We start from the raw sequence: 72,089 nt of genomic DNA, 5'->3' as shown, positions 1-72,089 counted from the left end.
ATTTCAAAGGTTAAAAATGCTTTTCATAATTAAAAAGGACCAAAGTTGCAAAAATTTTCCAATTTGGGCCAAAAATGTAAAAACTACGAAAAAGGGAGGTTACAGCCGAGAAAACTGCATTTTGAGGGACTAAAACTGTTTTCAAATAAAAATGTGCTGAAAAATATCATTTACAACAAGTTTTGATATTAAAATGCCAAGACAAATGGTTTATGTACTAAATCAGAAATTAAATTGTTCAAAGGGTTGAAACGGTAAATTTACAAAAGAAAGGGGCTGTAAACAGAAAAATTTCAATGTTTAAATCAGTACATCCGTCATGATAAAATACTGACACTGCGACTACCGATAAATCACAACACACAACAACACCAAAAATCGTTATCAAACGAATTGATTCGGTCTCGAATCAATAATAAATCCGAAATTACTAACACGACGAAACTTCAATACACACGCGGGAAAATTTGGGAAGTCAATACACACGTGAGAATACACCAGAAGTCGATACACCGTCCTTGGTCCCAAAAGTTTCAAATCATGCTTGTTGGGCCTAGCTAGCCCAATGACATGATCTTTAGGCCCGAAGGAAACCTGCTTACATGTAGTTGGGTCTAATACGACTTAATTCCGTGTAAAAGGACTTTCAATGGCATTTGTGTTGCTGGTCCCCAAGGGTCCTTCGGTACTGCTAGCGAGGTCGAGAATTCACCAATGCGAGTCGGGCTAAGGGCCCTTCGCATTCACGATAGCCTTGAATGACGTAGAGAAATACCTGGGCTTCGCACCCTCTTTTTTTTTCTCCTCGGTTGTGGGGCTACATGAGTCCGGGTGGTTGGGTTAAGTGAATAGTGCGAGCGACGCCTAAGGGATCGTTTGTATGGTTGTCGACTAGTCATTTTCATTAATGGAGGTTTACAACAATTCACAATCCACAATTAATCCAACGACTCCGGAGCTCAATGAATACACCTGTCGTAACGAAATAACAAGATATAAATTTTGATGCAAAGTATTAGGAAAACATCGGGTTTTCCTAGGGTTTTCCATTAATACACCGATGAGTTACATACCGGATTTTACAAATTGTTCTATACATTTATAGAAAACAAACAAGCATACTTACGGATCTTCACACTTTTTATACTAAGTTCTTTTCAGAAAATATCGGATTTTTTGGTGATTTTCAAAACAATCCAAACAACTATATTTCAAACATTACTTATGAGCTCACCAACATTTCATATGTTGACGTTTTTCAAAATACTTGTATTCTCAGGTAACAGGTAAACTGAAGGAAAAATGTACTCAGTGATGTCTTATTGTTTGTTTAACTAGTATTGAACAATCTACTTTTGAGAATGTAATGTTTTGAAACTATGTACTGAATGTAAACGCAACCAGTTGTAATATTCCAATGCTTGGTATTGTATGATGTTATGTTTCATGTATATTCATTGTGATGGTATTCAATTGAGTCACAACAGCCCCCGAACGTTTCCGCCGTCTGGTTCGGGGGTGTGACACTCATGAACCACGTGTGCAGACCGATGTTGGATCGGTCTATGATAGTTTTCATTGATGACATCTTGGTTTATTCCAAGATGCAAAAGTAGCATGAGGAGCACTTGCGAGAGATGTTGGATACTTTGAGGAGGGAGAGCTTGTATGCCAAGTTCTCCAAGTGTGATTTTTGGTTGCGCGAGGTACATTTTCTTAGACACCTTATCAACCTGAACGGGATTTCGGTCGACCCGGCCAAGGTGGGAGGTTCCGAGATCTCCATATGAGATTCAGAGCTTCCTGGGATTGGCAGGTTACTATCGGAGATTCATTCAAGACTTCTCCAAGATCGTCGTGCCTTTGACCTGGTTGACAAAGAATGTCGTGGTCTTTTGCTGGGGGCCTGAGCAGCAGGACGCATTTAAGACGCTGAGACAGAGATTGTGCGAGGTGCCAATCTTAGCCCTGCTAGAGTGCGTGGATGATTTTCTAGTGTATTGTGATGCGTCCATCTCGGGTTTGGGCGCGATATTGATGCAGAGGGGGCATGTTATCTCCTACGCTTCGAGGCAGCTGAAATCTCACAAGGCTAACTATCTGACGCATGACTTGGAGTTGGGGGAGTTGTTTTCTCCCTCAAGATTTAGCGTTATTACCTCTATGGGGTCCTCCGTACTATCTACATGGACCATAAGAGTTTGAGGTACCTCATGGATCAGCCAAATCTGAATATGAGGCAGCGTCGATGGCTAGATGTGGTGAAGGATTACGATTATGAGATCCTCTACCACCCGGGGAAGGCCAATGTCATGGTCGATGCGCTTAGCCGCAAGGCAGTGCCGATCAGAGATATTTGTTTGAGGATGGCGGTGGTGACCCCGCTGTTGGAGCGGATTCGAGAGGCCCATCATGAGGCTATGAAGGAGGAACATCGCAAAAGTGAGAGTATTGTGGGTCAGGTTTTCTCCTTCGATTATGACAACCATGGATTGTTGACACTACAACGTAGGGTGTGGGTCCCATATCATGGAGGTGTGAACCAGGTATTGATGGAGGAGGGGCACAAATCCAGATTTTCCATTCATCCTGGGGCGACGAAGATGTACAGGGATCTTCGCCTTGATTATTGGTGGCCCTACATGAAGCGGGATGTAGCTTGGTATGTTGAGAGATGTCTAACCTGCAGGAAGATCAAGGCCGAACACCAGAGGCCCCACGGAAAGACCCAGCCATTGGATATCCTGATGTGGAAGTGATAAGATATCACTATGGATTTCATCACAAAGCTACCCAGGACCGCACGGGGAGTGGATTCGATTTGTGTCATCATGGATCGACTGACCAAGAGCGCTCATTTCATTCCGATTTAGGAGAGCTTTTCGGCTGAGAAGTTGGTCGATATCTATATATACGGGAGATAGTGGCTCGGCATGGAGTGCCAGTCTTGGTGATCTCGGACAGAGACGTACGATTCAATTCCAGATTCTGGAAGAAGTTTCACGACGAGCTGGGTACTCGTCTGCACTTTAGCACCGCTTTTCACCCGCAGACAGATGTTCAAAGCGAGCGGACCATTTAGACTTTGGAGGATATGTTGGGGGCATGCATTTTAGAATTCGGAGGTAGTTGGGATACTTACCTTCCTTTGGTAGAGTTTTCCTATAATAATAGCTATCACGCGAGTATCGACCGTCCTCCCTTCGAGATGTTGTACGAGAGGAAGTGCAGGACCCCGATATGTTGGGGTGAGGTTGGACAGAGGGTCATGGGGAGTACGATGTGGTACTCAAGACTACAGAGAGGATCCAGCAGGTTTGGGGCAGGCTTCAAACTGCTCAGAGTTGGCAGAAGAGTTATGCCGACAGGCGTCGTTCGGACCTGGAGCTCCAGGTCGGGGATATGGTGCTTCTGAAGGTGTCGCCTTGGAAAGGTGTCATTCGGTTCAAGAAGCGGGGCAAGTTGGCCCCCAGGTACATTGGACCCTTCAGGGTTGTAGCCGGGTGGGCAAGGTGGCGTATAGGCTGGATCTGCCAGCCGAACTCAGTCAGATTCACAACACCTTTCACGTCTCCCAACTACGGAAGTGCCTGGTAGACAATTCAGAAGTGGTTCCTTTGGAGGATATTCAGGTGGATGACAGCCTGAACTACACTGAGCGGCCAGTAGCTATCCTCGACAGGAAGTCGAGGGATCTGAGGAACAAGAGGGTGGAGCTGGTGAAGGTGCAATGGCAGCACCGCAAGGGCTCGGAATGGACATGGGAGCCAGAGGACGAGATGGAGGAGCACTACCCCAAGCTTTTTCAGGATTCGGCAACAGACTTCAAGGACGAAGTCTAAAATAAGTGGGGGAGATTTGTAACACCCGGTTCCTGGTACGTATTTATATTCAAGTAAGTGTATATTTTTCTCTGGGACGCAGCGAGTTGGAGGTTATGGGTTATGAGCATTATAACACTTCTAAGTGTACATGCTACACTAGAAAACCTTGGATCTATGTTTGTCTAAAATACATGCAAAATTTGATTTCCACGGTTCATAATCCTATCTAGCATACATGGGGAACTTTTAACATAAAAGATGGCTAGAATTACATACCTTGTAGTTGATTTAATTCCTTGAAAACCTTGAGAGCCTAGCACCCCAAGTGTGATGCCTCAAATGTTTCACACAACACCAAGTGCTTTGTAATTACTTTGAGAGAATGTATAACACTTGAAAAATCGGCCTAGTCCTCTTGTAACTTTTTCTAGCTGACTTTGGTGGATGTCATGTTCTTTATATAGTGTGTTACACTTTGGGTTACACCATCTAAACCCTAATGTAACATGACTCTTCATTTCCATGACCCATGGGTTTAAACCTCCATGGAGCATCCTATGGGTCTTAGCCCATCTTGATAATCCACGAAGCCTTTAGCCCACTATACAAGTTCTGGATGATTTACATAATCAACCCATATATTTAATTAGTCATCTTCTGATCACTTAATTAATTCTTGATCAATACTAATTAAATAATTCTATTAATATATTAGAACTTTTAATATATTAATAAACCACAAGTGTTATTTCTCACATTTAGTCTATCCAAATGCATGATCCCATGCAACCTAAATGGACCATGCCAAACCGGGTCAAGTACATACCAGAAATAGTTATGGACTTAGACACATTGCCCAACAGTCTCCCACTTGGATAAGTCTAATAACTATAACTGCAAGTATGACTTCAGGAACCAATCAGCAATCGTAGCTCTTTCAAGGTCTCTCGGAACTGAGAAGATGATAATACGCCATTTAAGATAAGAGATCATATAATCCTCGGTTCTAGATATCAGCCCGACAAATACATGGAACAATGTCTTACTTATTGTCCAGCAGTTTGTTTCTCAATTTCCGATTTGGTTGACATAGAACTTAATTGAACACATCAACTTAGTTCTGACCGGGCCCAGTACATAGGTCAAAACAAAATCATCGAGAGGCCCATATATCGCTTCTAATCCAAGAAGGAACAGATAAACTTCGACTCATATGCTTGTTCTACTACTTGTTGAATCACACACAAAAGCACGTTTTATAACATCGAGTTACCAATGCGTTTTCGTACAATCAATGCATAATCAACTCATAGGCAACAAGTCATATCTCTAGGTTTGAAGATTAATATGATATTACCATCTCACGATCACTCGAGATAAATTCCATGAAATGATACCAGTGAGCGTGGGTTGAATCCAGTACTCAAAACTTATGAGCACTCATGAGTGTTGTAGCCATGTCCAACAACTTAGACCTCTGCAACCAACTCATGACAGTCTTGATTCATACCTACTTCCAACATATGACCGACTGTGGAGAATTCGAATAATATGATATACCAAACATAATTATTTTGGAAGTCAAAATATGCAAAAGAAATATAGTAAACGATTGACAAAAGATAGCAACACTTTACTCATAAATAAACATAACTTTTATTCATCATCAAATGTCAATTACACTTTACAAATTTCAAAATTATCTAACTACTAAAACTAATATCATCCTTCGGCCTTATGCTCCGAGCATGTTGGAGATGCTTAACCCGACTCAATCCCTTCGTGAGGAGATCTGTTGGGTTCTCATCCGATGATACCCTCTTTTCCACGAGGAGTCCTTCTTCTATGTGATGTCTGATGAAATAATATTTTCTGTTGATGTGTCTGGATCTCCCGTGATCCCTTGGTTCCTTGGCTAAGGCAACTGCAATTTCACTATCATTGAAAATTTCCATAGGCTCCTTTATATCTGGTACTACTCCAAGGTCTCTAATGAAGTTCTTCAGCCATATCGCCTCCTTTGTTGCCTCACTTGCTGCTATATACTCTGATTCGCAAGTTGAATCAGCCACTGTCTCCTGCTTGGAACTCTTCCAAGTAATTGCTCCTTTGTTTAAGGTAAAGACCCAGCCTGACTGAGAGAGGAAATTATCCCTATCAGTCTGAAAGCTAGCATCATTATACCCTACAACTCTCAATTCATCACTCCCACCGAGGGTAAGGACCAAGTCCTTAGTCCTCCGCATGTACTTGAGGATATTCTTTACCACAGTCTAGTGAGCCTTGCCAAGGTTCCCCTGATATCTGCTAACCATGCTCAAGGCAAAGGCTACATCAGGACGAGTACAAGTCATAGCATACATGATCGAGCCTATAGCGGAAGCATAAGGTACTCGATTCATTTCTGCTATCTCTGCCTCGGTACTCGGGCTCTGAGTCTTACTCAGTCTGGCGTTACTCTGGATGGGTAACTCTCCTTTCTTGGAATATTGCATGTTGAACCTCTTCAGCACCTTATCCAAGTAGGTACTCTGACTAAGTCCAATTAGTCTTTTACTCCGGTCTCTCGGAATCCTTATCCTTAGAATATAGGCAGCTTCTCCTAGGTCTTTCATAGAGAAACACTTCCCAAGCCAGGACTTCACTTCCTACAAGGTTGGGATGTCATTTCCTATGATTAGTATGTCATCCACATACAGTACCAAAAAGTTAACTATACTCCCACTAGCCTTGACATATACACAAGATTCATCTTCACTCCTCGAAAAACCAAACTCTTTGACTTTCTCATCAAAACAAAGATTTCATCTATGAGGTGCTTGTATCAATCCATAAATGGATTTCTCAAGCTTACACACTCTATTAGGGTAAACATCCTCAGCCAAAATTCCATTAAGGAAGGCGATTTTGACATCCCTTTGCCATATTTCATAATCATGAAATGCAGCGATGGATAACAGGACCCTAATGAACTTAATCTTTGCTACTGGTGAAAAGGTCTCATCATAATTAACTTCCGGAGTTTTAGAAAAGCCCTTTGCAACCAGTCGCGCCTTATATGTGTTTACATTACCATCCATGTTGGTCTTCTTCTTGAAGATCCACTTGCACCCAACTGTCTTATGACCTGGTACATTGTCAACCAAGTTCCAAAATTGATTGTCATACATGGACTGTATCTCGTTGTCCATTTCCTCTTTCCATTTAGCAAACTCGGGGCCTGCCATTGCTTCCGCGTAGCTGTTAGGTTCATCCAGACTTACCAATGTCTCATCACTGATAAGTGTATCACCTTCTGCAGTAATATGGAAGCCATAATAATGCTCAGGTGGATTCCTAACTCTTATGGAACGCCTCAGAGGTACAGACTTGTCAATTGGATCAATAGGAGTTTCTTCCTCAGTTTAAGTGCTAGGATTTGAAGTTCTTTCACCACTTGACTCTTGAATTTCTTTAAGGTCAATTTGTCCCACTGTTTCCTTGGCTTATGAACTCTCTCTCTCTCTCTCTCTCTCTCTCTCTCTCTCTCTCTCTCTCTCAAGACACCCCTCCTTGCTACAAAGACCACATTCTCACTAGGTCTGTAAAAGAGGTAACCAAAGGATTTATGCGGGTATCCGATGAAAATACACCTCTCACTTCGAGGTTTGAGCTTATCATGAGTCTCGCACCTCACAAAAGCCTCGCAACCCCTAATCTTGATGTGGTCTACTTTGGGAACTTTACCAATCCACATCTCATGAGGAGCTTTGGGAACTTTCTTTGTAGGGACCAGATTAAGGATATGGGCGGTAGTCTCTAAGGCATGCCCCCAAAATGAGATTGGTAGCGAAGCTCGACTCATCATGGAACGAACCATATCCAAAAAGGTTCGATTGTGCCTCTCAGCCACACCATTAAGCTGTGGTGTCCTGGGAGGTGTCAATTGTGAGATAATCCCACATTCCTTAAGGTAGTCAAGGAACTCTGTACTAAGATACTCACCACCACGATCAGATTGAATCATCTTAGTTTTCCTTCCCAATTGATTCTCGACTTCCTGTTTAAACTCTTTAAACCTTTCAAAAGTCTGTGACTTATGTTTGATTAAACAGACATATCCATATCTACTATAATCATCAATGAAAGTCAAATAATAACGATTAGCATCCCTTGTGGCAGATTTGAAGGGTCCACACACATCTGTGTGTACCAGATCCAACAAACCTTTACCCCTAGCACAAGAACCAGTGAAGGATGACTTTTTCATTTTTCCAAGTAAGCATGATTCACAACTATCATCTGACTTTAGGTCAAATGACTCCAAGACTCCATCCTTTTGGAGCTGGGCTATGTGTTTCTTGCTCATATGTCCAAGACGACAATGTCATAATGATGCTTTATCCAAATTATGATTATTAGAAGAATCAATACACAACACATTTTTTCCTAGGTTATCTACAACAGACACAGCTTCATACACACCATCACAAGGTAATGCTTTAAAATAAAGAGCATTATTAAAGAAAGCATCTATTCCACCAATTTCATTATCAAAAGAAAAGGTAAACCCTTGTTTGTACAAAGCATGAAAGGACATAATATTTCTTGCCATTTCAGGCGAATAACAACATTTATTCAAATCTAATGTAAACCCACTACTTAGCAACAAATAATAAACTCCAATCTTGGTGACAGGTGAAGCTTTCCTATTCCCCATGATCAAGTTTATCTTTCCATGCTTGACATTCTCACTTCTTCTTAGTCCCTACAAATCAGAACAGATATGAATACCACAACCAGTATCAAGGACCCAAGAGTTAGAATAGGGTGAGTTATTAGATAAGATAGTGTAAATACCTGCATGGTTGGGTTTAACTTTCCCATGCTTCTCATCTTGCTGGTACTTTGGGCAGTTTTGCTTCCAGTGCGACTTTTCATGGCAATAGAAGCATTCAGCCTCCTTTGGGTCAGAAGAAGGAGTGACAAAACCTTTCTTGGTTCCACTTGAAGAAGAGCCTTCAAGGGTCTTACCCTTGGTACCCTTCGAAGGGGTCTTCCTCTTCTTACCTTTCCCTTTCCTGATTGCCAAGACAGGGGCGGAGTTGGTAGTAGAAGCAGAAGTGGTAATAACCGACTTACCCTTAAGACCTGATTCAGCGGTCTTCGGGAGTCCTTGAAGTTTCTTGAGTGTGACTTCTTCCTTATTCATGTGGTATGTCATGCGGAATTGATCATAACACTAGGGTAAGGAGTGCAAAATGATATCTATTGCTAACTCCTCGGGGAAGTTCACATTAAGCATCAACAAACGGTCCACATACCTTTGCATTTTCTGCATGTGGCCCGTGACGGATTCTCCATCCTTCATCCTGGTTGTTATCATGGAGGAGATTATTTCATACCGCTCTTGACGAGCAATCTGATGGTATCTTTCCATCATATCTTGGTGCATCTCAAAAGGGTAGTAGTCTTCATAGGACTTCTAGATTTCAGCTGTCATGGTGGCCATCATGATGCATGCCACTTTGGTGGCATCTCTTTCATGAGTCCGGAAGTCAGCAATCTCCTGGGGAGTAGCATTAGACTCATCGATCTCCTTTAGCTCCTTATTGAGGATATATTCCTTGTCCTCATAGCGAGTCATTATCCTGATGTTCCGGATCTAATCCATAAAGTTGGAACCATCGAAGATGACCCTCCCACATAGGTTCATGAGGGAAAAGGAGCCAGTAGGGTTTGAGCCAAAAGCAGTATTGTTGAAAGACATCTGAAAAGAAGAGAACAAGTTTAGTTTAGACATAATGATAGTCCTTAATAAAACACCCAAATGTAATATTAAGGTTAGGATCCAATCACAATATATCATAACTTATAAGTGGGATGTCGTAATCTAAGTTCTAACATATTTGAAAGGTAAGTGAAAGACGATTCACCAATTTCCACCATGGAAAAACGAAATATAAATATTAGGTTTTAATTGGTTCTTAGAAATTCCTAGATTCTTTTGAGATTCAATGAACTTTTCAAAGGCATGTTTCAATCTCGAGTGTGCCCTCCAAGTTTTGTGACTGGGATGCCGAGGATCACAAAACTAGGTGTGAAGTAACCATGAAAATTACTTGGTACCCTTAATGTTTATCACTCAATCGATGTGTCGGTTAACCACACGCGCTCCACCGACCTATAATAAACCTTAAGTAACCCTTTACCTCCCTTGTTAAGTCCAAGTTAGTGTGCCGGTTAACCACACACGCTCCACTAACGACTTAAACAAAGTGTAAAGTGTAATTTCATGGATTAGCACCTTATTCACATTTTCCTAAAGTAACTAAGATTGGGAATTTAATAAAAACATTTAGTTACTTTATCATAATCATTATACTTTTAATGAGAATTTTATAATTCCTTGTCCTACCCGTTTGGCTAACGATCCTCCACTGATCAAGGAAGCAGTGGGTGAGAGTGGACACCCATTAAGCTGCCATTTTATAGGCAACAACCTTATACCCCCCTTATAGACCGGCTTCGTGAATGGGGCCTACTAACGGTAAGACGACTTGATCTTATACATACATACATACATACATACATACATACATATATATATATATATATATATATATATATATATATATATATATATATATTATTAACTTATAATATTATAAAGTACAAGGGTTTATTTTAACTTTTAAAAATCTAGGTTTTGGAACTAAAGTTTATTAAGATAACTTTACATGTTCCAAAACTTGAGGGCAAGTTTTGTAACTTTACAAGACTCTTCAATTCATAACTTATGAGTTATTAAAATGAAGACTCTTCATTTTTGTAACTTATGTGTTCTTTTAATGAATTTAATACAAAGTGACTTTTGGTTATCCATAACTTGAGGATAAGTTATGGACTCCATTAAAACACATAAAGATCATGAATTAAGCATTAAACAAGTAATTCCTATGATCTATCAAGAACTCATAAGAACATGAATATTCATATCAAAATTTCAAGAGCATATGAACATATATAATCATGTAATTTTGATATTAGCCATGGTAAACGGATTAGAACAACCATTACACCATCTAAAACAAGTTTTAAAACACCAAAACAGTTTAGGGTATTGTTTCTAGTCCATTTCCAGCAGCAAAAATCAAAAAACTGCTCTCTGCATGACCAACTCGTCGAGTGCAAGAACTGACTCGCCGAGTTGGTTGAAGTTTCGCTTGGACTCGTTGAGTCCCCCCATGGACTCAGCGAGTCCCCTGTGTAGACAACTTAAAATTTTGATTTTTTACACTATTTTGCATCAAGTATCAACAAACTAGCCTAGACTCTGATATTACTGATGGGTTATGAGCATTCTAACACTCTTAAGTGTACATGTAACCCTAGAAAACCTTGGTTCTATGATTGTCTAAAATACATGAAAATTTTGATTTCCAAGGTTCATAATCCTATCTAGCATACATGGGGAGCTTTTAACATAAAAAATGGCTAGAATTACATTCCTTGTAGTTGATTTGATTCCTTGAAAACCTTAATACCCTAGCACCCCAAGTGTGATGCCTCAAATGTTTCACACAACACCAAGTGCTTTGGAATGACTTTGAGAGAATGTAGAACACTTGAAAAATCAGCCTAGTCCTCTTGTAACTTTTTCTAGCCAACTTTGGTGGATGTCATGTTCTTTATATAGTGTGTTACACTTAGGGTTACACCATCTAAACCCTAATGTAACATGACTCTTCATTTCCATGACCCATGGGTTTAAACCTCCATGGAGCATCCTATGGGTCTTAGCCCATCTTGATAATCCATGAAGCCTTTAGCCCACTATACAAGTTATGGATGATTTACATAGTCAACCCATATATTTAATCAGTCATCTTTTCATCACTTAGCTAATTCTAAATTAATTATTGATCAATACTAATTAAATAATTATATTAATATATTAGAACTTATAATATATTAATAAACCACAAGTGTTATTTCTCTCATTTAGTCAATCCAAATGCATGATGCCATGCAACCCAAATGGACCATGCCAAACCAGGTCAAGTACATACCAGAAATAGTTATGGACTTAGACACATTATCCAATAGGAGGCCCAACTTGTCGAGTAGACTTGATTTTGACTGGGAAGTTTAATGATCTACACGACGAGTCGGGAGACCGACTCGATGAGTAGAAAATGTCTGGATGAAACCCTAATATTAAGGGTTTGCACCCTATTTAAACGACTTATTCTGCCTCAACCAGCCCCCATCGTCCCTACCAACTGAGAGAAAACCCTAACTCGAAAACCTAAGCCTTATTTGAGTGTTCTTGATCTTTTTGGTGCCTTTTGTGTGCATTTGAAGTTGGAAAAGGAGAAGGAAGCTTAGGAGATCAAGAGAGAGCAAGTAGATCCAGAAGTCTTGGCACATTTCCTGCTCATTTGACGTATAAAGCTTATAAATTGGCTATTCATTACTTAGATCTTGGTTTGGGGCTATTCTCTACCTTTTCTAAGCTTTAGAGAAGCTATATTCGGATTTATGTGTATATTTGGAGTTGTACTTCAAATCTGGAACCATTGAGGGTTCCCATGACATAAAGGTGCCAACTTTATGGGCATGGGAGACCCATGCAACATATAAACCCCTTTTTATGGCTTTTTTGAGCCAAAGACCCCATGCATGGACACAAACTTCGTAGCTTTACGTATAATATGGACCCTAGGAGGTCAGATCTATGGTTTGGATATATTTAGACCAAGTAAAATATAGTTTGGGACAATGAGGGACTCGGCGAGTTGTTCATAGGACTCGGTGAGTTAGGACGTATTTTCCACCAAATCCTTTTTGTTAAAGGACCAGATGATAATATTGAAGATCACTCAATTGTCTAGGCTCTTTAGGGGCCTGGAAATCATAGAACTCGGCGAGTGGATGAGCTTACTCGGCGAGTTCAAGACAATGTCCTAACCACATGAAGACGGACTCAACGAGTTTAGGGATAACTCGGCAAGTCATAAACTAAATACCTTCATACAAATGAAGAGGAACTCGACGAGCTCAAGGACGAACTCGGTAAGCCAGTTTAAGAAGGTCCCGATGTTTGTTAAAGGAGAACTCGTCAAGCTCTTGCTAGACTCGACGAGTAGGGACGAGATTGTTTCCTTTGGTGGACGTGGGGACTCGGCGAGTTAGTGGACCAACTTGGCGATTTGAGTCAACCAGATGTTGACTTTGACCAAGGTTTTGACCTTGACTTTGACTTGGACATTGAGTTGACCCTGGTAGGGGTTATGAGTATGAAATGGTAACTTAGAAAGGATGTTGTGTAGGGATCAAGGAGTCAAGAAGAGTTGATTTCCGTATCGAGGACAGTGCAGACACTACACGACATTGAGGTGAGTTACCTTCCAGTAGAAATGGGTTTAAGGCACCAAGGCTGACCCACTATTAGTTGATTACAGTGGAGATGATTGTCTATGTGATAATTGTCTGGTTTGATATTATTTGATGTGTTCTATGAGCATGTATGATATGTTCTATGTGCTAATGGTAGTAGGAGGGGGAATAGTCCCCGATTTGGTCGTTAGGGCCGAAGGGTAGGTCGGACACCCCAGATATGTCTGACAGCATGATTATGATATATTATTATGTGATAGTAGTAAGGGTGAAATAGTCCCCGTGACTGGGTGAGATATACCGGAGGGTAGGCAGGCACCCCATAATGGCCTGACATGGGTAGGTCAGCACCCCGGGATGGCTTGACATGGGTAGGTCAGCACCCCGGAATGGCTTGACAACGGTAGGTTGGGCACCCCAAAACTGCCCGACAATATGTATGGTTGTATGGTATGTGGTATGATGGGGGAACTCACTAAGCTTTGTGCTTACGGTTTTTAGTTTTGGTTTCAGGTACCTCTCCATCTAAAGGGAAGGAGTCGGAAGGGTAACAGCACATCACACACACTTGATTCCGCATTTGAGAACCCTGGGACTGTACTCTGACATTATACTATTTGACATTATGGTTTTTGAAACATGTAATTATGGTTTATGGTTTGAAGTGATATCAGTAATGTTACTCAAAAATTTTTACAAGTATTATAATTAAAACAAAAAATTTCAGTCTCGATTTTTGAGATGTTACATGGAAGGTGATTAGAAGATCACTGATGTGTCGATGTTGGGATAAGAACATGCCTTGAGGTTTGGAAATGACTTCTATGCCCAAAAAGTGGTAAAGATTGCCAAGGTCTTTGAGGGATAATCTTTTCGACAATAGAGTCACAAATTTGTTCAAAAAGCTTGTACAATTTCCTGGTAAGACAATATCATCCACATATACTAAAAGTACATAATCAAGCCGTTATGACAATAGATAAAAACGGAGGCATCCGATTTAGATCTCTTGAACCCGTAACTTAAGAGGAAGGCTTGGAGTTCCATGTATCTCGATCGTGGCGCTTATTTGAGGTCATAGAGGCACTTTCAGAGTTTACAAATGTGATTTGGAAATTCTTTGTTTGTATACCCCGGAGGTTGGATCATGTATACATCTCCATGTAGAGTACCTTGTAAAAAGGCGTTGTTGACATCAAGTTGACGAAGAATCCAATTTTGGGAAAGGGCGAGAGATAAGATGACTCAAATGGTGATCGGTTTGGTTACCGGGCTAAAGGTTTCAAAATAGTCTTTGTCGTGTTGTTGATGAAAACCTTTTGCCACGAGATGAGCTTTGTACTTGTCAATAGACCCGTCAGGTTTCCGTTTGACACGAAATACCCATTTACAGCTGATGGGTATGTTGGACAATGGTGGAACAAGTTCCCACGTATGGTTATGAAGTATGGCATTGTATTCTTCGTCCATGGATTTTCTCCATAAAGGATCTTTAATAGTATTGGAAGACACAAGTGGGTTCTATGGTGGCAGGTAGAGGATGAAGCATGGTGTGGTTGAAATAGTTGTCACCATAGTATTTGGAATTGAGTTTTTTGGGTTCGTGGAGGGTGAGGTGGAAGCGGGTTGGGTGGTGATGGTGTGATGGTGGGAGAGGTGGGAGGTGTAGGAGGGTTTGTTGTTGGTGTGGAAGGGTGATCATGATGATCATGTAGGATTGGAGATGGTGAGGAGATGTCGGTTGTTGGTATGGGAGAAGTAGTTGGAGAGGAGGGAGGGGTAAGTGAGGTGGAAGATGGGTTGATTGTAGGTGGGGTAATGGATGTTATAGGGATAGTAAGGTTATAATTTGGAAGTGTGGAGGGGTTTGCATGAGAAGGGAAAGTAGTAGATGATGTTGGGGAAGTAGTGGGTGAGGAATGTAGAGTGGTGGAGAGAAAATCATCAAGTTGAGTAGGTGTGGTGGTGGTGGTATGTGAATCATGTGACGGGAAGACATGTGTCACGAATTGAACATGGCGAGAATGATTAAGACGGTTGGTAGCAATATCAAAACACTTGTAGGTGAACTTGGAGGTGGAGTAGCCAAGAAAGAGACATCAGGAGGATTTTGGATGAAGTTTAGATGGTGAATAGGGTTTGAGCCATGGGTAGCAAAGGCAACCGAATGGTCGAAGTTCGGTGTAGTTTGGTGGTTGTCGATACAATTGTTCATAGGGCGTTTTTTGGTTGAGGATGGGTGTAGGTAGCCGATTGATTAAGTAAACCGCCGTTTGAAATGCATGTGACCAGAAACTTAAAGGTAGACCGACATAAGGAAGAAGAGCTAGTTCGATTTCCACCACATGGAGGTGACGTCTTTCAGTGGTACCATTTTGTTCGGGTGTGTGAGGTGGTGTGGTGAAGTGAGAGATACCAAGGGATTGAAAAAGAGGAATAATGGCTTGATACCCCCCCCCCCCCCCCCCCGGTTATCCGATAAAATGGAGATGATGGGTTTTTGAAAATAATGTTCGACTAACTTTTTGAAGCAAAGAAATAATATGGAAACATCAGATTTGTGGGACATAGGATAGAGCCATGCATATTTGGTGTGGAAGTCAACAAATATTACATAGTACTGGTAACCATCAATAGACTTTTATGTTGGTCCCCAGACATCAGTGTATATAAGTTGAAATGGTTTTGTAGTCACAAATGATGTGTCATTAAATGGAAGTTTATGACTTTTATTTATAGAGCATGATTTACAATGAAATTTAGGATTCACCATTTTATTTGAATGAAAGCCAGGAAACTTTGCAATTGATTTAAAAATCTTAATAGATGGGTGACCAAGACGATGATGCCAATCATAAACGGGAGCTATTGTGACCGTGCTTGCTTGAGGAAGAGATGAGGCCGGTGCATAGTACACATCATGATCGTTCACTCCCAAAAGTAGAGGCGCCCCGTGAGTAGATCCTTCACTACAAAGCACGAGGGAAAAAATTCGATATAAACTTTGTTAGTTTTTCATAGTTTGGCAACCGAAATTAGATTACGACGTAAATTAGGAGCACATAATATATGAGGTAGGGAGAGAGAACGGGACGATGTAGGGATACTACTGTCACCAGTGTGAGTAATTTTGAGACCCATACCATTGCCAAGAACAATTTCATCAGGCCCTCCATAGTCCATTGGAGGTGGCAAGTTAGATAGATCCGATGTAAAGTGATGTGATGCACCGGTATCAAAGATCCAAGTGGGTTGAACTGGGTTTGTCCTAGTCGTTGTGGTGTTGGCAACAGGTCCAGTGTTTATTTCAATGTTGTTCACACGTAGAAACCGTGAGAGTTTACGACATTCCTTCGTATAATGGCCATCGATGGAGTAGAATTGGCAGTGAGAGTTAGAGCGAGTGGTGCGATTTCCGGTGTAGGAGTTTGGCGGTTTTGACCATTGTGGGCGTGATTTACATGATCCCTGGCGAGACCCATGATTTAACCGTTGATTGGAGGTCAAAGGATGCATGGATCTGTTTGGAGGAGTAGACCCATTACGTGAAGTGTGGGTATAGTTAGCTATGACAACATCATGAGGAGGAATTGTTGTTTCCTTCAAAAGCCATTCAAAGTCTACTAATTTATCATAGAGTTCGGAGTAAGTAATTAGGTTTTCCCAGACTTTGATAGCAGCGACAATGGATCGCATGTCATGAAGATATTCAGTAATTATGCATGATCCTTTTGGATTGGTGGTAAGTTTAGATTTGAGTGAGATGATCCGGGAATGGGAAGCGTTGGCATAGCTTGTGGTGAGACGGGACCAAGCTTCATATAATGTTTCAGTAGAAGATAGCAAGGGTTGTATAGCATCTGTGCAACTACTGAGTAAGGCGTTGAACAAGATTTGATCTTGCATGTACAGTGAGAGTACTCAGCATTAGTTTTAGTGGGGGGTTTTGAAGAACCATCAATGAAGTGGAGGAGATCAAGTCCAATGAGGGTGGAACGAACTTGTTTCTCCAAACAGGAAAATTAGATGTAATTAGTTTGATAGGGAAGTGGGTAGTGGCCGTGAGATGAATGATGGTGGTAGAAGGAGTTGATTTTTCTGACATGATTGTGATGATTCTGCAGGTTTAAGAGGAAGGAAAGCAGTAGGGATTGAGATTTATCATAGGAGAAAGAGAGCTCTTGATACCATATTGAGATATTGATTTAGTATTGAATTGCACACATTACAGGGAAAATAAGTGGCCAATATAAAGCCTTACAAGAGCATTTATAGGAGTAAGTTAGTTGTCAATTACACCTAAAATAACTATACATGGTAAACCTTGACTAACTAAATATGGTAAATATTTTAATGGAGATGATTGTGGAAATATTTATGTGATTGCCTTGATAGCGACAGCCCTGTTATAATCATAAATGAGTATATAACACCTTCCATTCTTTTCCCCTCCACCACCATCCCCACCACATAACCGCCACCGCCACCTCCACTACAACCACCTCTGACACCAGTTGACCACACCATTGTCACATTCGTCACTTACACCATCGTCACCTCTATCACCACTACCTCTTCTGCCACCAACTATCATAATCATTTATGATTATTCAGTTTGTATGTATAATCATTTATGATTAGGCATACCCTATTGTTTCTGGTAAGTTGGAGCGTTAGAGCGGCAAATGAGAAATATGTGGCTTAGGTTGAATCTCAAGATCTCTACTTTTTTTTAATCTCAAGTGAACCGTCCTATATATATATATATATATATATATATAGAGAGAGAGAGAGAGAGAGGAGGAGGAGGAGGAGGAAAAGGAGGGTTTAATTGAGAAAAAAAAAAGTTTTAGAATGAGGGAATCATTCTCAGTCAATCATTTAATCTAAGCATAAAAAGACACGTTGGCAAACTTGTAAATATGATAATAACCTTCAATCTCAAATACGTAATTATAGAGAATTAGATAACAGTTCAAATTCATTCCTAACCGATCGTTCATCATCCAAATTTCTTCAATTAAACCCTCATCAACGTCATCAAGTGTTAATCTATCATCGATCTTCGTCAATAACTCGTTTATCAACACCATTCAACAGTTGACAACAAAAATTCGTTTTTGGTTCTTTTAATCCAACCTTTAATTCTACTTGAATACGATCATATCTTCAACATCTACAATTAATTATACTCCCAGCATCATTAGATCAGCATCATCGATAATCAACAAAAAATCCACTTCATATCATTCATTCAGCATCGATCATCAAATAAAACTTCAAAACTAAATTTAGAAAAAGAGCAAATCGTTTTTTTTTTTGAAAATCGAGCTCTTTTGGCCATCGTGTGATGGTAGGAAGGTACGGGAGGGGCTATTTCCAGCGGACATCGGGAGGCCGCCTTTGGGGGCGAAACTTCTTGGGGGAGCTGTTAGTAGAGATGCTAGTTTCATTCGCAGCTTAGCCATAAAAAGAGCCAAAAACGCTGTGAATTTGATGCGCCTTCTTCCACAATTGTCTGACCCCCAGAGTGAGCTCCTTCTTCTTCGGTCTTGTATGGGTATTGCTAAGCTTTTCTTTGGGTTGAGGACATGCCAACTCGTTCACATGGAGGAGGCGTCAATATTCTTTGACAATGGATTGCGCGGGGCGATTGAGGACATTGTGGTTTGTGGGGGCCCTTTCTTTTGTGACATACAATGGCGAATTGCTTCCTTACCCATTAGGTTTGGGGGTTTGGGTTTATCCTCGGCGGTAGAGTCTACCTCCTATGCCTTTGTTGCCTCAAGGGCCCAATCTTGGGTATTGCAAGACCAAATCTTACGGGATAGCGGTATACATGGTATGGATTCTGATTATGATTGTGCCTTGGCATCCCTTCGCAACAAGCTTCCAGATTTTGACCTTAACAATTTTACTACTAAAGACACCGCCCCCCCCCCCCACCCCCTAAATCCCAGAATACACTGGCGAGTGCCCTTTTTCGTAAAATTGTCCAAGATATGGAAGTGCATCTCAACATGACAGCTCGGCAGAAAGCGGTTTTCCAGTGCTTACGAGCACCACATGCTCAAGATTTTCTTCTGGCTATCCCTATAGATAGGCTTGGCCAACACATGTCTCCCATGGAGTATCGTACTATTCTCAAATATCGACTCATGATTCCCATATTCTCAGCTGACGAGATATGTCTTGTGTCTCGCAAGGCATGTTTGGACTCTTTTGGAGAGCATGCAGTTCACTGTAAAGAACTCCCCGGGTTCAAATACAGGCACGATATGGTTAGAGATGTTTTGTTTGACATATTTAAGCGTGTCAGGGTTTCCGCTAGGAAAGATGCACCTGTTAATTTCTTGACTGGCCCGACAGAAGGAAGGTTAACCCTTAGACCAGTTGACATTGTGATTTTTGGATGGGTCGGAGGGAAACACACATGTGTGGATCTTACAGGGGTATCCCCTCTAGTGGGCCTAAGGGATGGGGTTTCATGGCGGGACATGTTTCTTTAAAAGCAGCTGCAGGCAAAGTCACTAAACATGAGAAATCGTGCATGGAAAATCAACACGTGTTCACACCATTTGCATTTGATACGTTTGGTTTCCTCGCACCGGATGCAATAGAGCTTCTTAAAAGAGTACAACAAATCATGCATAGTAATATTATATCCCCTAAATCTTCGGATGTAGTCTTTAAAAGAATTAGTTTTACCATTCAAAAAGGCTTAGCGGCACAGCTTATTGCCCGTTTACCATCTCACTCATTGTACGATGACAATTAAAATTATATTTGATTAATCAAAGACATATAATCCTCTATCAATCTACTATTTTGTAAGATTTAAAAAGTCACAGTATCATGTTTTTAACATTTTTAAAAATGTTAACTTGTATGCACTCCAACTGTTTGATGAAATACGTAAACTAAATTACCACGTTATATTCACATATGAATATGTTTTCTCACCTAAATCAGTATATGATTATTAAAACACAAAACAAATATGCAAGTCTATATGTTATTCATATGTGAATAATATATAAAAATTATATATATATATATATATATATATATATATATATATATATATATATATATATGTTTGAGTGTGTGTGTATGTGTGTGTGTGAAAACACCTTGTAATATTTATATGTGAATATATTGTGTAATATTCATAAGTGAATATACCATCTAATATTCACAAGTTAATATACTATGTAATATTCACATATGAGAATATCATATAATATTCATAAGTGAATATACCATCTAATATTCACATGTGAATATACTATGTAATATTCACAAGTGAATGCATCGTCTAATATTTAAATATGAATATACTATGTTTATTATATGCTATATTCATATATGAATGATACTTAAATTGTAAAAAAAATTAATCATATTTTTTATTCATAAGTGAATAACGAATGTACTTTAGTAAAAATCTGATGTATTTTTATTCACTTATGAATAACGATAGCTGAAATTATAATAAAAATAAAAATTTTATTTTATTTTAAAACTATATCAATATAGATGTCTATTTATAAAGAATAAAAAATTATGAATTTTGATATATTTAAAATCATTTTTCGATAAAAATAGCTCCTTAAAAATAAAAATAAAAAACGAAAAAAACTATGTTTTTGTATATATTAAAGTAATGATTAGCATACTTTAAAGAAACATGTTTTGTTGGAAAGCACGCGTATATTTCTTTCCCATTTCCGACGGTACAATGTAGGCTTTTGCGGCAAAAATAAATGATTAGTTAAGAATGATTCTCTCATTCTCAACCTTTTTTATTTTCTCAATTGAATTTATATATATATATATATATATATATATATATATATATATATATATATATATATATATATATATATATATAAGTTCAAATAAAAACAGTAAATAGTGTGAGAATGTACAAACACTATGTTTATGTTATTATTTTACAATGAATGTTATATATGTGTATTGTTGAAGTAATTCTGATAGGAATATTAACGTTTGATTATTCATATAATTACTAGAATGTTATTATTCTATTATAAATTTATATATGCATTTTATAGTAAATTCAAATTTTGTTTTATCCTATGACTATTTATTTATTCATTGCTGAATAATGATATAAAGCTGTGGATACAAAATTCATTGCAGCATAATAACATAAAAATAGTGTTTTTACGTTTTCACACTATTTACTGTTTTTATTTGAACTATCCCTTATATATATATATATATATATATATATATATATATATATATATATATATATATATATATATATATATGTATATATATATATATATATATATATATATATATATATATATAGAGAGAGAGAGAGAGAGAGCGAGTGTGTGTGTGTGTGAGTGAGTGAGTGAGAGAGAGGATTAAGTTCTTAAGAGAACCAAAAAATTTGCGAGAAACCAAGAACTCCTAATCCGCTTATCATTTTTCAAATCAAACCCACCATTGGACTCCTAGAACTGCGTTTAATAGAGATTCATGCTCCAAAAAAAATTTGCTGGAAATATGCATATATATGCACATCTAAATGTGCATGCGTGCATATTTATGTTTTCTGTGTTTTTTTAACGTTTTCAAGTTATGATTATCTTAAATGTTGTCTCATTGAATTTTTTTGGAAAAAACACTAAATATACATATATGGAGTATTCAAATGTGTGTGTGTGTGTGTGTGTATATATATATATATCAAAAAAAAAGTTTGTCAATTTTTTTAGGCTAGATATGTTTTAGACATAGCATTTGTAGACTAATTATGGTATTCGTTTTGAAAAATGATGAGCGGATTATGAAATGAGATGACAAGCTTTGAACTTTATACCTCACAAGCCACGAAATGAAGGTGGTAAAGTAGGATCTCAAGGCCCTCCTCCAAAGAATGAGTATTCAAGCTTCTTCTTCCCCCTCTAGATGCACAAAATCCCCCCACAAAAGCTTCACAAGAGCTCAAAAGCACCACACAATGGCTAAGGAACGAATCAGGGTTTTGAAGGATAAGGAGGCTAGTTAAACAAGGCAAAAAGAGGCTATATTATGGTTTATTTAGGGTACAACCTCGAAAAATAGGGTTTCAAAGCAGCTCATGTACGCTAAGTGTACTCCACGTACGCCCAACGTCCGTGGAAGAGCTCAGTCATCCACCTTGAAGAGTACGCCTAGCGTACTTCGACTTTCCAAAAATTGACACTTTTGCCCCCTAGGGACCAAATCTTCCAAAAGCACAAAGAACCAAGTTTTAAATGATGGGATTGTGCATCAATCATCTTGTACAGACATCCCTCGGCAGAATGGTGTTGCAGAAAGAAAACATTGACATCTCCTAGAAACTGCAAGATCATTGATACTTTCTACTCAAGTTCCTAATACGTTTTGGGGAGAAGCTATCCATACCGCCACTTACGTTATTAATCACATTCCTACTGCGTACACTTTGGGGAAGTCTCCTTATGAAATGTTGTTTGGGTAACTTCTAGATTATTCTTCATTACGAGTTTTTGGGTGTACCTGTTTTGTTTTGAAGCCTCGTGTAGAGAGAGATAAGTTATCTTCAAAATCAACCCTTTGTGTATTTATAGGATACGATATTGGTTAGAAAGGTTATCGGTGTTATGATCCATCAAATCAGAAATTGTATGTCTCTTGCAATGTCACCTTTCTTGAGCACATTCCGTTCTATAGCATTCATGTTCAATCACATGATGCAACCTGAGAGGAGCTTCTTACTATTGATTCGTTTAGCATGGACATTGACGATGCACCGCCTGCCACCGATCCACCAAATGTTGCTGATCCACCACCTGTCGTTGATCCTCTGGTTGCAGATCATCAGGATCCCCCACCATCGAGTCCTTACCATAATAAGAAGTCCACAAAGCTTCCTGAGTTTGTCTATTCTTCTTACTCACCACTATTTTCCTCCTATATTGCTAATGTACATCATCTCCCTGAGCCATCATCCTATAAAGTGGTCGTCTCTGATCCTCTTGTTGGATTAAGTGTCTAAGCCTATAACTATTTTGGTATGCACTTGACCCGACTGTGAGCATGGTCCTTTTGGGTTGCCTTCACCATAGCAACTGATAGGATGAATTAAGGAGAAATAGGATTAATTATGATTTATTAATATATTATATGAATAATATATTAAGAGATAAATCATATTGTTTAATTAATATTAGTCAAGAATTAATTTTGTGGCTAAAAGAGATTAATTAAATAAAGGGGACTAATATTGCAATTATATGATAGTTGCAATTGGGCTATGGATTCCTAATGCAAAAGGGCATTGGACGAAATCTATGGGAAGCCCATATGATTTTCTTCCAAGGGCTTTCTAGGGGAACTCCATGGGTTGCTTAAGGTCTAAGCAGAGAATTAGGGTTTCACCTAAAACCCTAGCAGCCCACACAAGTATATAAAGACCCTTAAGACTCCCAAAACGTAACTAACACTTATAAGTGATCCCTAAGGGTTCTTAGACGTTTTGTGCCTTCTCCTACTTCTCTTTGTTCATCTTGTTGCTCATGGTGTTTGTGACTCCATTAGAGGTGCAACATTTGAGGCACTAAGCTTTCAAAGGTCAAGATCAAGAGGAATTGAGATTGTTATTACTACATAACAATCAAGGTAATATCTAAACCCTTTTATTATGATAATATCGACTATTATAAACTAGATCTAAGGTTTATGAGCTTTGGATTATTATTGCATGTTCATTAGACAAACTAGATCCAAAGCTTTAGGTTTGCATGTACACCAAAGGATTGATGTAGTGCTCATAACCCATTAGTGGTATCAGAGCCTAGGTTGTTTATTAAATGCATTTGATGCTTTGTTTGATCATTCCAAGATTGAAAATTTTCGTTTTTTTTGGGTTCTGGCAAGGCTCACGACGTGAGCTCAGCTCTGACAGCTAATCTCGAAATTTTTGCCATATTTTGATTTGGATAAATACCATAAATTGTCTTTCCAAATAAAATCCAATTTTTTCATGATGGTATTGATTATCCTAATCCAAATAGTAGATAATCGTCAAAATTAAGATAATTACTTGTTTTATAAGATAAAGATTAATTATTTGTAGTTTTGATTTGAAGTATCTTGTAAGGAAATTGAATTAGGTCAAATTTAGATAATCACTAATTATTTAATTAATTGAATTATTTGTAATTTGATCTAGGAAGTTTTGAAAAGTTTTAAAACTTGCCCTCAAGTTTTGGAATTTAAATTTTTGATTAAAAGTTTAATTTTGAAATAATTAAATTCAAATCCCTAAAGTTTTGAAAAGTTCAAAAATTTGTCCTCAAGTTTTGGAATTTAACATTTAATTAAAAGATTTTAATTTTGAAAATATTAAATTCTAAAACCTAGTATTTTGAAAAGTTCAAATTACACCCTTATGGTTTTATTAAATTAATTAAGTGTATATTTAAAAGAGAGTTAATAAATCCATAATGATATGGTTTGTATTTAATTAAATTAAAAGTATAATTTTGTTAAATGAGACCACATAGTATTTTAAAAGTGTAAAATACATCCTTATACTATATAAAATTAAAGGTCTAGTATTATATATATATATATATATATATATATATATATATATATATATATATATATATATATATAAGCAAAAAGTCGGTCTTACCATTAGTAGGCCTCATTCGCGAAGCTGGTCTCTAAGGGTGTTTAAGGAAATTGCCTATAAAATGGTGATTGAATGGATATCCACTCTTACCCACCGCACTCTTGACTAGTGGAGAGTCGTTAGCCGAACGGGTAGGATAGGACGCAACCTTCCATTATAAGTATAATGAAGTACGAAGTAACTAAACACTTTTATAAATTCCCAAATCTTAGTTACTTAAGGAAAAATGTGGAGTTGGTGTTATTCCATGAAATTACACTTTGTACCTTTGCTAAGACGTTAGTGGAGCGTGTGTGGTAAACCGGCACACTAATTGGGCTCTAAGCGAAGGTGGAAAAGGGTGACTCAATGTTTGTCTTAGATCGATGGAGCATGCGTGGTTAATCAGCATGTCGATTAGGTGACTGTAACATTGGGGGCACCATGTGTATTTGCATGGTTATCCACAGCTTGTTTGTGATCCTCGACATCCCAGTCACAAACGAAGGGCACACTCGAGATTTAAACACGCCATTGAAAAGTTCAATGAATCTCAAAAGATCTAGGAGTTTCAATTCATTTAAAACTTAATTTACAATTTTCGTTTTTCATGGTGGAAATTGGTAAATCGTCATTTACCTACCTTCAAATATTCTGCAATTTGGATTACGACATCCCTCTTCCATATTGTAGGATATTGTGTTGGGTCCTAGAGTTGATATTTAATTTGGGTGTTATATCAAGGATTCCAATCAGCTAACTTGAATTTCTCCCATTTTGTAGATGTCAAAATCTATCAACTATGGTCTTCCTGAATCCGTTGGAAAAAGTTTTCCGCTTGAAGATGATGTTCCACGATTGGATTGTGGAAATGGAAATCATGCTTCAGTTCCTCCACCTCCTCCTATTATTCTCCCTGACCCGTATGTTCGAAGACTTGAAAAGTTCAACGTCACTCAAGCCCTGTTGAAAAACAAACACGAAGATGGAAAGTCTGTATGTGCTCATGTCTTGGATATGAAGTTCCATATTGATAAATTAGGAATTTTGGGTGTCGATGTCTCAAGGAAGTTGGTTGTTGACTTGGTTCTTCAGTCACTTCCCGAATCATATAGTGAGTTCATTAAAGAGTACTATATGATGGACCACGACGTGACCCTCATTGATTTGACTTATTTGCTTATTGTTGCTGAGTCAGTGATGATTTGGCACACTGGTCAAGCAAATTTGACTGGTAAATCAATATCCCAACCTTCTATGGGAAATGGCAACATTGGAAGTCCAGAAAAGTTTTTTCTACGTAAGAGAAAGGCTGAGTCTGAGATAGTCCCGTGTAACATTCCAGAAGAATCCATATGTTTCTACTGCTAAAAGAAGGGGCAATGGTTACAAAGCTACCCTAACTACCTGAGAGATCTAAGAGATGGGAGAGTCAAGATGTATGACTCTACTTCAGGTAAAATCCACTATCTAACTCTATTAAGTTTTCTACTTTAGATTCTTGATACATGATGTAATAAAATTGCATTTTGATGTGTTGTAGGATCGAAGAAAAGAAAGGAATCTTAAAGGAAGAAGTGAGTTGAGTCTGATCACGAAGAAATGGATTTCGATCGCATGATTTGATGATTGGATTTTTGAGCTGCCACTTAGAGTTATGATAGATTGCTTAGGAATATGTAATAGCATAGTTTTCATTTGAATTTGCGTTGTAAGGACAAGTTTTCCACACCTTTTTATAAATAAAATAAATTTTGAGTTTTGTCTTATTTATATATATCCTTGCAATGTAATTTATGAATTGATGCTTGTGTGTTTCTATTGTAATCAATATTAAGTGGATATGATTCTTAGTTATGTTATTTATGGTAGTGTCATAATTTTTCTAAGTAAGGAAAGATTCCCATCGCCCAAGTATCAATTGGATAGAAGCTTGGAATCATATGATTTGAACCATGTGATGTATGGAAATCTTGGTACTTGGGAAATTAAGACTAATTCTGTAGCACATGGTTCCTGGTATGTATTTTAATCTAAGTATTTGGGCATTTTTAGCGGGAACTCGTCGAGTTGTAAGCCAGACTCGCCGAGTAGAGTCGAGATATCGAGCATGTTTCAGTTGGCAACTCGACGAGTCCATATCCTGGACTCGGCGAGTCCGCCAGTCTGGAAGAAACCCTAATTTCAAGGGTTTGCACCCTATTTAAACCATGTTATTCACCCCCAAGCTAGTCTCCTTCACCCTCAGAGCATCCTATACCAAAACCTAACCCTCTCCTTGTGATTTGAGTGTTTGTGTGCTTGTTCTTTGAAGTTTGAAGAAGAAAAGGAAGGAAAGACCAAAGGAGAAGGTGAAGAGCAAGGATCTAGGACCTAATCCAGAGTTCATTGAGGTACAAGTCGGATATATTATGTTTATATGATGATTTTCTATTAGAAACCCCAATTAAGCCATCTTTATCCACCTCCAAGCTTGATAGTAGTATAGGGATCATAATGGGTTGAATAGCCACTAGATCTATCCATAAATGAGCTCTAGAAGCTTAGATCTAATGCCTTTATGGAGCCATATTGCATGAAAACCCTAGATCTACACTTTTAGTGCATTTTGAGCCCTAAAACCTTCATTGGTGTTTATTTACACGTAAAGTTGGAAACTTTACGTGTTAATCAAGCCCTAAGAACCCAGATCTATGAATGGAATGAATTGGATTCAAGCAGAATCAAGTATATAGTGATTGCATGTACGCGACTCGGCGAGTCGTTCTTCGGACTCGGCGAGCCAAGTCGCGAATCCCCGATTTCCCCCTTTTTGAGTATGCTGAGTAGGAACAGTGAGCCATAAGTGGACTCAGTGAGTCGAAAGCCAGACTCATTAATGGAGGGACTCGGTGAGTCAATGCCCTGACTCGGCGAGTCCAAGGCAATCTTCTTGCCTCAAGGACAGACTCGATGAGTTGTTCATACAAATCGGCGAGTCATAGACCAGAGTGTTCATCGAATGAAGATGAACTCAACGAGTTGTTCATACAACTCGGCGAGTCGGATGAAGGACCATTGAATATCAGTTTAGAAAGAGAACTCGTCGAGTCAATGCCTAACTCGACGAGTAGGGACGGGAGTGAGGACAATCGATTGGATAGGGACTCAACGTGTTGGCGAGCCAACTCGGCGAGTCGGGTCAACTGGAAGTTGACCATTGACCTTCACTTTGGACTTGGTCAGGGGTAAAATGGTCATTTTACCCTAAGGACAGTTAGCAGTGTTTGACTGAGTGTTTTGTGGGAATTATAGCCGAAGGACTTCCGGAACAGCAGCAGCAGCAGACAAATAGTTCCCGCACGGATCAGCAGCTACTTCGAGGTGAGTTACCTTCTAGTTATGGTCTTTCATTGGGGGCCTGAGCAGCAGGCCACGTTCAAGACTCTTAGACAGAGATTGTGCGAGGCACCAATCTTAGCCCCGCCAGAGAGCGTGGAGGATTTTGTTGTATACTGCGATGCGTCCATCTCAGGTTTGGGCGCAGTATTGATGCATAGAGGGCATGTCATTGCCTACGCTTTGAGGCAGCTAAAGCCTCACGACGCGAACTACCCGACGCACGATTTAGAGTTGGGGGCGGTTGTCTTCGCCCTCAAGATTTTGCGGCATTACCTCTATGGACTCCGGTGTACCATTTACACGGACCATAAGAGTTTGAGATACCTCATGGACCAGCCGAATCTGAACATGAGGCAGCGACGGTGGTTGGATGTGGTAAAGGATTATGACTGCGAGATCCTTTATCACCCAGGGAAGGCCAACGTGGTGGCCGATGCGCTTAGCTGCAAGGCGGCAGCGATCAAAGATGTGTGTATGAGGATGACGGTGGTGACCCCACTGTTAGATCAGATACGAGAGGCTCAGCAAGAGGCTATGAAGGAGGAACATCGGAAGAGCGAGCATATAGTGGGTCAGGTTTCCTCCTTCGATTATGATAGCCAAGGATTATTGACACTACACCGTAGGGTGTGGGTACCGTATCACGGGGGTGTACGCCAGGTTCTGATGGAGGAGGCGCACAAATCCCGATTCTCCATTCATCCCAGGGCGAAGAAGATGTATAGAGATCTTCGTCTAGACTATTGGTGGCCCTGCATGAAGCGGGATGTAGCATGGTACGTTGAGCGGTGCTTAACCTGCAAGAAGGTCAAGGCCGAGCACTAGAGGCCACACGACAAGATGCAGCCGTTGGATATCCCGCTGTGGAAATGGGAAGACATCACAATGGATTTTATCACCAAGCTTCCCAGGACCGCGTGGGGAGTGGATTCTATATGGGTCATCGTGGATCGGTTGACCAAGAGCACCCATTTCATACCAATCCAGGAGAGTATCTCGGCAGAGAAGTTGGCCGATATCTACATCCGAGAGGTGGTGGCGTGGCACGGAGTGCCAGTCTCCATGATTTTATATAGAGACGTACGGTTTACTTCCAGGTTTTGGAAGAAGTTCCATGATGAGCTAGGTACTCGTCTGCACTTTAGCACCGCTTTTCACCCGCAGACAGATGATCAGAGCTAGCATACCATCCAGACTCTGGAAGATATGTTGCGGGCGTGCGTGTTAGACTTCGGTGGTAGCTGGGATACTTATCTTCCTTTGGCTGAGTTCTCATACAACAATAGCTACCACACGAGTATTGACTGTCCTCCCTTCGAGATGTTGTACGGGAGGAGGTGCAGGACCCCGATATGTTGGGGTGACGTTGGCCAGAGGGTCATGGGGAGCACCGAAGTGGTGCTCAAGACGACCGAGAGGATTCAGCAGGTTCAGAGCATGCTTCAGACTACGCAGAGTCAGCAGAAAAGTTACGTCGACAAGCGCCGATCAGACCTGGAGTTCTAGGTCGGGGATATGGTTCTCCTGAAGGTGTTGCCATGGAAGGGCGTCATCCGATTCAGGAAACGGGGAAAGTTGGGCCCCAAGTACATTGGACCCTTCAGGGTTCTGGCCCGGGTGGGCAAGATGGCATACCGGCTAGATCTGCCAGCCGAACTCAGTCAGATCCACAGCAGCTTCCACGTCTCCCAGCTGCAGAAATGCCTAGTGGACGACTCAGTAGTGATGCCTTTAGAGGATATTCAGGTTGATGACAGCCTGAATTACATTGAGCGTCCATTAGCGATCCTCGACCGGAAGTTGAAGGATCTGAGGAACAAGAGGGTGGAGCTAGTGAAGGTGCAATGGTAGCACCGGAAGGGTTCGGAGTGAACTTGGGAACCGGTAGAAGAGATGAAGGAGCACTATCCCGAGCTTTTCCAGGAGCGGGTGGCAGACATCGAGGACAAAGCCTAAAATAAGTAGGGGAGATTTGTAGCACCTGGTTCCTGGTATGTATTTTAATCTAAGTATTTTGGCATTTTTAGCTGGAACTCAGCGAGTTGTAGGCCAGACTCGCCGAGTAGAGTCGAGATATCAAGCACGTTTAAGTTGGCGACTCGACGAGTCCATATCCTGGACTCGGCGAGTCCGCCAGTCTGGAAGAAACCCTAATTTTAAGGGTTTGCACCCTATTTAAACCATGTTATGCGCCCCCAAGCTAGTCTCCTTCACCCTCAGAGCATCCTATACCAAACCCTAACCCTCTCCATGTGATTTGAGTGTTTGTGTGTTTGTTCTTTGAAGTTTGAAGAAGAAAAGGAAGGAAAGACTAACGGAGAAGATGAAGAGCAAGGATCTAGGACCTAATCTAGAGTTCATTGAGGTATAAGTCGGATCTATTCTGTTTCTATGATGATTTTCTATTAGAAACCCCATTTAAGCCATCTTTATCCACCTCCAAGCTTGATAGTAGTATAGGGATCATAATGGGTTGAATAGCCATTGGATCTATCCATAAATGAGCTCTAGAAGCTTAGATCTAATGCCTTTATGGAGCCATATTGCATGAAAACCCTAGATCTACTCTTTTAGTGCATTTTGAGCCCTAAAACCTTCATTGGTGTTTATTTACACGTAAAGTTGGAAACTTTACGTGTTAATAAAGCCCTAAGAACCCAGATCTATGAATGGAATGAACTAGATTCAAGTAGAATTGAGTATATCGTTCTTCGGACTCAGCGAGTCGTTCTTCGGACTCGGCGAGTCGAGTCGCGAGTCCCCGATTTTCCCCCTTTTTGAGTATGCTAAGTAGGAACAGTGAGCCATAAGTGGACTCAGTGAGTCGGAAGCCAGACTCATTAATGGAGGGACTCAGCGAGTCAATTCCCCGACTCGACGAGTCCAAGGCAATCTTCTTGCCTCAAGAACAGACTCGACGAGTTGTTCATACAACTCGGCGAGTCAAAGACCAAAGTTTTCATCGAATGAAGATGAACTCAACGAGTTGTTCATACAACTCGGTGAGTCGGATGAAGGACCATTGAATATCAGTTTAGAAAGAGAACTCATCGAGTCAATGCCTAACTCGACGAGTAGGGACGGGAGTGAGGACAATCGATTGGATAGGGACTCGACGAGTTGGCGAGCCAACTCAGCGAGTCGGGTCAACTGGAAGTTAACCATTGACCTTCACTTTGGACTTGGTCAGGGGTAAAATGGTCATTTTACCCTAAGGAGAGTTAGCAGTGTTTGACTGAGTGTTTTGTGGGAATTATAGTCGGAGGACTTCCGGAACAGCAGTAGCAGCAGACAGACAGTTCCCGCACAGATCAGCAGCTACTTCGAGGTGAGTTACCTTCTAGTAGCGGTGGTTCTAAGGCCACAATGCTGGCCCACCAGTAGGAGACATATGATAGATGATTGTCTTTGTGATATCATCTAGGTTTGCTACTACCTGATATATTATATGCTAGCATGATATGTTGTATGTGATAGTAGTAGAGTTCGGTTGTTAGGGCTGAAGGGTAGTCAGACACCCCAGATACGTCTGATAGTATGTGATGATATGTTTGCATGCTGGCTTGTTATGTTATATGCGATAGAGGTAGTAGGAGGGGACCAGTCCTCGAGTTCAGTTGTTAGGACCGAAGGGTAGTTCAGGCCCCCCGGATAGGTCTGATAATCTGTTATGATATGATATGTGATAGTATTAGTAGTAGGGGTGAAATAGTCCCCGAGGTTTGGCCGTTAGGAACGAAGGGTAGTCAGCACCCCAGAACGGCTTGACATGGGTAGTCAGCACCCCAGAATGGCTTGACATGGGTAGTCAGCACCCTAGAATGGCTTGACACGGGTAGGACGGCACCCCAGAATGGTCGCATGGGTAGGTCGACACCCCAGAATGGCCATCCCGGGCAGGTCGGGCACCCCAGAATTGTCTGGTAGTATGTATGTTATGTGATTGTATGGTATGTGGTACGATGGGGGAACTCACTAAGCTTCGTGCTTATGGTTTTTAGTTTTGGTTTCAGGTACCTCTTCGTCGAAAGGGAAGGAGCTGGCACGGTAGCGGCACATCATACACACGCAGTGTTTTCCGCATTTATGAGATTGTTCTGGGATTTATACTCTGACTTATTGACTGATTTCATGTTTTGGTTTTCAGACACCATATATGTTTATGAAATGACTTGATCAGACAATGTTTATTTACAAATGTTTTTACAAAGTATTGATTTAAAAATGAAATTTTTAGACGTGAAAAATGGCTCGTTACAAATTCCTTGATCACACGAGTATGTGAGTCAAGTGAAGGACTAAAGGACTAGAACACAATGTTGTGCACTAGTCAAGTCCACCACAAATAAAAATAAGATTATTCGTCATGATTTACTAAAAGTCTAGTAAATATGGTTATGCTTACAAGATTGAGTATAATTCTGAATTATTGAAAAGTTTCAATAATAGCAGAAAGAATAAGAAGAATCAATTAGACGGAAAGATAAAAGTTTCACCAATCTGAAAAGATGGGAAAGTAATTTTGTATCATGTTTTATGATCATCTTATTGATTATGAAACCATATCACAATTGATCCTCTAGGTAAACCTTAGTGCACTGGTATGGCTAAGAAGAGGAATCGGAAATTGTTGAAATGGTTAAATCAATAGGTGACTCATACTTCGTTTCAAAATCAAGTCTTAGAGTCATACTCCAAGATTGTGACTTGAGTGACACATCTTAAGACGTTCTAACACACTCATCAAATGTGAAGTAGAAAATTGTTTTTCTTACTCTTGCACATTTGGAATTGGTAAATTGTGATGTCTTGGATAAGACAAAGACCAACTAATACAAATTGTGTGTAGTGTTTGTCTTGATAAGAATGCTCACTAACTCCTGAATATTTGTTTGTCATGAAATGTTTCTTGACAAGAGAATCTTATATGTCAAGAGGTCAGTGGGAGTCTAAATGATCTTGAAAATGTTCAAGAACTAATCAAGAGTAAACCTATTAGACACTAGCGCACGACTTGAGGTTTGTAACCTATTGTGTTGACAAAATTTTGTTTCTATGCCATTCTAGTAAAGTTACTTATGCACATGAGTTCTACGAGTTCTCAATAAAATGCATAAAGGCAAGCACCTTGTTCAATGAAAGTACATTAACTAGTATAGGTGAGCTGCTAAATAACTTGGAAGCAATGATGGGACCCTTGATGGCAAGAAATTAAGAATGAACAAGTTCTGTCCATAAGAGTTTGGATTTGTCATAAGGTTTCTCTCCTTCATGAAAATGATTGTGAGGAAACGCTTTCACTAAGAGAGATTTTAAGGAGATAGCAATTGTGATAATTGCATTCTCAAATTCGATTATGATTACGGCGTCGATCCCTCTTCATAGTTCGAATTGTGAGATTTGACAATTAGTTTAAACATGTAAGGCTTATTGTTATAAGTTCTAAATGAGTTTAAACATTCATATGAGCTTTCTAAGGAAAGGTGTATGAGTTTGAGAAGCTTAGATAAAGGCTTATCGATGCATATCGTATTAGAAATATGAACTTTGGAAGTCGATAACTATTGATTTCTAGAAGTCCAATTGTTTTCTGAATACGTGTCAAAGCTAGTGGGAGCATAAATGTTATGCTGGTATGGATATAATTATCATGTTAGTGGAAGCATGATTATTATTTTAAGTGTTGCAAGTTAGCAATATTAATTATAGAAAACAAAAGTTTCACTTTGCAAAGTTGCAGGGGTTGAAAAGTTTTTTTGCTATAATTAAGGGAGAGAATATTATACTTCATTTCAAATCTAAAGGCTTAGATCGAGAAATTTTAATTAAATTTAGTCAAAAGACATATATGAATGTTATTTTGAAAAGGTTTAACATAAGGGAATTCTATATATGGCAGTATTATAGCAAGAAACTAGTAAAGTATCACGTTTTTCATTATGAATCGTGTCCCATATGCTTCGGCTATAGGATAGATTACATATCCCGTAATATTCGACCGTTTTAAAAATTTTCAAATGCCTAGGGCATTAAGAGGGGAAAAGGACTAGAACCGGATTTGACCAAAATAATTAAACAACTATCAAGTGCAATCTAAGATTCGCCAAGGATTGGTCACTTGTAGGTAGTTGGAAGTATAGTATGGAATGGACCACACTGAAATTATTATGATTAGATATGATTCTATTAATAATGAGTTATCGTATGGAAAATATGGAAATGTTTCCATACTTGGTGTTGGATATTAAGATTATATGTAGATTAGAAACTTTTATGCAAGAAGGATGTTCAAAGGAATGTACTTTGAATGTGAGACTTCATAGAGTACATTCTAATTTCATTGGCAAAGTCTTGGTGACTTTGGTGCTTTGACATTACAAAAGGATCATTGCACAAAATGTTAGAATCTATCATATTCTAGTAGTGGCGAGAATTTTGGTATTCTTACACTAACGATGAGGATTAGGAATTGTGGAATGAGCATCATTGGAAATGTTTTCAAATGATCTATTTCACAAAGTATGGACCATAGGTAAACAGAGTGTGCATGCTTGATGCATGGGACAATTGCTGTTATAATTCAAGTAATAAGTTGATTATCCGAAACATTATACAATGAATAATGTGTAATCAATATGGCGACTACATAAAAGGAGTTTTATTTATACTCAAAAGTTTGGGACCATATTGGATTTGATTATTCTTGTGTTTCACTTTGCATGTTTTGACTTCCCGAATAATAAGATTATTCAAATCATCCATAGTCGATCATACTTTGGAAGTAGGTATGAAAGAAGACTATCATGAATCTGACTGTAGATTGTCTAAAGTGTCTTAGACATAGAAAAAGTTTGTTGTAGGGTTCATGAGTGCTCTTGAAATAAGATTTGAGCATTGGATTAAACCCTTCGGTTTGACAAATGCTCCTGCTGTATTCATGGATATGATGAGTCGGGTATGCCGTCCAATGCTCGATAAATATGTCATCATATTTATTGATGATATTCTAATTTATTCCATGTCTGAAGCCGATCATGCCATGCTCACATGGATCGCTTCATGGATTTTATCATGAGTGATTGGTGAGATGATAATATATTATATTCTTGAAACAGAGACGTGTGAGTTGTATTTTACAATTTGGTTGCACATTGATAATATGTAAACACACCAGTAACTTGGTGTTATAAAACATATTGTTGTGTGTGATTTGATGAGTAGGTACAAGCGAGCATTTGAGTCGAAGTTTATCCGTTCCTTTGACCCAAAGTGGGATAAAAGCGATATATGTGGGCCCCTTGGTGATTTAGTGATGACACCCTAAGCGCTTGGCCAAGCTAGGACTAAGTTGATGTGTTCAATTGTAGTCTGTTGTCAGTCGTCATAAATCGGAAATAAGGAAACAACACATGAACAGAGAGTATAATTAAAATCCATGTCTCAGTTCATACGATATCTAGAATGGAGGAATATATGATCCATTATCTAAAGGACACGTTTCTGATAAGATCAGAGTTCGACAATGGCTTTTGAAAGCTACGATTGCTGATCAGGTTCCGAAGTCATACGCAATATAGTTATTAGACTTATCCAAGTGGGAGATTGTTGGATTAGGTGTCTAAGCCCATAACTATTTTGGTATGTACTTGACCCGATTGTGAGCATGGTCCTTTTGGGTTGCCTTCATCATAGCAACTGATAGGATGAATTAAGGAGAAAGAGGATTAATTATGATTTATTAATATATTATATGAATAATATATTAAAAGATAAATCATATTGTTTAATTAATATTAGTCAAGAATTAATTTTGTGGCTAAAAGAGATTAATTAAATAAAGGGGACTAATATTGCGATTATATGATAGTTGCAATTGGGCTATGGATTCCTAATGGAAAGGGCATTGGACGAAATCTATGGGAAGCCCAAATGATTTTCGTCCAAGTGCTTTCTAGGGGAACTCCATGGGTTGCTTAAGGCCTAAGTAGAGAATTAGGGTTTCACCTAAAACCCTAGCAGCCCACACAAGTATATAAATACCCTTAAGGCTCCCAAAACGTAATTAACACTTCTAAGTGATCCCTAAGGGTTCTTAGACGTTTTGTGCCTTCTCCTACTTCTCTTTGTTCATCTTGTTGCTCATGGTGTTTGTGACTCCATTAGAGGTGCAACATTTGAGGCACTAAGCTTTCAAAGGTCAAGATCAAGAGGAATTGAGATTGTTATTACTACATAACAATCAAGGTAATATCTAAACCCTTTTATTATGATAGTATCAACTATTATATACTAGATCTAGGGTTTATGAGCTTTGGATGATTATTGCATGTTCATTAGACAAACTAGATCCAAAGCTTTAGGGTTTTCATGTACACCATAGGATTCATGTAGTGCTCATAACCCATTACCTCTTTAACAGACTGCTATGGTTGAGGAACTTGCAGCTCTTTATCATACTCATACTAGGGATCTAGTTTCGCTTCCACCCGGAAAGCACACAATTGGTTGTCGTTGGGTATATAAAATCAAAACAAAGTCTGATGGATCCGTTAGGCGTTATAAAGCCAGACTTGTTGTGAAAGGGTACTCATAAAAGTATGGTATGGATTATGAGGAGACTTTTGCTCATGTTGCAAAAATTACGAATGTTCGCACCTTGATTGCAGTTTCTTTCATTCGCCAATGGAAGATTTATCAGATGGATGTCAAGAATGTGTTCTTGAATGGTGATCTTCATGAGGAAGTATACATTTCTCCTCCCCCTGGTATTGCTCACCAACCAGGTGAAGTTTGTCGACTTCGGAAGGCACTGTATGGCCTCAAACAAGTCCCACGTTCTTGGCTTGAGAAATTTTCTACATTGATTACTTCGCTTGGTTTTAAGCCAAGTAACTGTGACTCGGCTCTATTTGTTCGATGTACGAGTGTAGGTCGGATTATTATTTCCTTATATGTCGATGATATGATTATTACAGGTGATGATCATGATGATATGGGGTCTTTAAAGTGTGATTTGGATCACCGTTTTTCTATGAAAGACTTGGGTTTGCTACGTTATTTATTGGGGATTGAAGTTGCTTAGTCTCCAAAGGGTTATCTTTTATCTCAAACGAAGTATATTTCAGACTTGTTTGAAAGCTCACGACTTACGAATAATCGGACAGTTGAGATGCCTATAGAGAGTAATGCAAAGTATTCTCCAACTGATGGTGTCCCCTTATCATATCTAAGCCTTTATCATACCATTGTAGGGAGTTTGGTTTACCTGACTGTCACTAGACCGGATGTTGCGCATGCAGTTCATGTGGTTAGCCAATTTGCCACTACCCCTTCTACTGTCTATTAGGGAGCCGGTCTTCATATTTTGAGATATCTTCGTGGTACTCAGTTTCGCACCCTTGTGTTTCCATCTACATCCTCTCTTGAGTTGCATGCCTATAGTGATGCTAATTAGGATAGTGATATTTATGATCGTAAGTCCACTACTAGGTATTATGTTTTTCTTGGAGATTCATTGATATCATGGAAGAGTAAGAAATAAGATGGTGTCTCTCGTTCTTCTACAAAATCTGAGTATCGAGCCATGACTATAGCCACTTGTAAGATTGTTTGGCTGAGATGGCTTCTTGCAGATATGGGTGCTCACATCTCTCAGCTTACTCATTTGTATTGTGACAACAAGAGTGCGATAATGTTTTCCAAGAATTCAGTGTTTCACGAGCGCACAAAACACATTGAGATTGATTGTCATTTCACACAGCATCATCTCTAGAAGGGCACTATCTCTCTTCCTTATGTTTTTTCCACCTTGCAGATTGTTGATATTCTTACGAAGCCTTGAGAGTTTGAAGCAGGCCCGTCCCAGAGGGTGGGCGATAGGGGCGACCGTCCAGGGCCCATCATTTAAAGGGTCCCAATTTTTTTATGGAAATTGTTATATTTAGAAGATAGTACAAATAATTTTCTTTTAATTATTGATTTATTATAAAAAAAAAAAAAAAAAAAAAAAAAAAAAAAAAAAACTTGATGACATTTGTGTTTTTTAAGGGCCCATTTTTTTCTCTCGCCCTAGGCCCGAAATTTGTTTGGAACGGCCCTGGTTTGAAGAGGTATGTTATCTTAATTAGATTTTGGATTGATTTTGTATTAGGTTTTATATTGACCCATTAACTAGGAAATCTTAATTAGTTAGTCTATATATTATATCTTTTCCTTTCATTGTATTTTGTACTTCTTATTTGATAATAATACGAAACCCTAGCTGTTCTATGTCTTGTTAGTTTACAGAGTATGCCTCGTAGCCTAAAAGAAAAGGAGACATATTTAATATAAAAAAGTCCTATGATAATGTCACGTATTAACTAAAGAAATAAATTGTTGTCTTTGTATATAAACAATTAATTATTTTAAAAGCTTTTACACCAAAAAAATATATTTAATAAAATTAAAATTCTTCTATTTATGAACACATAGACGGTTGTCAACAAATAAACAACTTGTAGATTATTGCACCGTCATTACAATCATGTGATAAGCATAAGGTCCATCTCATTGTCCATCCTAAAATTAAATTTCTATTTGATTAAATATTTAGCATATTACAACGATAAAAAATTAAAACTTAAGATATAACAATGCCAAGTCAAACACTCAAAGTTGACCAAATTGGCCCCAACTTGCTATTTATACCACACTCCAGTGACTCTCCTCCACCCATTCACTGAAACGTGAAGAGAGAGAGAAACATGGATGAAGAAAATTACACCCGACCCGAATACATTCCACATGAACTAGTATCTGAAATACTCACACGACTCGACGTCAAATCATTGACCCGATTCCGGTCCGTCTCTACCCGATGGAACTCCACCATTGTCCATCCATCTTTCTCAAAGTCCCACCTCTCCAACTCCTCCGCCGGCGCCGGAGCTCCTGTCACCCTCGTCCTCTCCTTCATCAACCGCTTTAACTCCGAACGCACCGTCTTCTCCGTCAAGATTCCTCCAAACCAAACCAAATCCCTACCAAACCCAACTCACATCCTTACAATCCCTGGATTCGCCCATTCCTTCGTCTCACAGTCTCTAAATGGCCTTATCTGCTTCAATCTGGGAGCTATGTGTGTTTGCAATCCTTCCACTCGTAAATTCCATAAGCTTCCATGGACGAAAGTGGAGATCTCTCCACTGTCTCCGGCGTCAACACATCACCGGAGAAACGCCTTCGGGTTTGACCCGGTATCCAATGCACACAAGGTGCTCGACACATGGATCACATGTCACGAAGACGAGATGATCATGGAGCACAAAATATTCACCGTCGGAGCAGGTTGCAACAAGTGGCGGAGAATCGCCGACGGCCCGCCGTATTTCCCTTTCAACGAGAGTGTCTGCATAAACGGTCAGATCTACTTCCGGGCTCTCACGAGTGTCACCGCTTCGGAAGAAGTTGTAATGGTCGCGTTTGACGTCAATCGTGAAGAATTCCGATTCATTCAGATTCCTGATGATGCGATTTCCAATTCAGAAGAAGCTGTTCTAATCGAACTCGATCGGCGTTTGGCTATAGTTCACCACCAAGATAACGTACTGTCGATGTGGGTACTGATAGACGAGGAAGATGCCAAATGGTTGAAGAAGCGCGTGGAGATTCCAGGGATGTGTAGCGAGATGAACGACCGTCGGAGATTCAAATTTGCCGGGACCACATTTTCCGGCGAGTTGATATTTGCAGAGAGAAGCTTAACGAAGCCGTTCTATGTGTTCTTGTATGATCTGAAGAAGAATGAAGCTAAAAAGATAGAGATTTGTGGGCTAACAGATTTTAAGTTCGATTATAGTAGCGCTCTCATGAATGTTATCAGTGTTAACGAACATGTAGAAACCATTAAGTGTTTAACCTAGGTTACAACTTTTACTGCATAACCTACAAGTCAATATAACATGATTACGTTGTATGTATCATCTAGACTATATGATATTTGAAAACTGCATTCTGTATTTGTACAGTACAACTCAACAATGCATGACATGACAGTCGAGAGAAAGCATAGTTTTGTCTAGGCTCCAACAGTAGTTCGGGTCCGAAGCAACTTTTCTTTTTTCTTGAAAACTTTCTTTCTCCAGGGGGCCCCACCTTGGGATAATCGGATTAGGCTCCAACAGTAGTTTGAGTCTGAGTCTGAGTCCGAGGCAACTTTTCTTTCTTCTTGGAAACTTTCTTCTCCGCGAGGGTCCCACCTTCGGATTCTGACGGGATTTCGATCCTCGCAAAAATGGGATTGGGTGGAGCCATGATTTGCCCACTCTTGAGCCCACCCCATTGCGTATCGTTCTGCATTTTAAATGGGTTATAGTCAATGACATTTACAGCCACAACTACCGATTTGTCTTTTCTGAGGAAAAGACATGAATACCCTAGTTTTACCATAAATAGAATTACAAAGAAAACACAATGATGGGAGAGGGAGAGGGAGAATACCCAGGTAGTGGCATTGAACTGTTCAGGGGTGTATCCAAGTTGCTGATAAATTCGGAGGCATAAATTTGGTGCAACAGGTGACAATGCAACTGCAATAATCCTCATTGCTTCTAATATAATCACAAGGTCCTTTGCGGCTGAATCAAAAGATGTGCCTCCTTTTTTAAAAAGAGACCATGGTGCGTGTTCATCAATGTAAAGATTCCCCGCATTTCCAATCTCTAGTACACTCTCACAAGCTGATGAAAGCAACAGACTTTCGTATTGAGTCTTTGCCTTTTCAACCTACAGATAATAACATACTAACATACTTGACTCTTTTCACCAATAATAGGCAATGCAGTCTGCCTTTTACTTAATAACAGAAGACATAAATATAGTACTTAAGTCACTAGAGTAAGAACTCATGGTGTAATAACTTGGAAAATTAAATTCTTGAATCTTACCAACTTCTCTACATTGTCTTTAAAGGCATTTCCTTGGGCTGCAACACTCGAATCAGCAACCAAAGTTGACTGGCAATTCTTTTTCAAAAGTCCAAGTGTACGATTAAGAAGATTTCCTATATATGATAGCATATAACTAATAGTCAAGCTCAATGACAATCTAGATGTTGTTTCTTTTTTACTTAATGAGTTATGAGTACATGACTAAATGCATGTAGATAGATAAGATTTTTTTCTTTTTTACTTAATAAAATCAAAATGACTTGTCGGGCTAAGTGAGAGGTTAGTCACTTTATGTATTAACACCCTACCTATTACAATATTACCCTTGTTTATTTATTTTTTTATTATTCAAATTTTCACAACCTCATGAAAAAGGCAATATCAACCTTGTTTTTTTTTTCAATGTTGACAGAATTTTAAGGAAAATGTTGGCATCTATTTACCTGTCCCCATGCCTTTATGGTGTATCAAAGGAGGGTGCGAAAAGACAAACCAGTTACCATCCTAAGCAATTAGTGGCCGTGGACCTGTTTTGGACTTCAGGGGCAAAAATGTCTTTTATGCTTATTATTATTATTATTATCGGTTTGAATTATTTAGACCATTACCTGCAGGTGGAGATGGGACAGGAGTAGTGGGGGGACAACCTCAATGAAGTCTATTTGTCATTATGCCCCAATTGGCCAATTGTATCTTTTCTGTTCGTTCTAGAAGGTTAGGCATTATTTTGGTGAAAACAAAACTTTTGGAGATTTTCCATACCTCTCCGATATATAGGATTTATTTGACATTACAAATACTCTACCTTCTTTGTTTATTTGAATCTGTGTTGTAATTGTAGTGGAGTGTGTTCTTTGATTTAGCAAGAGAGAGAGAGAGAGAGAGAGGGTGCATACCAATGGTATTGGCAAGATGCGCATTGACAATATTAATGAAACGTTCCTCAGAGTAATCCCCATCATTTCCAAATTCAACTTCCCTCAGAAAAAAATACCTGACTGCATCAGCTCCAAATTTGTGAACCAATTCATTCGGTTCAAGAGTATTTCCAAGTGACTTTCCCATCTTCATCCCATCCTAAAATTTTACACATATACTCTTCACTCCTCCTCTTAAACACTTAAACACTTAAAACCAATCCAAATCTTTCAAGTATGTTTGTGAATTGTGAATCATATCTTAAAATAAGTATATATTCTTTCTAAAATGAAAACATTGAGATAGATACCTTTGTCAGGAACCCATGCCCAAATACAGTCTTGGGAAGGCTCAACCCGGCTGACATCAGCATAGCTGGCCAATAAACTGCATGAAAACGCAATATATCCTGCACAAAACATAGCAAACATAATATAGTAAGTAATACATTGTTATTAGAGCAAATTACAGAAATGGTCCCTGTGGTTGTATGGTTGTTAGCCAGGCAGTTAGAAGAAATAATGTTAAAAGAAATTAAATAAGGGTATTTTAGTCGTTTTACATTGTTAAGAATATCACAAGGACTTTCTCCATAACAAATGACAAACTCAGGGACCGTATAGTTAGAAGAAAAAAAAAAGTTGGACTGAGAGTTTATTTTTCGGAATATCACAGGGACCATTTCTGTAAATTACTCTTGTTATTATGACTTATGAGTAAGGAATTGTAAGTACATTGACATTACGGGTTACATATTGCTATTATTTGTAAATAATGAAAATATGTTGCTATTATGGGTAAAGAGATGTAAGTAAATTGCTACTAAGGGTAAAAAAGCAAAGTACATTTATTGATACTTAGGTGAATCAAACAAGACACTACAAATAAAAAAGATAACAAAGACTTTGTTACAATTTACAGTTTTAAACCAATTCAAAATTTCCATTTAGTATATGAAGCAAATAAAAAATTGGAAACTAAGAACCCCATCATACCTTTCCAATCAAGTGCAAAGAAGCAGGCCAACCTGAGGATATTGCTCTTTGTAAACTAGGTTGCTCTTGATCCTCTGATAATGCTGATATATAACTGCATAATGGAGAAAAAAAAAACCTTTGATAATCATGCCTAATAATTGATAAAAAAAAAATAATAAAGGTAACTTTACCCTAACAATGCATCAAACCAGACATATATAGTTTGTTTTGGGTCATTAGGAACCCTAATACCCCAATCCACTGAAGCTCGGGAAATTGAGAAATCTCTAAGCCCACTTTTCATCCAATTTTGAACCTAAAAAAGTTTATGCATCAGAGTTCAAATGGAAATCCAAATTGTAACATTTTAAGTATTGTCTCACCTCATTTAAACGATACATTGGTTGTACAAAATCTGGATTGTGCTCTAAAATATCTTCCAATCTTTTCTGATACTTTGAAAGGGCAAAAAAGTAATTGTCCTCTTTCCTTGAGACACATGGCTTTAAGTGCATTGGACAGCAATTATTTTCCAGCAATTCTTTCTCATCCTGTAGATGTTACAAACCAATGATCTCAAAAAAAAAAAAAAAATTCCACCCTTTTCAAATTTTGTTGATATACCTAGTAATTTACCTTATACTCCTCACAATTGACACAGTATAGTCCTTCATAATCAGCTCTATAGATATCGCCATTTTCAAGAACCTTTGAATAGAATTCTTCCACAATAGCTTCATGTTTAGGATCAGTAGTGCGAATGAATTTGTCATAAGAGATATCTAACTGAAATTCAATGTAAGAAAGCAAATCTTAGTAAACATTGAAGAATATATTAGTAGCATATAAGATTTATCAGTAACACTGATTTACATACATCTTTCCAAAGCGCTCTATAGGATTGTGAAATTGCATCACAGTGGTCGTTTGGGGTTGAGCCACCTGCAGCGGCGGCAGTTGCTATTTTCTCTCCATGCTCATCTGTGCCCGTGATGAATATAACCTTCTTTCCTGTAAGCCTCTGAGATAAAGATTAGAAACAAATTTTAGAAATCAAAATCTCAGATTGACGCAACTAAGCCATTTCATAACCGTATTGCATTTTAGGGTTCTAAAAAGCTTTGGAATTGAGGTGGTAACTCTTGTAAGACAAAATCGAAGTGACCCAACTACAAATTTGATTGGATAAGTATATGATAACAAAACATGTTACATGAATTTACAAACAAATTACATAAGCAACCAAGCAGATGCGATAAAAATGGCGGACCTGAAAGCGTGCAATAGCATCGGCAGCGATGGTGGAGTAGGCACTGCCCATGTGAGGAGGAGCATTGACGTAATAAAGAGGAGTCGTCAGGATAAAGGGGTCTTCTTTTGCTAGCATGGGTGTTGAATTTGAATCTGTAGAATCTGAATTGCTACTGCAAGTGCAGTATAAAGCGGCTCCTGATCTTTTGGAAGAAGAGGAAGAAGGTGAGAACCATTTTGAACGGAAGCTGATTTGGGTTTTGGTGAGGGAATTCGAAAAAGACGATGATGAGGAGGAGAAGAAGAAGGCGGTGATGCTGTTTCTCTGAGATTGAAGGGAGTGTTGCACCCTTGCCGCCATATCCACTCTTCGCCTCGGTGTTTAAGCACTGAATGGTGTTTCTATGAAGCTTTGAGTTTGGGGGATAGGGCGGGGTTTAGTTTTGGGGATGGCATCGGCGTTTTCTGACCTGTAACTTACTATTAAAACTATTATATGGAACTTGCTTTCATAATGTGGCTGTAGTTTAGTGGTAAGAATTCCACGTTGTGGCCGTGGAGACCTGGGCTCGAATCCCAGCAGCCACACATTAATATTTATTTTTAGAACCTTTTTAAACTTCTCTTCGATCTCAAATTTAAGGGAACATCCTTCCCTTTCCTCTTAATCCTCTCTCTCTCTCTTACTTTTTCTTTCTTTTTTCTTTTGAGGAAATATTTTAAAAGAAAAAAAAAATTTTATGGGTGTGTGTTTTTCATAGTCACCCAATTTGTTTGCTCCGGTTAAGAAACGCGAAGAGTGTCCGACCTCGTGTTGTAGGCTCAGGAGAGCGATCCAGGTGTACTGTAGCCCTTACGAGATAATCTAGTCAGACTGAAGGCTCATGTGTGCATGCATTGTATGGTATTTTTGTGTGAGGTATTTTGAAAAACTCACTAAACTTTGGGTTATATATGTGGATTTAAATGTTTCAGGTATTTCAACAGATATGGGAAAGACAAATGTGTGATTCTACATATCGTCCGGTGGTTGTCAATGTTTTGAGAGATGCTCTGATTTTAGTATGGTTGTAAAATAATGTTTTTGGAGACTTGTGATTGATGAAATACAATTTTTTATCTCTTTTAAAAAGAAAAAAAAATTACTTTGGTTTTTGGGACGTTACAAGTACATTTCCACACCTAAACTTTAATAAAAATACTCGGAAAGTGGTGTATGTTCTGAGTACCCCCCCTTATTTGAATACACTAAAGATGAAATCTTGGAAGTGCCAAGGAGGATATCAAAGTGAGAGAACGATGAACATCAAGGAATCTCAATTTCACAGTCTCATTACATTGAGAAAGTACTTAAGAAGTTCAATTATTCAGATTGTTCTTCTATGAGTACTCCTTTTGATCCAAGTTTGAAACTTATGTCAGATACTGGTGAAGTAGTTTCACAACTTGAGTATTCAAATGTCATATGTCAGCTGCCACATCTTAAATGGTATGTCTACATTTGAATTAGTAACAGGTACACCAAACTCCACACCAATGCTAAAACAAAATATAAAAAATAGTAATGAGTAAAATATACATCACAAAAACAAAATTGTACACATTAACAGTTTTAAATACCACTTGTCGACGTACACATCAAACCTCTTTGTGTTTCAGTAAACTATCCAAATCAAACCTCCATATCTAGAGGGTGTTCGAGAAGCATGAAAGAGAAACCAATGAGGGAACGGTGGAAGTCAAGCATGAGCATCCAACTGACAGTCATATGTAAGTCGACTTCTTCAAATTACTTCTAATCCTACCAAAAAAATCAAATCAAGTTATAAATTTATACCCAATACATCAAAATTAAATTAAACAAAAGAAAATTGAGGGAAATAAATGATTCAAAGCAGAAGATCAAAGGTCTAACAAGGACTTGATGTCATAAGTTCTTCATATTACTTGAGACATGCGACAATAAATCAAATCAAATTAGCAGGAATAAGAACAGAAGACGAAGGGAAAAAATGAATATGAGGTGGATGCCTTTATACTCCTTTGAAAAAAAAACTTTCAGACACAATCAATAGTGGGAGCGTAAGAACGTGGGGAAAGAGTTGAACTCATGAAAGGTTGAATGAGCAGTGAGGTTGGAGGTTGTGGAACTGTCCGTTGAAGAAGAAACATGGGGAATGAGTTGAACTGGGGATACGGAAGATACCTGAATTCTCTCAACTATTGCTAATATGGGCCTATTTGATTTGCTAAGATAGTAAGGATTTTTAAGTTTGGTCTATCTAGAAGGCATCATTATTCAAATGTGAACCGTACTCTCTAAGTGATCCGGATAAAAGGTAACTCATACCGTATAAAAATATAAATACCTTAGTCTCACGACAAAATGCTAAGATACACATAACCTAAGGCTCTTGCTTTGATTCTTATTATTCTCTCCTACGAAATACTACTTTTACCATCAGAATGTCTTCTCGGGTCCCCACCCAAGATTATTTTAGGCAATATTGGTGTGACTATCAAAACAACGTTTCCTTCCTTAAACAGTCTCGTGAATCATGGTGTTCTATCATCACCAGAATGATCTGATATGTTAAATAATTTGAACATAACTTAAAATGTGAAAGAAATACATTTCACAAAACTCACAAAACTAAGCACAAATTGTTGTGAAATGGTTTTAGTGTGTAGAAAATAAGGATGAGCAAATAGACCAACTCAACCGAACCGGACAGATACTATACTATACGGGATGATTCTTGATTCCATCAAATGACTTAATATAGTTCTCAGTTCTATTGATTTCCTTTCCACCGGACTGAGGAGGTCAAAATGACTTAATGGGTTGGAAAATGACTTAATGGGGATGGAAAAGACATAATTAGGCTGGAAAAGACATAATGGGATCGGAAAGGACTTAATGGTGCATGGAAAACCACTTAATGGGCTAGAAAATGACTTTGGGACCATAAAATCGGCACCGGATCCGATTTAGTCACTAGCAAGCTGTTTCAAGTTCTTCATTTTAGCTTCGATCGGTTCCTATTCTTTTGGTTCAGGTCGGGCTGATTCTAGATACATACGCATGCCTAGCAGAACGTAGTTGGTAGTAAACATCAAGCAAAGACGTAAAGTCACTTTGCTAAGGCTATTAGGCTTACTCTTCTTTCACCCTTTCAACATTTCACACACATCAACGCCACACCACTTCCCTCGTCAACCTTTCACAATATTTAAGAGAGAGAGAGAGAGAGAGAGAGAGAGAGAGAGAGAGAGACTCACCGGGCTTCATAGCCAAGAGGCTGGATTTCGGAGGCCCACATAAAGGGATGTGGTGTACTGTAGACATGCTCCGCTCATGTGAAATGTTGGCACACGTAGGCCTTGTTGTTGGGGTATACCCGTCAGGTAGGGATGTCAACGGGGGCAAACATGGCGGGGATTGCATCCCCCGCCCCCACCTCCGAAATTTTTCTATTCCCCCGCCCCCGTTTCCCCACCCCCATTTGGGTTGATTTTTTTTGGGCGAACGAAGGTGTTATTTAGGCTAAAAGAAGTTATTTTTTGAGCTAAAAGAAACCATTTTGGATAAAAATAGTTATTTATAGCATAATTATATATATTTAAAATAAAAATATTATAACATCTTAAAAACGTTATACTATAAACTTAAAAAACATGATATTTTATTGAATTTTGGATGTTCAAAATCATTGCAATTATTGATTATATTTTTATAATTAATATATATTAACATAAATAAAATATTAACGGGGTCCCCATTGGGGGTTCGGGACGGTACTACCCACCCCCGCCCCCGCCCCCAAAACTAAACCGAGGGTTAACCTTGCCCCCGCCCCCATCCCCGATTTTTTAAACAAATATTCCCCATTCGGGATCGGGGCCCCACGGGTTCGGGGTCCCACGGGACTTTTTGACATCCCTACCGTCAGGTTTGAATTTTCGGGTATAAATTCGCATCACATAGTCTAAATGCTAGTATTTAGAGAATATTAGTTGATATGATACATCAAGAAACTGTTAAAACATAAAGTAATTTTGAAATAATTTCATAAACCATCACAAAACAAAAGATGTATAGATAAATTGTGGAAATTATCTTTTCCCGTTTCGCAAATTCAAAATCCCACTTTGCGAAATGGACGATCATTTATTTCTTTATAAATATTCAAATTCAAAAAAGCTAATAAAATAAATTGGCATTTGAAACATTTCTATTTTGTCATTTTGTAATTAACCCAGTAGTTATTTCTGTTACTACATTCTTAAAGCAATACTCACTCAACTCCAAATGCAAGATTCAAAAAAGAAAAGTGAATCCAATTTGCAACAAAAGAATGCTTTTGTCCCTAAATCACATTTGAGAACAACCACTCTAAACACAAGAGAGAGTAAAACAAAGCAACCATTTCATTTCAAAAGGAATCAAAAACCAGAATTTAACAAACACAAAATGTCAATAGCAATGGCGAAATTCTACAAGTGAGTAGTAGCAAGAAGCAGCAGCCAGTGTTGGTTTTACATCATCATCATCATCATCAACATCATCATCATCATCACATCAGCTCTTGGGATTTCCTTACACATCTCCCCACTTTCTTCCTGAAGTCATCTCTTCTATCTCTCCATTCTTTCTGTAATCACACCCCAAAAAAAAATTAAACACAAACATCTTAAACCAATGCTCTAGAAAAAACAAATAACACAAGGGCAATATGGTCATTACCGCAGCTTCAACATTTGCAGGAGATTCGTCATTGGGGCTTGAAAGCATTGAGATAATGCTCAACACTATGCTCTCCACCTGCAAATATCAAATTATTGATAAGAACTTTCATTATTCTTGTTGAAATTATTGATAATAACACAAGGGTATTTTTGGAAATTAGCTGTGTCATACCGTATGGACAGGTGTCCAGCGTTCACTTGCAAGCTCATATCCATTAGGATCATCACCAGGGGGGTGGAGAATTGAAATACAAACCTTTCCATCAGGGTAAACTGTAAACACCAAAAAATTATTATATTACTTGATATAGTTATGGATGTTTTCATCTTATTATAAATCTGAAGTTCTTGATAAAAATTAGATGATAAACGAGTGATTTTGGACAAAAAGTAAGAGGAAAGATTGGGTTTTTAAATTAAAAGTGTGTGAAAGATGGAAATTAATCACTAACCATTGGGATGCCAAACTTCTGATGTAAATCGCACAGTTGGAGGGCTATTTGGGTAATTTTGTGGAAAGGTCATTATAGCATTAAAGAAACCTCCATCACTGAAACAATGAACCCATAACCATTAGACAGAAACATTAAATTTCATCTATGGATTTAAAAATAGAACATACATAACATAATATGGTAAATTAAGTAGAAGAAGAAACCATAATTCAGAATTGATCAAGAAAACCATAGGAATTGGACTCAAGGTTACTCAAGAAAGTCCAAACAGAAGAAAGATGTCACCATAATCATTGTCCAACAAACTTAGGTTCCTCATCAAGTTAATTGAACATAAGATGTTGATTTTAAAACCAAAAAGGTCATAGAACATCTCATTATCATGTAGTCAGCAGTTCTACAATTGATCAAGAACATTGTGAACTGCTAACCCTAAAGAATGTAGTGTGATTGGTGATCTTGTGTTGTAATACAAATATAACTCTTTAAAACCCCCCAAGAAACCCAATTAAATCAATAAACAGAGCAAGAACATAGGAACAGGTAAGAACAAGAACAATCGACAGACTGTGTCAGCCTCAATTTCATATAATTAAGCTTCTAAACTGTATACATGTAAGATACAGATACAATATTTGAGCAAGAAGCAATAGAATAACTCACTATAACGTATCCGGAGGCCCGATAATGGTGACACTCCATTCAAATAGATTGCTTTCATCAACAAGACCGGCGGAGAATCCATCAACGGGGTTTTTACAGAGATCTGTAAAATAAGCCACGGATCATCATGGAAAGAAATAAAGAATCAGAGCAAGTTAAAGTAAATCGAAATTAGAACCCTAGAATCGAGAAAACGGTGAGACCTTTGAGTTGTTTCTGGAGTAGGAGACTTGCTTGAGATGGAGACGCCATGGATGGGAGAAAGGAAGGTTCTAGAGAGCGATTGTAGAGAGGGATTACTGGTTGTAACTCCTGTGATTGAGAGATAAACCGACACAGTTGTCTAGAAAGCGTTGAGATGTATATATAAAGGAAAGGAATAGAGAGAAGAACCAAAGTTGGCGTCTGATTCCAACCTCCTTTATCTCTTCTCTCTTCGGCCTGTAAATAAGGCAAATATCATTCTATTTTAATTTATTAAAGTTAATTAACAAAAATTATCTTTTTTTTTTTTTTTGGAATTTCAAAAATAACTATTTTCTTTGGAAATTCAAAAGTAGTTACAACGGTTTTGGAGTCGGAGTTAATGAATGGTTAGTGAGATTTTACGTAATGATATTGTGAATCTAACATTATACATTCCGCACCGATTAAATTACATATCACACACTTTAGAATTTTTGCACTACATATCGCTTCTTTCCATCATTTTCTTCTTTAAAACAAAATTCTAAATATTCTTTTGCAACATCGAAAAATAAGTTCATCAAATCTTATTTGTGAAGAAAGCTTTTGCCAACCTCTCTGATTACTTTCATAATTTTGAAAGAACCAACCCGAGAACTTTTACCGATGCCAAGAAGATGTGAGGGACCATTTTAAGTTCTATTTTGTGGCTCTTGAACGTGTGGTAAGATACTTTTGGAATATATCACTTGTTTGTTTTCAATTATAATTATATTAATATTGTTTTGATTGATGTTGCAAAAAAATATAGATTCAAACATTTATGAGTTGCATGCTTCGAGTGTTGTTCATAGGTAGACCTGGCAAACGTGTCGGGTTCGTGTCGTGTCAAGACATTAAACGGGTCGAGAGTGTTTGACCTTAACCCGACCCGTTTAATTATCGTGTCGTGTCGTGTCAACCCGTTTATTTTTGTGTCGGGTGTCGGGTTAAGTTTTAAACCTTATAAATATGTTGTGTCATGCCGGATTTAAACATTTTAAAGGTTGAAAAGTACGAGTCATGGAGGAAAGAAAATGAAAAAGTGAAATGTTGGAGTTGGGAGGTGGAACAGAAAAAAATTATACTTCTTCTGTCCCATATTTATTGTTCACTTTTTATTTTTGAAGTTTTTATTTTTCTACTTTGACCTTAAATATTTTTATTTGTGTTATAAATTACTTGATAAAACTTAAAACATAGAAAAGACATTTAATACACAATCCATTCATATCTTTTGCATTAAGTGTTATATATCAAAAACAAAAATAAAGACTTCAAAAGTCAAAATTGGTCAATAAATATGGGACGGAGGTAGTAGTAAGTTTAGAAAGCAAAATGGAAAAAGTTAGACTTAAGAAGCAAATGAGATAGGTAGTTAGGAGGAGTAAAATTAAGTCACTTTGAAAATTTTAATTTTATTTTTAGTTTTTGAATTTGGGTCACTACAAATGTATAATATTGAAAATATTTATAAATAAATAAATAAATAAATAAATAAATAAATAAATATATATATATATATATATATATATATATATATATAATTAAACGGGTCATCTTCAAGTTGAAAGTCTTCACCCTAACCCTACCCGTTTAATTATCGTGTCGTGTCGTGTCAACCCGTGTACATAAACGGGTCGAAATCTCTGACCCTAACCCGCTAACTTCGTGCCAGGTTCGCGTCGGGTTGTCGTGTCGTGCCATATTTTGCCAGGTCTATTCATAGGTAGTGTCCCTATGAAAGAAAACTACTTAAACTCAATATTCATAGCGGTTTCCATATACATAAACCATCATACCTTGCCCATAACGTTTCGTATGGGCATGACACATGACATAAAGTGTTGCAACTAAAGGAATATATTAGGGAGGTTAAAGAATTAACCTTCATAACCAATATGTATGATTACATAAACTTCGCCTTTAGTCATGTCATCCCATATTCACATCATTCGTGTTGTTTTCAGAATGTGGCTATGACTTTGTAGTGTAGGATTGGGCTCAATTTTACGAGATTGTTAATATTGGTCATGCATAATGGGTCTGTGAAACAAACCTCTTTTGGTTTAATAGTTTAAACCTATTTAACCTCTTTAATACCTCAATTACATCATTATATGGAAAAATAGGTTAAGCAATATTCCAATAAATGTAGTGATATTTGTTCTAAACTTGCTCAAACAATGGAATAATGCAAAGCTAAAAAAGAGTCACTTTGTGTGATCTAAGAAACTCATGTTTTATAGACCGAACACCTTTAAGCCCAAGAAATCCAAGAATACCCACATATAGATGGATCGTGTTTCTTTATGGAGAAATAGATACTAGAAGAGGAACTGTTTCTCTTATCTGAAAAAAAAAAATTATGGAGGAGACTAGTACTTTAGGTATATACTAGATAGAACTTATATTTTTCATATAACACTCAAGTACTTGGTACTTAAATGTTAAGCTAATATTTGTAACTTGTTTGTAGATATTTAGAGAAAAGTAACCAATTGAGCACAAACAAGTTGGAACTACACTCTCGGGGTTTAGTTCATTATTTATGCTTATAGGATATATTACTTGTAATATAAAATAATATTCGTTTTGGAACAATATATGTTTTAAATTTAGCATGCCTAAAAATTTATATCTCAGTTGTTTTATTTAAATGTTTGATTATTTACTTGATTGTTTTTCATAACAATAATATTAATATTCTGAAATGATTAACTTTTATTTATGAGACTAGATCTCTTAATAGGATTATTAAGTAAATATCAATATTTAATAAATAAAATTAAGCTCTATATGCTAGCACTTTTGACTTGAAATTGTTTTAAATCAAACTTATCTATGACATTGTTATCTTTATTATCTAAATGAAACACACATATTTTAACTTCAAGAAATAAATCTTTGAAGGCAGATAATATAGTTTATTTGTTATATATGAATCTTGTATATATGTAAAGGATTTGTAATCATATTTTCACTAAACTGTAGAGGAAATATTAAGGAATTATACGTTATGGTGTATGACTTCCCTTTTAATGATTGTTTATGATTTAATGCAAAATACCAGACCAGCTTTATTAATAACTATAGTAATTATAATTATATTTTACATAGTAAAGCATAAATTTTGAAACATCTATTGAAGTTTCAAACATAAAGTTGAGATACAATCCATTAACACCATCAAAAGATTTAAGTGATAATAAAGGATGAATTAGACCTTACCAGATAAAGTTTACTTTTTAATCGGTAGAAATTATCTTCCTTTATGGTCTTGGGGATTATACCTTAATCACTATTACTTGTATCTTGAAAACAAACACCAAAAAATTACATATCGGTAACATATTCTAAAAGGACACTTAGATTATACAAACCCATCAAAGAATAATTTCTCTTATTTTTCTGAATATTAAGTCAACAGAAAGTAAGCTTCTAGTGACAAAGAAAGTGGGAGACACATGGAACTTGAAGCATCTCAAGACCCATAGTCTACTGATGTAGGAATTGTTGGCACTAGTTTCAACTAGGAATTGTTGAACTTGAATAATAGTTATCCACAAACACAATCTGTTCGCATTAATGGTAGAAATCATCACTGGCTTGAGAAACTTGGAATCTCTCATTGATGAGTTATTCTTGTTGGTTTCTAGTGAATCCATCAACTACCAAGATACTACATCAAATCTTGAATTTGATAAATGACTTAGTGTCATGAACATTGAGAAGTAATCCATGTGTAATAATCAAAGTATGGACTTGATTAATCTTCCTTTATATAGCAAGGTTAGAAGGAGTAAGAGATTCTTTTAAAAAGAATATATACATAGATATCATACACATTGAGCAAGGCTTGTCATAAAAGGATTTTATCATACTCGTGTCATTGATTATAGTCCTTATCATACTCATGACATTGACTATGATCACACCTTTTCACAAGTAGCTATGATTAGATCAATAAGGATATTATTTACTATAAATCATATTCTTAATATGACATATAGCAAATAGATTTCAAGAAAGACCATTTTTCTTAATAGACATCTATTAGCATATATTTATATATATATATATATATATATATATATATATATATATATATATATATTAGCCTGAAGGTTTTTTAATCCATATTATCCTAGTAAAATGTGTAAAGCTTGAGATCCATTTTTGGATCTAAAGCAAACATCTCAAGGTTGCAATAATCATTTTAATATAAAACCACAATGTATGTGTTTATATCAAAATGAATAGAACTCGTGTGTTTAGTAAGAACTAGTGGGAGTATAGTGACATTCATGATATTGTATGAGTGAGACATACTTAATCATAAGAAATTACATTCTGGCCATGTCAGGCTTTTTCACCTTGACTCGGGATGTGTTTCTAAAATGAAAGACTTGGGAAGAACAAGACACATTCTTGGAATGTAAAATCTATAGAGATAGATAAAATGAATGTTAAAAGTTTTATATCTTTATGCATATATGAACAACATCTTGAAAGAAATCAAAACACAAAATTCCTTTGGAGGAATCTTGACATTATCACATGACACTAAGTTTTGAGCTGAAGTGTGACCATTTATACTACGGGTTGTCACATCATCCCCCTGTTAGAGGGAATTTCGTCCCGAAATTCAAGTTTTAAGTAGTATTAACAATCATACTACGGACATGAGTTTGCTTCTCGTGTTCTCAAGTGAACTCTGGTCCCCGCTTGGCATTCCAGCGAACCTTTTACTATCGGGATACGACTTTGCTTCTGTCATTTGACATTTCTGGGATGATAACTCTTCTTGGTTGAATGTATGTTGAATGTTTTTGTGGTTTGTGAACATAGTATACCTTGTACCCTACAAATAGTGTCTCTAGATCTTCAGAGCAATCCTCGCTGCTCCTGAATTAGGGTCATGTGTTGAACAGTCAAATTCTTGTGTCTTAAGTTGTCTTGAGGTATGGGTAGTGATCTTTCCCCTTGCATAATAATACAACCAAGCCCTTGGTTAGATGTATCGCATTACACCATGCAATATTCTATCCTCTTTTTGGTAGGGATAATATTGGTGCGATGCATCAGACTTACTTTAGTGTTTGGAACACTCTTTCTTGTTTACAGACGAATTCGGTGCTCTTCCAAGTGAGAAACTTGTCCTAAAGAATCCCCTTCTGAGGAGTTTGTTAAGCTCGCTAGGGAGTTCTCGCACCTTGGTTGGAGCTAGACAATAAGGTGATTTGGCTACTAGAACTAAGTCGATTCTGAATTTGACTTGACGCCGTGTTGGTAGTCTCGGTTGTCCTTTCGGAAAGGTGTCGGGAAAAGCCACATACTTCTTGGACGTTCTGAATGTCCTTCACTTTTCGGCACGTCTCGGCGATGTGTGCAAAGAATACATGATATTCCTTTCGTAAGCATTTATGAGTATGTATACACGAAATGATGAGTGGGTTCATACTTGGTTTGTCGCGGTAAATAACTAGAGCTTCGTTGTTTTAGGGAGGTTAGGACGAACTGTTTTACCAAAGCGCCTGATGTCGGTTCAATGTAGACTTAACCCACTCTAACTGATCATGATGTTGAAACCTTGGGGTGGATTAGCTGTCGTGAATATCTAAAAGAAGTATGACTACTCATGAATAAGGGGAAAAGGGTAGGTATTTCTAAGTTTATTCTTATGGACGCACGATCACTCGCAGTCTTGGGCAGTCTCCGTCCTGAAGTTCATAGTAGAACTCATACCTGGTTCATCCATCACAATCTCGGGTATACGAGTCGTATATAATTAAGATTGAAAAGGTAGTCGAATAAATGATTCCTCTTTAAGCTCACATCCTAACGAGGAAAAGAAGTTAAAGTGGAATCATCAATTCTAAACCTGTAGAATCTTGATTATATACCACCCTCATGTATACACTCTTCGGAGACAGATCAACCATATGGGTCTTTAGATTGAACTTGACGTACTGTACGAGTGATACTTCGGGGAGGTTTGCTGCGGTTTCCTTGGAAAGGATGAGAAATAGGAGGTACTCTATGCAGGAGTACTTCGGTGTTCTGGAATGATGGTTTCGCTAGAAAGACGTTTTCGGAGAAGGAGATGTACGTATCAAGCTGTTTTTGAGAGGATCAAATTGAATCAAGTCGTAAGATAATGTTGGAGTCATAAGGAAACTTAAGGACATTAGATTTGAATATGAAACGTTTACAGACAAAACACAACCGTGCAACCATCAACAGAGTTTCAGTACTTTAGACTACTACAAGTCTATTGCCGTGAATAAGGTATACTATAAATGGTACAGTACGAGCATCCCTATACTGACGGGATCCCGCAAAGTATAAGACTCTGATTGTGCTAGTTTTGGATGGTTTATATGTCTGTTACAATGAAACGCCTAAATTACATTAACGTGGGTTCGTAGTAGGTTCTCCTGCAGCTGTGATCCTGAGAATCCTACCGTCAGTGCCAGAGTTCTTTGTTATAGGACAATCCTTCTTGAGATGCCCTATCTCCCCGCATTGGTGGCATGACTGGCTAGTACTAGCCTTGGTTGCGGGAGTGAGGTGTTGAGCCAGAGTTATGTGGACACGAGTGCCTTCCTCATTACACCACCTTGGAAACTGCTTTCTAAAGTGTTCTGCAGGAGTTACCATTTGTTGCTTTCCCGGTTTGGCATTACCATCGGAACTCTCGACTTCCTTGTCGGTCTTGCTTGTGTTGCCTGAGTTGATGTGTGTAAGGAAAGTTGTCACCGCAGCTGCTACTGCAGCTTGTAATGAGGCGGCGTCGATATGGAGGATAGGGTCTTTCGTTGCCCATCGGATCGTTTCCGGATGCCGACATGATTTTTTTTTTTTTTGTAATGCGAAAGATAAAGATTTTTGTGAGTGATTCTGGTTGACTCTAGATGTACTTCGATTGCTTTAAGTAAAGAGTAAGAGTATGTTCTCGCAAGTTTGACCTACATCCCTATGATGCAGTCCTAGTACGGATTGGAAGTATGTTCATGACGGTTTGATCTACATCCCTATGATGCAATCATAGTATAGAGTAGAAGTATGTTTGTAAAATGGTCTTTCAAGACGTTTGTCGTTCTAGCTGAGGTATAGTTGGTTGGTGGATAACATGATCCAACCGCTAGAAGAGACATGGAAATGCCTCCGGAGTTAAATTACTATAGTCCAATGACTTGACTAAAGCATATTAACGAAGGTATGATGAGGGTTTTTGAACCAAAGGTGACACGGGAGTTAGCCGACTGTCAATATCATCGACGCTTTACGATGTAATAAGCTTAGGAAAAATTTGACTTTGAAGAAGGTCTTACATCATATTCAGAGTAGGAAGGTTTTAGCAGCATAAAGGCCCAACTTACAGTACAAGATAGTTTCATAGAAAATGCTGCATCGGGCATGGACAAAAAAACAGTCCATTTAAACAAGGTAAGGAAACAAAGCCTTTCTTTCTGGCGGAGGTCATCCTTCTGGTGAACTCTCAGATTTCTCACGAGTGTTTTCAAGATGATTGGTGTAGATGGTGTGCATTCTCGCGTTGATATTTAACCTCTTTGATATAATGGAGAGTCGTCCTGCCTTGAATTTCGTTTCGACCAACTCTGCGGATCGGGATTGTTAGAACTTTGTCTGCTGAGCTCCCTTCGCTTAAGTTGTAGTAACTTCGGTCTCCTTTTGACGACATAGGTCGATCTTGTTCTTCGCTCCATGTTTCCAAGTATCCTTCCTAAGGAGGCGTCGGGCCATGAAGAGCTAGACGAGGGTTAGGGTTTGAATTGGGAGCCACCGGGGGTAGGTTCTCATTCTCGAGTTCAGAGTTATCATCGTCCGGAAGATCTTCAGTATGGTGATCATTCAAAAGGGATTGGATGATCATTCTCTGGTTCTTCTCTGAACCATCTAGCACTGCCTTTGTTCGGGAAGTACGAGTTGTCGTGGGGATGGGGTCCAACTATGTTATCTATACGGTAATTTGGGGTATAAGAATCTAACACATAAGTAGTTTATAGAATACACAAAATACTCCTATAGTATTTTAGGTTTACGTTCTATTGTTCCCATTATGGTGTTGTGGGTAAGTTTTTAGACTTGTTGCAACTCACAACCACACTTAGGCACATGCTAGTCAACCCTTGGAAAATATAGTTGATCAGGCTATATCATCCCAGTTTTGACTATATGTCTCTAAGTCTACTTGTGTTGCCCAACAATCGTAATACTTTTGTTCTGTCCTAGTGATACTGATTTTAGTATGTATGCAGGCACGTATACTTACTTAAATATTTTATTATTTAAAAGTATAATCTCTTTATCAAAGTATTTTAATCCCTATTGTATTTATAGTTCGTATATCTTTTATGGGTTGGTATACTTGATTCACTATAAACAATGCTCTGATACCAATCTGTCACACCCCAAAACCGAGAACGGCGGAAACGTTCTGGGGCGGAGGACGTCATGTAATGTATCACAACAATGCTAAGTAGTAAACAAGCAACAACATCATCCATTGCATTAATAGTATAATTGTAATTACATTTGAGTTCTTTCATAGTATAATTCTACAAAAATGAATATTCAGAAATAAAAGACGAGTCTTGATCGCTCCGTCTTCACAAAACCTGGTAGTCGTACCTGTCTATCCGTATCCTGGGAATACAAGTTATTTTGAAAGCGAGTATCAGCAATAATGCTAGTGAGTTCATAAGTATTTATGTGACTTTGATTTGTAAAGTTGTAAAGAAAAACATGTAATTGTTTGAAAGAAAGTTTGTACCAACGAATATGTTTGTAAGTAATTGTAAACGTTTGAAACTTCTAGAAAATCCCATATTTTCTACTAGTATAAAGTGTAGCCTTCTACCAAGGCTCGACTGTTTTAAATGTTTGTTTCAAAAATCCAATATTTGTTTATAAGTGGGTGGTAATTTAAAAGACCCAAAGATGTACTACCATGATATTATTTATGTCTAAAACAGTAGATTTGTGTAAGTATATATTTGCTAAAGTATTTGATAACCCTGTAAATCAATGTATTTTTAATACTCCATGTGAGTTTTATAACCATGCTAATGACACTGATGGCCTGTAACAACGTTCTTCAGGCGTGGGAACTGTTATGACATTTGTCACCCCAGGCCTGCCGGCCTAGCTGTAGCTAACAGCTTAGGTGTGGGATTGTCAATCCCGTATAGATCTATACACAAGTATCACGCTCCCCCTACAAGGGATTATGGTATATAATGCAGGACTTAATAATGCATACTCGAACGTACGTGAAGCTGTCTCACAACCTAGTATAAAAACTGATTTACGTATGAAAATGTCCATTTGTTTTTATATGAAAATACCTTCTTGATATGGTACTTGTAGTATATAAAACGTTATGAATATCTAGTATACTATCTCATGTAATTGTATTCCTTGAAATGATATGTCTCGAAGTTGTATGCTTTTGTAATTGTATGTAATTGTACCTCTTCGCATAGTATGTAATGTATTTGTATTGACTCATGAATAGACTACGTCTTGTATGATTCCTGGTACTTGGAATGGTAAATAGTATGTCTTAACTATACCTATTATAGTTATTGAAAATGTGTGTGTATAATTCGAAATATGCCTTTGCTACTCAAAGGTACTGAACGAACTGACGGAAACTCTTATGTCTATATATGTACATATATATAACTAATATTTAGACGACATTCGGACGAATAACCGATGACCTAAGGCCACATCCCAACGAGGAAAAGGAAATAAAGCGAGCCAGCCGTCCTAAGTCCTTCAAACATTACTTATATAAGTATACATATATAGGCGAGCACAAAAATATAAAAGAAGTTTTGTAAAACCTTTGAAAAGTTTAATAAATAAGAATTGATGACTTGATGTCAGTTTATAAAATGATTTGAAAGCAGTTTGTTTGATAAGAACAGTTTTAAATATAGGAAGACCTTTGTTAGTAACATGATTCTAACAGCGTTTGAAAGGAATCATAAAGTATGTAAGACAGTTTGATAAAGAGTTTTTAACAGGTATAAATGTTTGTCGTAAACTATTATAGTTTTTCCAAAAGTTCGTTTCGTTTGTATAGTAACCCTAGTGTAATGCTCACTTGTTATGAAATGTGTAACTTTTTGTGGTGACATAATGAACACTTAAACTCGAGGTATAAATAAACTGTTTGATTCGTATACGTATAACAACATATTTAATTTCGATATATATATCAGACAATATCGTGTTATGTTTTCCGTATGAAAGATTCCACATAATGGTTGTGAATCACATATGATTTACTTGATAAAAATGAGTATTTAGTGAATCTTTGAGTTACACACGATAATAATCGTGTGTTTACTTGTATTCCCCCCCTCAAAAGTGTATATTAAAACAATATTGATAAAAATGTAGATTATAGGGGTATGAACTCACTTGATTGATTGGGGAAAACGAGAAGAAAATCGAGCAAAACTTCGGCTCGTGAAAGTCGATTTTCTCGGGATTCTCGGGAATCTCGGGAGAGTAGAACCTTCCTTCGGAACTTGAGTGTGAAAACCGGGGCTTCGGGTGGGCTTCAGGAGCTTAACCGCAGAGTTTCAGCACGAGAGAGGGAAGAATGGAGCACCTAAACCCAGCACCCCAAGAGTTCTATTTATAGGGGGTATTTTTGAGTGCCACGTCGTGGCTAGGGTTGGCCACGTCGTGGGGAGCAAACCTATCCTCTTCCATTGATTGGACGCCCTCAGTCACTTGCCGGGTCGCGGCAAAACAGTGCCACGTCGTGGGGAGGCCTGACAGCCTCGAATTTTGGACCCCGAACTTGTAAAATCCATAACTTGTGCGTACGAGCTCCGTTTTTGACGTTCTTTATATCCACGCGAAGGTGAGAAAATGCTCTACAACTTTCGTTTAGACTCCGTCGGCTAATTTTGACTTTATTTTTAATTATATTTTAATTAATAGGTCGGGACACGATAACTTCGTTAAAAATCCGTAACTTCTTTATCCGACGTCCGTTTTCGTCAGACTTTTTATTGTTATACTCCTATTGTCGGGCTCTCCAACTTTCGTTTAGGTTGTGTCGGCTAAAGATCGCTCGATCTCTGTTTCGAGTTTTTAGATGTCTATTGTTAGGTTAGAAACTTCGGAAAATCATAACTTCCTCATACGAAGTCAGATTTGGGCGTTCTTTTTATGCATGGTCACGGTTTAACGTAATCTACAACTTTTATTTAGATACCTAAGGCTAAAAATTATTGTATCGAAACTTTGCGTTTTACGTCTACCAGCGTTGCCGGTTCTCGCCGTGAATTTTTGATTGGTCATAACTTCTTCGTTATAACTCGGATTTTAGTGTTCTTTATATGTACGAAAACCTTGATATGAGTCCTACCACTTCATTTAACCCAAATATGATTTTAGGAAAGTTAATTTTTGGCTTAAATTTGACTAGCGTTACATTTCATCATCTCAAAATATCGGGTTGTCACATTATGTTCGAAAATTTGAAGTCTTTTGTTTGCCATTTTATGAGTTTTTGAAAATATTTTGAATAAAAAACCCCCAAAACCAAGGGGAAGAGCCCCTAGCAGGTTCCAAGGGGCAGAGCCCCTGGCGTGAACAAGGTCAAGGGACAGCACCCGGAAACCTAAACGAAATTATATATCAAGAAAGAGTCTAACCATTCAATTTCCCACCACCATGGGATGTGACATCCTGCTGATGTAATATTTTGTTATGTCTAGATAACCATATTTATAACCTCCATTTTATTGGATTCGGTGTCTAAGCCCATAACTATAACTGGGATGTACTTGACCTGATTGTAGCATGGTCCTTTTGGGTTGCCTTCATCAGTGTAATTTGATAGGATGGACTTTTGAGAATAAGGTTATTTGTGATTTATTAATATATTATAAGTATATTATATTAATTGAGAAATCATATTATTTAATTAGTATTGGTCAAGAATTAGTTTGGAATTAATTTGTGATCAAAAGAGACTAATTAAATATGTAGGGATTGATTGGGTAAATCAATCATTCTTATAAGTGAGCTAATGAACCATAGTTACTTAGGATGGGCTAAACCATTGAGATGATCCATGGATAGTCCATGGAGGTTAACCCATGGAGCCTAAGTATATGAAAGGTCATTAGGGTTTACAAAGTGTAACCCTAGCATTTGCCACATTATAAATACTCATTCCTAGAGCTAAAATCGGCACCCACATACATTCTAAGAGAGTGAAGTTGATTTTGTGCTAAATAACCTTTTCTCCAAAGCCTCCTCTTGCATTTGGTGTTTGTGAACCATTAGAGGCATTACACTTGGGGTGCTCAAGCTTTCAAAGGCATTACACTTGGGGTGCTCAAGCTTCAATTGTATGCTAGCTAGGGAGAATGCTTTGGAAAAATTGAAAATGCATGTATAATTAGAGAAAACATAGATCCAAATCATTTTGGGTTGCATGTGCACCATAGGAGTGTTATTGTGCTCAAAACCCAACAATTTTTGGTGCCAAGTGCATGTAAATTTTGTCAACCACCTTATAACCAAATTCCAACCAATTCTTACATCTATTTTAAGGATGATAAGTGTTCCAAAATAAGGTTTATATATATATATATATATATATACACACACACACACACACGAAAATAAGTCATCTGATTCTCGCTATCACTTCAAGAAAACAAAAATGATAAGGTATTATTCTGTCTTTTGGATTTAGAAGTAGCATGACTTCTAAATTGTTTCTCTTAGATTAGCCGAAATCAAATTTTTTGATACCCTAGGGAAAGCGGGTCAAAATCACAGATTTTGGAAAGTGATTGCAATCACGATCCTAAAAAGTATCCAAGTATATTGATATTCTTAGATCCCAATTTCTAACATGAAGTGTGTCATAGAAAATATGTGGCGTGTGCCACATCATAAGTTGCAACACATAGTCGTAATCAAACCAAACCCTGATCTCAAGCCTTGAGCCCTATATAAGGACACTAGCTACTAGGTTCAATCATTTTCTCCAGCCTCCTTCTCCAAAGAAAACCCTAGAGTGAAAACCTAGCTCTATTTCCTCATACCTTGTGTCTTTATTTCTCTTTGGTGATTCTTGAATAAGAAGCAAGATCCTTGGTGCCTAATAAAGAAAGATCTAGAGGTTTCCTACCTTTTATTTTCCTTCTTAAGCTTTATAAGTGATCAAGTCTCATGCTTTATGTGTTTTGCTTCATGGGTCTATCGTTTTAGGTGTACTTGATCCCTTTTGTTATATTTCTTGGGAGTTTGGAAACTCTAGGTCCCAAAGGTTTCTTATGAGTGTTTTGTCGATATTATTGAGTGAAATGAGTGTGTGTTCACCTTTCCTTTAATCCATGCATCAAGATTTGTCCATTTTGGGCTCTTTAGATCTAGGGTTTTGTGAAAAGTTTGTACGACGCATGAAAATGGATAAAGTTGGAAACTTTATCTATTAAGTTCATATTTCAAAGTGTTTTGGAAAGTTTGAGTAATTGTCTTAAGGGATCAAGTGCTTAAAAATAAAAAAGAATTTACATCAAAAAACGCAATGCAACTAAGGAAGGCCTGCATCGTGAATATGGAACTAAAGTCATGACTATTTTGTCGCCTAGTGCTAGTGATGTGACGGGAAGTTGGATTGCAACACGTTTGACATATTGACTATTCACCGTCGACCATTGACTTTTTAACTAATCTGACTTTTGGTCAAACTTTATTGGATTTGAGGATTTGACTGAGGATTGACTTGGTTTGGTGTTAGGTGGTTTATGGTATTTGTTTCATTTGCAGAGGTTGCTATTGAGATTCTACTACTATAATCATGTGATTTTTCTCACTATATTATGTGTGACATTGCATGCCCAATGGTTGATATGATGCATGTATTTTGTTGGCATGTGATTATGCGGTAGACTAGGATAGTACTGTGTTGGGACATATGCCATGTTTTTTTAATTGAGGTCAATGTTAATATTGGTTGACTGTTGAGTGAATTCCCTATAGGTTGTATGTAGTTAAAATTAGATAGCCTTAGAAATCTTGATTTGGCCTTATTGCATGGTCCTTGTCTGGTTAATTTCTCTTGGGTATGAACATTTATTCGACTGACTATCTTATTGTTAGCTACATATAACTATGTATTCTCAAGGCGATTCATCAATATTAGCACTATCTTCGGTACACTTTATATGAGGGAGGAAAACCTAAAGTTAGTACTGTTAGTGTACGAATGCATGATTAGACTATTATTGTAAGAACTTGAAATTTAGAAACATTTGTCTTTAGGTGAATAATTGACCAAAAGGGCAATTTAGTCATTTATAGGAATTTCATGAATTGAAAAGAGATAACTTCTTGAAATGATTCAAGATAAGTCTAAGTCGGTCACATAGTATGAGAAAAATGAGTTCAAGAGAAAAAATGCAAGAGATGGTGCATTTAGGCCATGAAGGGTAAAATGGGAAATTTATGGTTTTTGGGCCATTTTTGTGACTTAATAGATTAAGACCTGTAATTAGTCTATCAGAAGTGACTTAATGGAATTATAGAACTCATCCCCACCTTCGTGTGGATATAATGCTCATAGAAAACAGGTTAAAAAAGAAGGAGTTATGAATGTTAAAAGATTGGAAGAAAACTATCCCAAAGCTGGAATGGAATCAGGTAAGGAAGCTGTTAATATGCAGGCACCATGGTGTGGCAAGGTCCTTTTGTGACATCCCATTTTAACGGTTAGAAAAGATCTTTTATTTATGCTTATTTTAAGTCAAAGTATTCTTTTGTGAATACAGAATATGTCCCATAAAAGTATTTCTGAAGAAATGTTTTTCATTGATTATTAAAAACTTGGGATGTTATAACTGATACAAAAAACATAAGCACAAACGTAGTCATTGCAGGCCTTACAACATCTTTTATACTATAGCATATATTTCCTTAAATCTCTCATCGGATCCAAACATCATTATCTTTGTACTGCTTCCTGTGATACAAAGATATTGTGTGGGTTAGGTTGGGAAACATAGTGAGTACATAGGTTTTTAACCCATAATAATATAATTAATTTATTTAATTATCTATTTCATATAAAACAATTAACTTGAATTCTCATCCCCATTTTGTTCTATATATTCATCTATAAGGACCTATCATAAGGATCATCATAAATATAGTTGCTGACATAAATATCGTTGCTGAAAGTACTGTTTTAGGAATTTCTCCACAATACATGTCAGTAAGAAGCATAGTACATCATATGAACATGTAGTTCGTCCCTTACAGGTTATGAACCTGCATGTGTTCCACTAGATTGTCTAGAAGAGCCCATGATAGTTATATATACTCTATTAGATGAGTTGCAATGTCTGGAGGTTCCTATATGGAAATAGGAACAAATCACTATGGAATTTATCACCAAGTTGTCTAAGACGGCAAAGGGTTTTGATGCTATATGGGTCATCGTGGATCAATTGACCAAGAGTGCCCACTTTTTGGCTATCCGGGAGAGTTCTTCAGCCGAAAAGTTGGACAATGTTTATTTCCGAGAGATCGTTACTCACCATGGGGTCCCAATATCCATTGTTTCTGACTGATATGTTCGGTTCACTTTTCAATTTTGGCAAAAGTTACACAAGGAACTGGGTACGAGGCTACACTTTAGCACTGCATATCATCCGCAGACCGAAGGCCAGAGGGGGCGGATGATACAGACCCTCGAGGATATGTTGTGGGCTTATGTTATTGATTTAGGTGGGAGTTGGGATTCCTACCTACCTCTCGCGAAGCTTTCCTATAATAATAGTTATCACTCCAGCATTGGTGCTCTGCCATTTGAGCTCTTGCATGTGCATATATGTCATGCCCTGGTTTGTTAGGGTGAGGTTGGTCACAGGATGATAGGAAGGACCGAAGTAGTCCTTCAGACCATGGAGCTTATCCAGTAGATCAGGCAGAGGCTACAGACAACACATAGTTGACTGAAGAGCTATGCCAATTGGGTGCCGATTCGAGTTGGAATTTCAGGTCGGTGATATGGTAGTACTGAAGGTCTCACCATGGAAAGGTGTGATATGCTTCAGGAAGAGGGGGAAGTTGGGCCCCAAATATATTGGACCTTTTTGGGTAATTACCAGGGTTGGCAAGGTTGCTTACAGGTTGGATCTACCTGAGGAGCTCAATCAGATTCACAACACTTTCCATGTTTCGTAGTTGAGGAAGTATGTGTTGGATGATGAGGTAGTGGTTTCCTTAGACGATATTCAGGTGGGAGATTGGATGCAGGGGGTTTAATGACATACGCTGAGCGTAGGTGCGCTGCACCAAAACCCTAATCCTTGTGGTTGTGAGCCCTATTTAAAGGCTCTAACCCCATAGGACATCTCTATACTCAGCCTCCACCCTCTTAAGTAGCCACCTCGAAAACCCAACCATTTTGTGAGAGTTATGTGAGCTTGGATTGTTTTGTGTGTATCTTTGACGGAAGAGCTTCATTGGGGAAGCACTTGGAAAGATCCAAGCTTTGTGGATATAGGATTTGTATCCTATAATCATCCTCCAGAAGGTATATGTAATGCCCGGTTCCCGGTACATATTTTAAATATACGTTTTTGCATTTTTATACTGGGACTCGACGAGTTGAGGCCCCAAACTCGTCGAGTAGGGGCGAATCTTGGACGCGGGTGGAAGAGTCTAATCGACTAGTCGGAAGCCCCGACTCGATGAGTAGATCTGTCTAAATGAAACCCTAAATTTTAGGGTTTGCACCCTATTTAAACAACTTATATGGCCTCCACCCCGGCCTCCATCACCCTCAGACCCTATTCTCGAAACCGTAATCAGTTTGTGAGTGTTCGTGAGCTATATTGTGCCATTTTAGTGATTTAAAGCTTGGAGATCCAAGAAGAAGGCAGTAGATCCAGAGTTTTGGTTGCATTTCCAGTTTGTTTGAGGTAAAAAGCTTCAACCTTGGCTTTCCATCACTTAGATATTCTTTAGGGCTTGCATATTGTCATTTATGGGTCATTTCTAAGTCACTCTCGGGATTTGAGTGCATAATAGAGTAATGACTTCAGATCTGGAAACTTTTGAGCTCAGGAAGCTCAAGGTTGCCACCTTTATTGAGCTATGGCCCTGTCCCATGCATTAGGAATCCTTTATGACTTAGTTTTGGCATTCTAGCTTCATAACACCCATGCATGCACGTAAAGTTTGTAACTTTACGTGTTATATCAACCATAGGAGGTCAGATCTATGCTTTAGATGCAATAAGCCCGACTTAAATCGACTGTATGGACTTGGATTTTGGGGGACTCAACGAGTCGTTCATAGGACTCGGCGAGTCGAGTCATGGTTCCCCAACCTTATCTGTTTCTGAGCAATCTGGTTGAGTCTAGAAGAGGACTTAACATAATGGACGTGAATATGGACTTGAAGATCAAAGAACTCGACGAGTTCAAGACAATGTACCGACTAATATGAAGAAGAACTCGACGAGTTCAAGGAAGAACTCAGCGAGTCAAGGGCTAGACGTTCCAACTTATACGAAGCAGGACTCGATGAGTTTAAGTATGAACTCATCGAGTCATGAGCAAAAGGTCCAAATTCTGTATGAAGGAGAACTCGAAGAGTTCTTGAAAGACTCGACGAGTAGGATCAAAGTTCCAGTATTTTGTGGATTATGGAACTCGACGAGTTGGTGGACCAACTCGGCAAGTTAAGTCAACCAGATGTTGACTTTGACAAAAAGTTAACTTTGACCAGGGTGTTGACCATGACTTGACTTTGACCTGAGTTGACCGTTGAAAGGGTTATGAGTATGAAATGGTAACCAAGGAAGGTTGTTATGTGTAGGAGTTGAGGAGCTTGAGAGGAGTTAATCCCAGCACTGAGGATAGTTCAGATACTACATAACATTGAGGTGAGTTACCTTCCAGTAGAAATGGGTCTAAGGCACCAAGGCCGGCCCACTAGTAAGAGTTATATTAGAGATGATTGTCTTTGTGATAATTACCTGGTATGTTGCTATCTGTTATAATTATGTGCTAGTATGCTATGATGTTATGTGATATGTGATAGGAGGGGTAGGATAGATCCCAATATCGGTAGATAGGGCCGAAGGGGTATGCCAGCACCCAGACAAGCTAGGCAGTATATGATTTATATGTTTATGCACTAGGATGCTATGTGGTAGATGTAACGCCCGTAGATCAGGGCTAGTCAATTTAGAGACGATAAGCGTCAAAAATGACTTTTTGATAAAAGATTATTTAGAATGAGTAATCTTAACTAAGTTATAGTATATGTTACAAGGATTCCGTACATATAAAGAACGCCGAAATCCGAGTTATAACGAAGAAGTTATGACCTGTTGAAGTTTCGCGACCAAACCGACATGACACAGCGCGACGTAAAAAGTGAATTTACGTTAGAGCGATATTTAGCCTTAGCGATCTAAACGAAAATCGTAGAATACGTTAAACCGTGAGCGTGCATAAAAAGAACGTCCAAATCTGACTTCGTATGAAGAAGTTATGATTTTTCTAAGTTTCGACTTAGCGGTATGCAGCCCGAATACTCGATTTGAGATCGACCGGTTTTTAGCCAAAACAATCTAAATGAGAATCTAAGATCTCGCTAATAGTAGTAAAACGATAAAAAGATAGGCGAAAACGGACGTCGGATGAAGAAGTTATGAATTTATAACGGAGTTTTCCTGTCGCGGCCTACTAAAAATAAATAATAAAAGTAAATTCAAAATTAGCCTACAAAATCTAAACGGAAGTTGTAGAGCGTAGTCTCACCTACGTGGGGATATAAAGAACGTCGAAAACGGAGTTCGTATGAGGAAGATATGAATTTTTGAAATTTATTAAATAATTTCGATATTAAATATAATTATAAAATATCTTATATTATCCAGGGGGGGGGGGGGGGGGGAGTCAGCGGTCTTATCCCCATTATGCCCAACGTAAATCGTGAATCCAGCCCCTATATAAAGGGTGCGAGGCTGCCTTATCCCTTTGCTCATTTCTCTTCTTTCTCTCGCGTTTTTGTATCGTTTTTCGTGCAAGAAATATCCTGAAGCCCCGGTATCAATCCCGAGCCCCGAAGCAAGTCCCGAGGCCTCGAAGATCTCGAGAAGTAAAATTCACGAGCTGAAGCTCTGCCCGCGAGGAGCCCGGTTTTTGTGAAGATTTTCCAGATCTACCGAAGAATACTACTTTTACAATCCGTAGTGCTATTCGATCAACTTCTAATCAAGTGAGTGTATGGTTACTTTCTTCTAACACTTAAATCTAAGTATTAGCTATGAAATACGTGCTATGTGTTAAATATATTATTTGTCTATTTGAGATGGGTTTGGAATTGATGTTTTTATACGGGTGTTAAATGATTTAAACTGTATATGTATTTTATATCTACAAATGTGTTGGGTAGAACATGGGTAGATGAAATAGCGGCGACTATGAGACGTAGTACCTATTGAGTAAAGCCTTGGTGACGATGCGACTTCGTGCCTATTTGATAAACCTTGGTGACGATGTGACTTCATGCCTGTTGTGTAAACCCTTGTGACTATGAGACGTAGTGCTTGTTGTGTAAACCTTGGTGACTATGAGACGTAGTGCCAATTGTATGAACCCTGGTGACTATGTGACGTAGTGCCTGTTGTATAAACCGTGGTAGCAAATGGACTTTGTGCCAATTCTTTAGGTAAATCCTTAGGAATGAATGAATGAAGGATTGTGGATTCTTATGGTAAACCCTTGAGAAAATAAAAGAGATATGGGGATGGGTATTTGGGTTGATTGTTTGATAATTGAATATAATAAATGTATTATTGTGGGTTGAAAACCCTATATGCTCACCAGGCTCCCAAGCCTGACCCACTCAGTTTTCTTTGCATTACAGGTAATGACACAAGAGTATAAGTTGGTGGACCTGACGAGAGATTTTGGATTATAGATCAGTAGTTATAAATAACTATTGTAAGGTCTATTTTATATTGTTTATGCTTTTGGTCTGTATCGGAACATGACATCCCGAGATTTTTTTATTTAATGAAAATACATTTCTTTAAGAAATGCTTTTATAAATTTTATTTTATCATATTTTATTTTGGGAACAAATTCCGCAACTCTTTTAATCAGAGGATTACTCTGATTTTATAAAAACAAAGCATAAACAAATCGGTCTTTTCTGGCCGTGAAATTGGGGATGTCACAGTAGAATAGGGGGTGAAATAGTCCCCGGTACCAGTCGAAAGGACCGAAGGGGTAGGCCAGCACCATGATATGCTACACAAGATACCGGTCGAAAGGGCCGAAGGGGTAGCTAGCACCCTGATATGCTAGGCTAGGTACCGATCAATAGGACCGAAGGGGTAGGCCAGCACCCTAATATGTTAGGCAGTTACCAGTTGAAAGAGACCGAAGGGGTAGTGTTGAATCATAAAAGCGACCCTCTTGAACTTAACTACCGCAACGGTTCAGTACCGGCAACCAATTCAACACTCGGAGTCAATTTCTACAACTGTAACCGCAACCATTCTCCATTAGCAACCATATCAGCATCCGGAGTCTTCAAGTTTATCTTCTATCCGCAGTCTTAGTTATTTCCTTTACTATGTAATGTACTCTATTGTCCAGCATGCCTTGCACGGCTGCTTATAGAGTAGTTTATTTCTTAACTCCATAAATAGAGACTCTTTCTTGTGTATTATGTACTTGTGATATATGTGAGTGTGAAAACTCTTAACTTCTCAATACACAAGATTTCTCCTTCAATCATCTTACTTATCTTCACCAGTTCTCTATCTTATTACTCTTCACACTCAAACTGCTACTGGAACATAACCTCTCTTCGGAGCAAGTCTTTTAGACTTAATCACTAAACTTGATCTCGCTTACTAACTTGGAGTGATTGCATTCCTTGTTATGAATCAGTTTAAGTGTATTCTTGATATAACTATTGTCATTTATATTTCTTTACTTTCCGCAACTAACTATCTAACTATCTCTAACTTTATTATTGTTGAGCTTTTAGATCCTTAGAGATTAACTATTCCGCAACTTACTTGTTCTAATGTTTGTTCAAGCGTGTCTCCAAGTTTTTCTCTCAACAATTGGTATCAGAGCCAAAGTGGTTGCTTTTTGGATATCGGAACTCTGATTTTCTCATTAAGCCTTCTATACCACTAAAGCTCAATTCTAAAAAGAAAAAACAAAAAAGAAAACAAAATGGCACAATCATTATCTCTGAATGTCTCCAATAGTGTTGGTGGTTCTAACAGAGCCCCAATACTAGTAGCAAATGAATATCATCACTGGTCACAAAGAATGGAGAGGTACTTAAGAAGATTGGGTAGAGATGTATGGAGATCGGTGGAAGAAGGACCACATGTTCCAGTCCTCACACCAATCCAAACTGACGGCGCTGCAACCAGACTAGGAGGAGGTCAACCAACTATGAGCCGTCCTACCAAAGATGATCTCGATAAAATGGAAAATGATGTTGTTGCTTTTTATGAAATTTCTTGTGGTGTCGCTCCTGACAACTTTGATATTATCATAAATTGCAAGTCAGCAAAAGAGATCTGGGATGTACTCAAAAACCTA

At 38.1% G+C, this 72,089-nt stretch overlaps 3 protein-coding genes and 1 non-coding gene across 4 annotated transcripts; 2 read left to right on the top strand and 2 right to left on the bottom strand.

Annotated features, from left to right (window-relative positions):
* The first annotated feature begins 38,907 nt into the window (after positions 1–38,907).
* On the top strand, positions 38,908–40,211 carry LOC111885167 (F-box protein At1g30790). Its single transcript, XM_023881447.3, has one exon. The coding sequence runs from the start codon at positions 38,997–38,999 to the stop codon at positions 40,152–40,154; it is 1,158 nt and encodes a 385-aa protein (XP_023737215.1). The 5' UTR covers positions 38,908–38,996; the 3' UTR covers positions 40,155–40,211.
* On the bottom strand, positions 40,057–44,774 carry LOC111885166 (methionine--tRNA ligase, chloroplastic/mitochondrial). Its single transcript, XM_023881446.3, has 11 exons — positions 44,346–44,774; positions 43,953–44,096; positions 43,712–43,861; positions 43,459–43,626; positions 43,267–43,391; positions 43,094–43,187; positions 42,409–42,507; positions 42,077–42,257; positions 41,178–41,293; positions 40,732–41,016; positions 40,057–40,584 (listed from the first exon to the last, which is right to left on the bottom strand). Exons 1-11 carry the CDS (start codon positions 44,685–44,687, stop codon positions 40,402–40,404), a joined length of 1,887 nt encoding a protein of 628 aa, XP_023737214.1. The 5' UTR covers positions 44,688–44,774; the 3' UTR covers positions 40,057–40,401.
* A 68-nt stretch (positions 44,775–44,842) lies between these two features.
* TRNAH-GUG (transfer RNA histidin (anticodon GUG)) lies at positions 44,843–44,914 on the top strand. The gene has a single exon. It is a non-coding gene; the product is annotated as a tRNA-His (tRNA).
* A 3,825-nt stretch (positions 44,915–48,739) lies between these two features.
* Positions 48,740–50,618, bottom strand: LOC111885209 (ubiquitin-conjugating enzyme E2 7). The gene is made up of 6 exons (XM_023881487.3): positions 50,397–50,618; positions 50,194–50,296; positions 49,528–49,625; positions 49,248–49,348; positions 49,074–49,151; positions 48,740–48,981 (listed from the first exon to the last, which is right to left on the bottom strand). The coding sequence occupies exons 1-6, from the start codon at positions 50,443–50,445 to the stop codon at positions 48,904–48,906; spliced, it is 507 nt and encodes a 168-aa protein (XP_023737255.1). The 5' UTR covers positions 50,446–50,618; the 3' UTR covers positions 48,740–48,903.
* Positions 50,619–72,089: the final 21,471 nt, after the last annotated feature.

Source organism: Lactuca sativa, chromosome 9, assembly GCF_002870075.4.
Source record: "Lactuca sativa cultivar Salinas chromosome 9, Lsat_Salinas_v11, whole genome shotgun sequence".
NCBI classification, from domain to species: domain Eukaryota; kingdom Viridiplantae; phylum Streptophyta; class Magnoliopsida; order Asterales; family Asteraceae; genus Lactuca; species Lactuca sativa.
Note: the sequence above shows the minus strand (reverse complement) of the source record. Positions and strands in the feature narration are given on the sequence as shown.

What these genes read in the sequence shown, in the direction of transcription:
- LOC111885167 (XM_023881447.3), top strand. Translation starts at nt 38,997, where the DNA reads ATGGATGAAGAAAATTACACCCGACCCGAATACATTCCACATGAACTA.
- LOC111885166 (XM_023881446.3), bottom strand. Translation starts at nt 44,687, where the DNA reads ATGGCGGCAAGGGTGCAACACTCCCTTCAATCTCAGAGAAACAGCATC. An exon ending in TCAATTGTGAGGAGTATAAG is followed by an intron (nt 43,627 to 43,711) that starts GTAAATTACTAG and finishes TAACATCTACAG; the next exon opens with GATGAGAAAGAATTGCTGGA. An exon ending in CTTTGCACTTGATTGGAAAG is followed by an intron (nt 42,508 to 43,093) that starts GTATGATGGGGT and finishes TGTTTTGTGCAG; the next exon opens with GATATATTGCGTTTTCATGC.
- LOC111885209 (XM_023881487.3), bottom strand. Translation starts at nt 50,445, where the DNA reads ATGGCGTCTCCATCTCAAGCAAGTCTCCTACTCCAGAAACAACTCAAA. An exon ending in GGGCCTCCGGATACGTTATA is followed by an intron (nt 49,626 to 50,193) that starts GTGAGTTATTCT and finishes TCATTGTTTCAG; the next exon opens with TGATGGAGGTTTCTTTAATG. An exon ending in GCTGGACACCTGTCCATACG is followed by an intron (nt 49,152 to 49,247) that starts GTATGACACAGC and finishes TGATATTTGCAG; the next exon opens with GTGGAGAGCATAGTGTTGAG.